Consider the following 60,948-nt stretch of genomic DNA (forward strand, 5'->3'; position numbering starts at 1 on the left):
GCGTAGCAATGATAGGAGAGGCCATGTGAGGATATGACAGAGCCAAGTGACTTGGTGTATAGGGAGAAAAGGAGAGGGCCTAGAACTGAGGCCCTGGGGGACACCAGTGGTGAGAGCACGTGGTGCGGAGACAGCTTCTCGCCACGCCACTTGGTAGGAGCGACCGGTCAGGTAGGACGCAATCCAGGAGTGAGCCGCGCCGGAGATGCCCAGCTCGGAGAGGGTGGAGAGGAGGATCTGATGGTTCACAGTATCAAAGGCAGCAGACAGGTCTAGAAGGACACGAGCAGAGGAGAGAGAGTTAGCTTTAGCAGTGCGGAGAGCCTCCGTGACACAGAGAAGAGCAGTCTCAGTTGAATGACCAGTCCTGAAACCTGACTGGTTTGGATCAAGAAGGTCATTCTGAGAGAGATAGCAAGAGAGTTGGCTAAAGACGGCACGCTCAATAGTTTTGGAAAGAAAAGAAAGAAGGGATACTGGTCTGTAGTTGTTGACATCAGTGGGATCGAGTGTTGGTTTTTTGAGAAGGGGAGCAACTCTCGCTCTCTTGAAGACGGAAGGGACATGGCCAGCGGTCAAGGATGAGTTGATCAGCGAGGTGAGGTAGGGGAGAAGGTCACCGGAGATGGTCTGGAGAAGAGAGGAGGGGATGGGGTCAAGCGGGCAGGTTGTTGGGCGGGCTGCAGTCACAAGTCGCAGGATTTTATCTGGAGAGAGAGGGGAGAAAGAAGTCAAAGCATAGGGTAGGGCAGTGTGAGTAGGACCAGCAGTGTCATTAGACTTAACAAACGAGGATCGGATGTCGTCAACCTTCTTTTCAAAGTGGTTGACGAAGTCATCCACAGGGAGAGAGGAGGGGGGAGGATTCAGCAGGGAGGAAAATGTGGCAAAGAGCTTCCTAGGGTTAGAGGCAGATGCTTGGAATTTAGAGTGGTAGAAAGTGGCCTTAGCAGCAGAAACAGATGAAGAAAATGTAGAGAGGAGGGAGTGAAAAGATGCCAGGTCGGCAGGGAGTTTAGTTTTCTTCCATTTCCGCTCCGCTGCCCGGAGCTCTGTTCTGTGAGCTCGCAATGAGTCATCAAGCCACGGAGCTGGAGGGGAGGACCGAGCCGGCCGGGAGGATAGGGGACACAGAGAGTCAAAGGATGCAGAAAGGGGAGGAGAGGAGGGTTGAGGAGGCAGAATCAGGAGATTGGAGGGAGAAGGATTGAGCAGAGGGAAGAGATGATAGGATGGAAGAGGAGAGAGTAGTGGGAGAGAGAGAGCGAAGGTTGCGGCGGCGCATTACCATCTGTGTAGGGGCAGAGTGAGTAGTGTTGGAGGAGAGCGAGAGAGAAAAGGAAACAAAGTAGTGGTCGGAGACATGGAGGGAGTTGCAGTGAGATTAGTAGAAGAGCAGCATCTAGTAAAGATGAGGTCAAGCGTATTGCCTGCCTTGTGAGTAGGGGGGACGGTGAGAGGGTGAGGTCAAAAGAGGAGAGGAGTGGAAAGAAGGAGGCAGAGAGAAATGAGTCAAATGTGGACATAGGGAGGTTGAAATCCCCCAAAACTGTGAGGGGTGAGCCATCCTCAGGAAAGGAACTTATCAAGGCGTCAAGCTCATTGATGAACTCTCCAAGGGAACCTGGAGGGCGATAGATGACAAGGATATTAAGCTTAAATGGGCTAGTGACTGTGACAGCATGGAATTCAAATGAGGAGATAGACAGATGGGTTAGGGGAAAAATTGAGAATGTCCACTTGGGAGAGATGAGGATTCCTGTGCCACCACCCCTCTGACCAGATGCTCTCGGGGTATGCGAGAACACATGGTCAGACGAGGAGAGAGCAGTAGGAGTAGCAGTGTTTTCAGTGGTAATCCATGTTTCCGTCAGCGCCAGGAAGTCGAGGGACTGGAGGTTAGCATAGGCTGGGATGAAGTCAGCTTTGTTGGCAGCAGAACGGCAGTTCCAGAGGCTGCCTGAGACCTGGAACTCCAGGTGTGGGGTGCGTGCAGGGACCACCAGGTTAGAGAGGCAGCAGCCACGCGGTGTGAGGCGTTTGTGTAGCCTGTGCAGAGAGGAGAGAACAGGGATAGGCAGAGGCATAGTTGACAGGCTGTAGCAAATGGCTACAATAATGCAGAGGAGATCGGAATGAAATGAACTAAACATCTGGGAGAGGAGAGAGCAGGGCCTCCCTCACCAAAACTTCCACCTCAGAAACTATAATTGTTTCACTGAACCACCCGAACAAAAACTCTCCCAACTTCCACCTTTAGAAATCAGAATTGTTGTGAACCACAGCGGTTCAATGTTTAAAGGAATAGACTCAACCCACTTTATTCAGCTAGCTAACTATGACACCATAGCTAACTAGCATGCTAGCATCCAATAACACACAGTTTAGCACCAACACTTGGTCACAACAAACCACCAATAGTGTGTTAACACACTAAGCAGATAATTCGTGTCCGTGTCTAGTTCCTTTCATAACGCAGCAATAATTAAACGTTGGCTAGCTAGCACAAATATATTGTATTTAGCTGCCACAGTACAGCACACAATGGCTACTGTGTTGACTCTGTTCGAAAAACGGCTAGCTAACTAGCTTCGTGCTACACCCGGCACCGCCGAAAACAATGCCAACCTACAGTAGCTACCCACAACAGCCCACGATGCCTAACTATGACACCATAGCTAACTAGCATGCTAGCATCCAATAACACACAGTTTAGCACCAATACTTGGTTACAACAAACTACCAATAGTGTGTTAACACACTAAACAGATAATTCGTGTCCGTGTCTAGTTCCTTTCATAACGCAGCAAAAATTAAACGTTGGCTAGCTAGCACATTAACATTGGAAACAACTCTCCACCGTTGCTAAACGTTACCAGTAGCTACCCGCTAGCTAGCTAGCCTCGTGCTTCGCCGGGCTCCGCCGTAAACAATACTTACCTACAATAATTACCTACGGAAACCTACAATAACTACCTATATAACTACCTAAATAAACTACCTACAATACCTAACTACAACTACCTACCTACGATCTAAATACATGGTTTAAGCTTTACTCAACACCATATAAGAAGCCAAGCTTACCTCCTGCTAGAGAAAACACAACCTCTCCCGACCACAGCTGGAACGGAGGAGGAAACTGAAAACCTGAGGCAGAAGAGGGTATCAACATGACAATCGAGGGACTAATAAAAGCAGAAGTACTGATAGAAACACAAAGTTGTTGCAACACACCTCTGTTGCCGGTTCTTAAAGCAGATGGGAAGAAGTGGAGGCTAGTCCATCATTTAAGGGCCGTAAATGACATAGTACAGGACTGGACTGCTGAAGTTCCAAATCCTTACACGCTACTGACCAACATTCCCCCAGAAGCCAAGTACTTTACAGTAATTGATCTATGTGGAGCGTTTTTTAGTGTGCCCCTGGCGGAAGAATGCAGACATTTGTTTTCATTTACATACAAAGGAAAACAGTACACATATACCCGCATGCCACAGGGGTTTAAGCACTCTCCTCAAGTGTTTAATCAGGTGCTAAGAGCAGACCTGGAAGATCTAATACTTGAAGGGACATTGATTCAGTATGTAGATGATCTGTTGATCTGTGCCTCCTCCTTGGAGCAATGCCATGCTGATTCTATGAAGGTCTTAAAGTGATTGGCAGAAGGAGGACACAAGGTGTCAAAAACAAAACTCCAGTACTGCCAATCCCAAATTGAATACCTAGGACGAACAATAGCGCATGGAACAAAGGCAATAGCACCAGGACAAGAAGGGATTAGCAAAGTGCCGCTTCCTCAAACAGTGGCCCAGATGATGACATTCTTAGGAATGACTGGATTTAGCTCAGACTGGATAGAGGAGTATGCGGTTAAAATTATGAAGGAAGTAGGACAACTAGACCTTAGAGCAAGTATTAAATGGAACAGTGATGCCCTAATTGCATTTGAAACAATGAAAAAAGAGATGCAGTCTGCTCCGGCTCTAGCAGCTGCACCATCGAGAGCATCCTGACTGGTTGCATCACCGCCTGGTATGGCAACTGCTTGGCCTCTGACCGCAAGGCACTACAGAGGGTAGTGCGTACGGCCCAGTACATCACTGGGGCAAAGCTCCCTGCCATCCAAGACCTCTATACCAGGCGGTGTCAGAGGAAGGCCCTCAAAATTGTCAAAGACTCCAGCCACCCTAGTCATAGACTGTTCTCTCTGCTACCGCACGGCGAAGCGGTACCGGAGTGCCAAGTCTAGGTCCAAAAGACTTCTCAACAGCTTCTACCCACAAGCCATAAGACTCCTGAACAGCTAATCATGGCTACCCGGACTATTTGCACTGCCCCCCCACCCCATCCTTTTTACGCTGCTGCTACTCTGTTAAGTATTTATGCATAGTCACTTTAACTCTACCCACATGTACATATTACCTCAACTACCTCAACTAGCCGGTGCCCCCGCACATTGACTCTGCACCGTTCCCCCCCTGTATATATAGCCTCCCTACTGTCACTTTATTTTACTTCTGCTCTTTGTTTTTCTCAACACTTTTTTTTTGTTGTTGTTTTATTCTTACTTTTTTGTTTAAAATAAACGCACTGTTGGTTAAGGGCTGTAAGTAAGCATTTCACTGTAATGTCTGCACTTGTTGTATTCGGCGCATGTGACCAATAAAATTTGATTTGATTTGATTATACAAAACCATTCCTGTTGTATGTGGCAAATAGATGCGATAGGTATGCGGCAGCGGTATTTATGCAAGAAACATGCAGTGGAAGACGTAAACAGCGCATTGCGTATTATAGTACTAAATTGGACTCTGTCGCCCAGGGACACCCACCCTGATATCAAGGCTTAGCTGCGCTACAATATGCATATGAGAAGGCATCCACCATTACCATGGGATATCCAGTAACTATACACACACACACCATAAAATAGTGGAGCTAATAGAGAAAGGAAAGTTTGTCCTTACCAATGCTAGAACCTTAGAATATATGACTCTACTGACCTATCCAGACGTTTCCATTAAACGGTGCAGTACAGTAAATCCAGCTGAGAGAATTCCTTTGGAATTTGAGGGACAAGCACATGGCTGTGTAGCGGACTCCTTGACGTTTACCAGACTTAGACCAGACCTAGAGTCAACCCCATTGCTTAATATGGGGGAAGAGTACATAGAATCATATTTTGTGGATGGGTCCTGTTATAAAGATCATACGGGAAACCATGCAGGTTATGCAGTAGTATGAAAACAAGGAAAGGAGTTTAAAGAAGTGATAGCAGAATACTGTCCACAGCCATGCTCAGCTCAGTTAGCCAAACTAAAAGCACTTACCGCGGCCTGCATTCTAGGAAAAAGAAAGACAGTTAACATCTATACTGATTCGGCATATGCACATGGGGTATGCCACCTATTTGGGGCAGGCTGGAAACAACAAGGATTTAGGAAAAGTGATGGTGCACCCATACAACACTACGAGCAGATCGTAAAATTCATGACGGCATTAATGTACCCCACAAAACTTGCAATAATAAAGTGTCAGGCCAAAAAGAAAGGAAATGGGATTGTGATTAAAGGAATTAATGCGGCTGATGAAACTGTCAAAAAAGCATCTCATTGCACCATCCCAGTGTTAACGGCACCAATGGTCATTATTGAATCTATACCACAACCAGATGATATAATTAGGATGCAGGAACAATCTAATCAAATTTTTATTTGCCACATGCACCGAATACAACAGGTGTAGACATTACCGTGAAATGCTTACTTACAGCCCTTAACCAACAATGCATTTATTTCTTAATAAAAAATCAACAACAAAAAAGTGTTGAGAAAAAAAGAGCAGAAGTAAAATAAAATAACAGTAGGGAGGCTATATACAGGGGGGTGCAGAGTCAATGTGCGGGGGCACCGGCTAGTTGAGGTAGTTGAGGTAATATGTACATGTGGGTAGAGTTAAAGTGACTATGCATAAATAATTAACAGAGTAGCAGCAGCGTAAAAAGATGGGGTGGGGGTGGGGGGGCAGTGCAAATAGTCCGGGTAGGACTTTATGAACAAACAATGTGGCAACAAAGAGGGGCCACCAAAGATGTGACAGGACTATGGAGGTCTCATGAAGGAACCATAGTAGCACCCACTATGTTGCTCAATCTACTGATAACTGATGCGCAAAATAAAAAAACAAGGATACTGGTCACCATACATACAGGCATTGGTAGATGAGGCAGTAACAAAATGTGAGGTGTGTGCACAAAACAATGTGCGAAAAGGAATAACCACGCCAATAGGTCACATACCAGTCCCAGAAGGACCATTCCGACACCTAGTCATGGATTATGAGGATATGATAAAAAAGGTGAATGGCAAAAGATACATGCTAGTGATAATAGATAGATTTAGCAGATGGGTAGAGGCGGTACCATCAGCAGATCTAGGATCAGGGACAGTAATCAAATTTCTAACCAGAGAAGTAATACCCAGATTTGGAATACCGACAGAAATCAGCTCAGACAATGGATCAGCATTTATTCAGAAAACGGTGAAGCAAGTACTACAGCAGTTAAAAATTAAGCAAAGACTGGGATGTGTATATCACCCACAGTCGCAAGGAATGGCTGAGAGAATGAATGGAACCCTCAAGGCTAAATTGAATAAAATCTGTACCAGTGCAAAGTTTAACTGGGTGAATGCACTGCCACTTGCTTTAATGAGCTATCACATGCAAACTAACAGAAATATGCACCTCGCATGAAATGCTTACGGGTCGACCCATGCCAGTGCCAGTTCTGAGAGGACCCTACAAAGGACCCTCATTGGAACAATTAGAGATGGAGCTTAAAGCATATGTAAGATAACTAACTGCTATACATAAAGTTATTCATCTCCAGGAAAAAACCCAGACCAGAGCAGCCAGGAATGGTGATACCAGGAGACCAAGTCTACATCCGAGTGTTCCGCAGAAAGTGGAACGAGCCCAGGAGAGAAGAACCATACACGGTGATCCGAGCAACACCCACAGCGATACAGGTGGAAGGAAGTACGACGTGGTACCATCTGAATCACTGCACTAGGGTCCCGAAGGGAACTGGCCTGCCACCGGCGAGCCATGAGGAAGCTGAGGATATTGAGGCACCAGGCGGAGTCCAAGAAGAAGAAGAAGCAAGTACGAGCCTCAGCACAAACATCGAAGGCTAGCGGGCTCTCCCTCCTGAAAATCCGGGGAGTCAGGAGATGGGGCCTGATGACGTGGGGAATACTTCTAATGGGATACCTGTTATGGCAGGTGCCCCAAGCACAGGCAATGACCCAGGCAACGGAGGGACAACAGGAGATAGAGGGGAAAGTGACTTCCCTACCATTGAAGAAAGTGATTTCCCCACCATTGACTTCTCTGCCCTCACATGGTCCCCCTAACAGAACAACTGAAAAGCTGTGGAATGGCTCTAACACTAAAAGCAGTTAACCTAGGAAAGATGGTAGTGAGTCTGCCCACAACAATACAATATTCTAGAGATAGCCTTACTGAACCAGGAAGAATATATATTATGAACAGGGATCAAATATTGTACACAGGCTGGCCTAGACTAGGTAGATGTCAGAAGGATATGCACTGTTTAGAATTAAATGCCTAAAAAATAATTGTGTGGAAGTTAAGCCAAAAATAAATAAATATGGAAAACCTGTATGGAATAAACATGCAAAAATAATGGATATAAAACAAGCCAAACATTGTGTGATCCCACCAATACCTAAGGAACTAGCCTCTGAAGCTAGAATAAAAAGCAGAATAAAAAAGCAGGTACCATTGGAAACGGCCCAAACTAGTATTTTTATTCCAGCCCAAGAAATGACAGCTACAGAAACTCAAAGATCCTTTTCAATACGGAGGAGCAAACCTCTGCTAGAACTATCACTCTGTGGGTGGGCCAATCATCAAACAATAGGAGAAGCCATCTGGGATTAATATGGTTGCAAAATAGAAATTGACAAGGGAAACACCACTTGGGAAATTACCTTAGAAGGATTTGACGCAAGAGAACGATGCAAAATACGTTTTGGAAATAGTCAGTACTAAATGGTCAGAAGGGAACAATATAACAACGATTGACATTACTCCTATTCCCACACGTCAACCTAGACAGGAAAGAGAAACAGGGACAGCTAACGCAACCATGGCAATCACCCAAGGACTGTCAATTGTCATAACAACTAAACCAGCAATGACAGAATTAGAAACAACAAAACCAACTGGGTTCTTTCAAAATGTATGGGAGTCTGACTAATTGGAGGAATCAGAAAAATAAACAATCTAGTTCAGCCCCCATAGCAGTACCGGAAACAATGAAAGCACCAACAAAATTGAAGAGACTATGGGAGGGAGCATTACAAATTAATTGGTACAAATGGGCACAATATTTAGCTAAAGTGATTAATAAAAAAACGAATTGTCTAGTATGCGCCCCCTCCCCATTGAAGGAACTGATAGTAATACCAAGTCCGCACAGCTACAGGGATTGCGCTGACTTTAAACTGAAATTCTGTCACCTCAAAAGATCAGAGAGACCCTATTGCCCTGCGGAATGCTTATCCTTCTTAGGAAGTTCTGACCACCACAAATACTATAATCAAGCAGGATGGGGGGGAGTGGTGTAAAAAACGAATGTCCGAATAGAACCTAGAAAAATGGAAACAGCTGAGAAATATCGAAAAGATTATGGGCAGAAGTACGAGTGCTACAACAAAACAAGCGGGGCGCATGATTTGGGAAAATGTATGGGAAAATGTGAAACCACATGGCACCTAAATAACGATATCTCCTGGAATGCAGACACCCCCCGAAACGCAACCTATCAGGCAGCAGGGTCAAGCACTGGAGTGATAGTTACCAATGGGGGCCCTGGTGACCCTGGGGAATGCGAGAAGCAGACGCTATCACTATCACTGATCTCTACTTATGAGGAGCAGTCGGTGGCGGTGGCAGACTTCTTTTGGATATGTGGAGGACAAAGAATTAGAGCCACCCTGCCTAAGAAATGGATAGGAATATGTGCTCGAGTACAAATGCTTCAGGAAGTAGTTATATCAGAATGGGAGTCAGTAAAAACAATAGATCAGGATGCACAGAATAACAATAAAAGGGTAAAAAGAGCGTATGAACATGACCCCAATGTACAGTGAGGGAAAATCCCCTGCTGATTTTGTACGTTTGCCCACTGACAAAGAAATGATCAATCTATAATTTTAATGGTAGGTTTATTTGAACAGTGAGAGACAGAATAACAACAAAAAAATCCAGAAAAACGCATGTCAAAAATGTTATAAATTGATTTGCATTTTAATGAGGGAAATAAGTATTTGACCCCCTCTCAATCAGAAATATTTCTGGCTCCCAGGTTTCTTTTACACAGATAATGAGCTGAGATTAGGAGCACACTCTTAAAGGGAGTGCTCCTAATCTCAGCTTGTTACCTGTTTAAAAGACACCTGTCCACAGAAGTAATCAATCAATCAGATTCCAAACTCTCCACCATGGCCAAGACCAAAGAGCTCTCCAAGGATGTCAGGGACAAGATTGTAGACCTACACAAGGCTGGAATGGGCTACAAGACCATCGCCAAGCAGCTTGGTGAGAAGGTGACAACAGTTGGTGCGATTATTTGCTAATGGGAGAAACACAAAAGAACTGTCAATCTCCCTCAGCCTGGGGCTCCATGCAAGATCTCACCTTGTGAAGTTGCAATGATCATGAGAATGGTGAGGAATCAGCCCAGAACTACACGGGAGGATCTTGTCAATGATCTCAAGGCAGCTGGGACCATAGTCACCAAGAAAACAATTGGTAACACACTACGCCGTGAAGACTGAAATCCTGCAGCGCCCGCAAGGTCCCCCTGCTCAAGAAAGCACATATACAGGCCCGTCTGAAGTTTGCCAATGAACATCTGAATGATTCAGAGGAGAACTGGGTGAAAGTGTTGTGGTCAGATGAGACCAAAATGGAGCTCTTTGGCATCAACTTAACTCGCCGTGTTTGGAGGAGGAGGAATGCTGCCTATGACCCCAAGAACACCATCCCCACCGTCAAACATGGAGGTGGAAACATTATGCTTTGGGGGTGTTTTTCTGCTAAGGGGACAGGACAACTTCACCGCATCAAAGGGACGATGGATGGGGCCATGTACCGTCAAATCTTGAGTGAGAATCTCCTTCCCTCAGCCAGGGCATTAAAAATGGGTCGTGGATGGGTATTCCAGCATGACAATGACCCAAAACACACGGCCAAGGCAACAAAGGAGTGGCTCAAGAAGAAGCACATTAAGGTCCTGGAGTGGCCTAGCCAGTCTCTAGACCTTAATCCCATAGAAAATCTGTGGAGGGAGCTGAAGTTTCAAGTTGCCAAACGTCAGCCTCGAAACCTTAATGACTTGGAGAAGATCTGCAAAGAGGAGTGGGACAAAATCCCTCCTGAGATGTGTGCAAACCTGGTGGCCAACTACAAGAAACGTCTGACCTCTGTGATTGCCAACAAGGGTTTTGCCACCAAGTACTAAGTCATGTTTTGCAGAGGGGTCAACTACTTATTTCCCTCATTAAAATGCAAATCAATTTATAACATTTTTGACGTGCGTTTTTCTGGATTTGTTTGTAGTTATTCTGTCTCTCACTGTTCAAATAAACCTACCATTACAATTATAGACTGATCATGTCTTTGTCAGTGGGCAAACGTACAAAATCAGCAGGGGATCAAATACTTTTTTCCCTAACTGTATATTTAGATTCAATAGGTGAGCCTAGAGGAATTCCAAATGAATATAAGGCAAGAGATTAAATTAAAACAGGATTTGAATCAATATTTGTCTGGAGATCACCCAACAAAAACCTAGAATGGATCAATTATATTTACTATAATCAACAGAGGTTTATTAATTACACAGACTCTGCGCTAAGGCAACAAGTAGAATGACCTGGCAGAATAGGCAGGCTCTAAACTGTCTTTTAGCAGAAAAAAGTGGAGTTTGTGTTATGTTTGGGGATGAGTGTTGTACCTTCATTCCCAATAATACTGCCCCAGATGGCTCATTCACTGAAGTAATGACTAAGCTTAAAGGACTACGGAAAAAAGTTAAGGACAATGCTGGGCATGATGCTCACACCTGGGATTGTATGGACTTAACCCTGGGAAAGTGGGGGGCAATGTTTACAAAAATGGCAATAATGATAGGCATAGCACTGGTGGTGATGGGAGTGGTCTTTTGCTGTGTACTGCCTTTGCTGAAATCACTCTTGATCCAAACCACAGTAAAACAAATAACTGTACAGACAATTGTTAATAATTCACCCAAAGATTATACCCCGTCCCGGGAGCTCCAGGACAGTATGTTAACGAATATGGAAAGCCCTGTAATATTAAAGGAGGACCACTGGACTGCCCGTTTGGGAATCCTGAATGTCTATATTGTGTTGTCCCTGGGGGTGGTTGGGCCTGTCATGGTTGCAAAACTCAACAGCAACAACTGGGTGTTAGCTCAGAAGGAAACCTCCCGGACCTAAACCCAGTACCTGACTGGGCTCCTCGGCCTCATTGTGATGGGTCAGATAATGAGGAAGATATACAGTGGGGAAAAAAAGTATTTAGTCAGCCACCAATTGTGCAAGATCTCCCACTTAAAAAGATGAGAGAGGCCTGTAATGTTCATCATAGGTACACGTCAACTATGACAGACAAATTGAGAAAAAAAATTCTCCAGAAAATCACTTTGTAGGATTTTTAATGAATTTATTTGCAAATTATGGTGGAAAATAAGTATTTGGTCACCTACAAACAAGCAAGATTTCTGGCTCTCACAGACCTGTAACTTCTTCTTTAAGAGGCTCCTCTGTCCTCCACTCGTTACCTGTATTAATGGCACCTGTTTGAACTTGTTATCAGTATAAAAGACACCTGTCCACAACCTCAAACAGTCACACTCCAAACTCCACTATGGCCAAGACCAAAGAGCTGTCAAAGGACAAGAGAAACAAAATTGTAGACCTGCACCAGGCTGGGAAGACTGAATCTGCAATAGGTAAGCAGCTTGGTTTGAAGAAATCAATTGTGGGAGCAATTATTAAGAAATGGAAGACATACAAGACCACTGATAATCTCCCTCGATCTGGGGCTCCACGTAAGATCTCACCCCGTGGGGTCAAAATGATCACAAGAACGGTGAGCAAAAATCCAGAACCACACGGGGGGATCTAGTGAATGACCTGCAGAGAGCTGGGACCAAAGTAACAAAGCCTACCATCAGTAACACACTACGCCGCCAGGGACTCAAATCCTGCAGTGCGAGACGTGTCCCCCTGCTTAAGCCAGTACATGTCCAGGCCCGTCTGAAGTTTGCTAGAGTGTATTTGGATGATCCAGAAGAGGATTGGGAGAATGTCAGATGAAACCAAAATAGAACTTTTTGGTAAAAACTCAACTCGTCGTGTTTGGAGGACAAAGAATGCTGAGTTGCATCCAAAGAACACCATACCTACTGTGAAGCATGGGGGTGGAAACATCATGCTTTGGGGCTGTTTTTCTGGCTTCGTAAGAAGCATTTCAAGGTCCTGGAGTGGCCTAGCCTGTCTCCAGATCTCAACCCCATAGAAAATCTTTGGAGGGAGTTGAAAGTCCGTGTTGCCCAGCGACAGCCCCAAAACATCACTGCTCTAGAGGAGATCTGCATGGAGGAATGGGCCAAACTACCAGCAACAGTGTGTGAAAACCTTGTGAAGACTTACAGAAAACGTTTGACCTGTGTCATTGCCAACAAAGGGTATATACAGTGGGGCAAAAAAGTATTTAGTCAGCCACCAATTGTGCAAGTTCTCCCACTTAAAAAGATGAGAGAGGCCTGTAATTTTCATCATAGGTACACGTCAACTATGACAGACAAATTGAGAAAAAAAAATCCAGAAAATCACATTGTAGGATTTTTAATGAATTTATTTGCAAATTATGGTGGAAAATAAGTATTTGGTCAATAACAAAAGTTTCTCAATACTTTGTTATATACCCTTTGTTGGCAATGACACAGGTCAAACGTTTTCTGTAAGTCTTCACAAGGTTTTCACACACTGTTGCTGGTATTTTGGCCCATTCCTCCATGCAGATCACCTCTAGAGCAGTGATGTTTTGGGGCTGTCGCTGGGCAACACGGACTTTCAACTCTCTCCAAAGATTTTCTATGGGGTTGAGATCTGGAGACTGGCTAGGCCACTCCAGGACCTTGAAATGCTTCTTACGAAGCCACTCCTTCGTTGCCCGGGCAGTGTGTTTGGGATCATTGTCATGCTGAAAGACCCAGCCACGTTTCATCTTCAATGCCCTTGCTGATGGAAGGAGGTTTTCACTCAAAATCTCACGATACATGGCCCCATTCATTCTTTCCTTTACACGGATCAGTCGTCCTGGTCCCTTTGCAGAAAAAACAGCCCCAAAGCATGATGCTTCCACCCCCATGCTTCACAGTAGGTATGGTGTTCTTTGGATGCAACTCAGCATTCTTTGTCCTCCAAACACGGCGAGTTGAGTTTTTACCAAAAAGTTATATTTTGGTTTCATCTGACCATATGACATTCTCCCAATCCTCTTCTGGATCATCCAAATGCACTCTAGCAAACTTCAGACGGGCCTGGACATGTACTGGCTTAAGCAGGGGGACACGTCTTGCACTGCAGGATTTGAGTCCCTGGCGGCGTAGTGTGTTACTGATGGTAGGCTTTGTTCCTTTGGTCCCAGCTCTCTGCAGGTCATTCACTAGGTCCCCCTGTGTGGTTCTGGGATTTTTGCTCACCGTTCTTGTGATCATTTTGACCCCACGGGGTGAGATCTTGCGTGGAGCCCCAGATCGAGGGAGATTATCAGTGGTCTTGTATGTCTCCCATTTCCTAATAATTGCTCCCACAGTTGATTTCTTCAAACCAAGCTGCTTACCTATTGCAGATTCAGTCTTCCAAGCCTGGTGCAGGTCTACAATTTTGTTTCTGGTGTCCTTTGACAGCTCTTTGGTCTTGGCCATAGTGGAGTTTGGAGTGTGACTGTTTGAGGTTGTGGACAGGTGTCTTTTATACTGATAACAAGTTCAAACAGGTGCCATTAATACAGGTAACGAGTGGAGGACAGAGGAGCCTCTTAAAGAAGAAGTTACAGGTCTGTGAGAGCCAGAAATCTTGCTTTTTTGTAGGTGACCAAATACTTATTTTCCACCATAATTTGCAAATAAATTCATTAAAAATCCTACAATGTGATTTTCTGGATTTTTTTTTCTCAATTTGTCTGTCATAGTTGACGTGTACCTATGATTAAAATTACAGGCCTCTCTCATCTTTTTAAGTGAGAGAACTTGCACAATTGGTGTCTGACTAAATACTTTTTTTCCCCACTGTAACAAAGTATTGAGAAACTTTTGTTAATGACCAAATACTTATTTTCCACCATAATGTGATTTTCTAGATTTTTTTTCCTCATTTTGTCAGTCATAGTTGACGTGCACCTATGATGAAAATTACAGGCCTCTCTCATCTTTTTATGTGGGAGAACTTGCACAATTGGTGGCTGACTAAATACTTTTTTTCCCCACTGTATTGATCTGAAAATATTCTTATAAAATGAAATCACAAATGGCAAGGCTAGGAATAAGTATATGCGCATGCTTACACTCATTTTATGTTAACTTTGGTTTTATTGGTTGGGACTTAGTAAGTCCCAAAGGGGGGAATATATGGGTAATTTTCTAGTACATACAGTATCTCACAGAAGTGAGTACACCCCTCACATTTTTGTAAATAATTGAGTATATCTTTTCATGTGACAACACTGAAGAAATGACACTTTGCTACAATGTAAAGTAGTGAGTGTACAGCTTGTATAACAGTGTAAATTTGCTGTCCCCTCAAAATAACACAACCCACAGCCATTAATGTCTAAACCGCTGGCAACAAAAGTGAGTACACCCCTAAGTGAAAATGTCAAAATTGGGCCCAATTAGCCATTTTCCCTCCCCGGTGTCATGTGACTCGTTAGTGTTACAAGGTCTCAGGTGTGAATGGGGAGCAGGTGTGTTAAATTTGGTGTCATCGCTCTCACACTCCCTCATACTGGTCACTGGAAGTTCAACATGGCACCTCATGGCAAAGAACTCTCTGAGGATCTGAAAAAAAGAATTGTTGCTCTACATAAAGATGGCCTGGGCTATAAGAAGATTGCCAAGACCCTGAAACTGAGCTGCAGCTCGGTGGCCAAGACCATACAGCGGTTTAACAGGACAGGTTCCACTCAGAACAGGCCTCGCCATGGTCGACCAAAGAAGTTGAGTGCACGTGCTCAGCGTCATATCCAGAGGTTGTCTTTGGGAAATAGACGTATGAGTGCTGCCAGCATTGCTGCAGAGGTTGAAGGGGCGGGGGTCAGCTGTCAGTGCTCAGACCATTTGCCGCACACTGCATCAAATTGGTCTGCATGGCTGTCGTCCCAGAAGGAAGCCTCTTCTAAAGATGATGCACAAGAAAGCCCGCAAACAGTTTGCTGAAGACAAGCAGACTGACATGGATTACTGGAACTATGTCCTGTGGTCTGATGAGACCAAGATAAACTTATTTGGTTCAGATGGTGTCAAGCGTCTGTGGCGGCAACCAGGTGAGGAGTACAAAGACAAGTGTGTCTTGCCTACAGTCAAGCATGGTGGTGGGAGCGTCATGGTCTGGGGCTGCATGAGTGCTGCCGGTACTGGGGAGTTACAGTTCATTGAGGGAACCATGAATGCCAACATGTACTGTGACATACTGAAGCAGAGCATGATCCCCTCCCTTCGGAGACTGGGCCGCAGGGCAGTATTCCAACATGATAACGACCCCAAACACACCTCCAAGATGACCACTGCCTTGCTAAAGAAGCTGAGGGTAAAGGTGATGGACTGGCCAAGCATGTCTCCAGACCTAAACCCTATTGAGCATCTGTGGGGCATCCTCAAATGGAAGGTCGAGGAGTGCAATGTCTCTAACATCCACCAGCTCCGTGATGTCGTCATGGAGGAGTGGAAGAGGACTCCAGTGGCAACCTGTGAAGCTCTGGTGAACTCCATGCCCAAGAGGGTTAAGGCAGCGCTGGAAAATGATGGTGGCCACACAAAATATTGACACTTTGGGCCCAATTTGGACATTTTCACTTAGGGGTGTACTCACTTTTGTTGCCAGCGGTTTAGACATTAATGGCTGTGTGTTGTGTTATTTTGAGGGGACAGCAAATTTACACTGTTATACAAGCTGTACACTCACGACTTTACATTGTAGCAAAGTGTCATTTCTTCAGTGTTGTCACATGAAAAGATATACTCAAATATTTACAAAAATGTGAGGGGTGTACTCACTTTTGTGAGATACTATATGTTATGAAATGATAAGGGCAAAACAGAATAAACATCATTGACACTTTGTAATCCAGATGCATGCCTGGATAGTGACTATAGTCAATACATTGTGTAACTGTTCTTTAACGTATGTATGTATATTATTTTTTGGGAAAGTGTCAGAGTCACGCCACCAATATAATGAGATAAGAGGCAAAGGCCCTGCCTAGAGAGACGGCACGTAGACTTTGAAAGTAAACAGTGCGTGGCACTGAAAGATGTTAATAATTTACATAAAGAGGAGTAACTATGTACGTTGTATAAGCATGACTATGCATGTTGTGTAAGCATGAAACTGTATAAAATGAGAGCTCCGAGTCAGGGCAGGCAGTTGCTCCATGGACCAGCTTGGCTATGTTACTTTGTAATAAAGTATTTTCTGAATTCACAAGCTCCGGTTTCTGAGAGATATTATTGAACTAATATTTCTACCACACTATCCACGGTTTCTGGTTTGGGTAGGTTTTAATAGTCACAGTGGGTACAACATCTCCTATACACTTCCTGATGAACTCAGTTACCGTATCAGTGTATTCGTCGATGTTATTCTCAGAGGCTACCCGGAACATATCCTAGTCCGCGTGATCAAAACAATCTTGAAGCATGGATTCTGATTGGTCAAACCAGTGTTGAATAGTCCTTAGCACGGGTACTTCCTGTTTGAGTTTCTGCCTATAGGAAGGGAGGAGCAAAATGGAGTCGTGATCAGATTTGCCTAAGGGAGGGCGGGGGAGGGCCTTGTAGGCATTTTGAAAAGCTGAGTAGCAGTGGTCTAATGTTTTCTCAGAGCGAGTGTTACAGTCAACGTGTTGGTAGAACTTCGGTAGCGTTTTCCTCAGATTTGCTTTTTTTAAATCCCCAGCTACAATAAATGCGGCCTCAGGATATGTGGTTTCCAGTTTGCATAAAGTCCAGTTTAGTTCTTTGAGGGCCATCGTGGTATCGGCTTGAGGGGGAATATATACGGCTGTGACTATAACCGAAGAGAATTCTCTTGGGATGTAATACGGTCGGCATTTGATTGTGAGGTATTCTAGGTCGGGTGAACAAAAGGACTTGAGTTTTTGTATGTTATCACAATCACACCATGAGTAGTTAATCATGAAACAAACACCCCCGCCTTTCTTCTTCCCGGAGAGTTCTTTATTCCTGTCTGCGCGATGTACTGAGAACCCAGCTGGCTGTATGGACTAAGACAGTATATCCTGAGAGAGCCATGTTTCCGTGAAACAGAGTATGTTACGATCCCTGATTTCTCTCTGGAAGGAGATTCTCGCCCTGAGCTCGTCTACTTTATTATCCAGAGACTGAACATTAGCGAGTAATATACTCGGAAGCCGTGGATGGTGTGCGCACCTCCTGAGTCCAATACGGTGAGCTCCAAAGGTATTGGGACAGTGACACATTTTTTGTTGTTTTGGCTCTGTACTCCAGCACTTTGGATATGTTACAATGAATATTAGGTTAAAGCTCAGACTGTCAGCTTTCATTTTAGGGTAATTTCATCCATATCGGGTGAACCGTTTCAAAATTACAGCACTTTTTGTACATAGTCCCCCCATTTTAGGGGACCAACAGTATTGGGACAAATTCACTTATATGTGTAGTAAAGTAGTCAAAAGTTTAGTATTTGGTCCCATATTCCTAGCATGCAATGTAAAAATACTTTAAAGTACTACTTAAGTAGTTTTTTGGGTATCTGTACTTTACTATTTATATTTTTGACAACTTTTACTTTACGACATTCCTAATGAAAATGATGTACTTTTTACTCCATACATTTTCCCTGACACCCAAAAGTACTCGTTACAGTTTGAATGCTTAGCAGGACAGAAGATGGTCCAATTCGCACACTTATCAAGAGAACATCCCTGGTCATCCCTACTGCCTCTGATCTGGCGGACTCACTAAACACAAATGCTTTGTTAGTAAATGAGTGTTGGAGTGTGACCCTGGCTTTCCGTAAATAAAAAAAACAAGACAATTGTACCGTCTGGTTTGCTTAATATAAGGAATTTTAAATGATTCGTACTTTTACTTTTACTTTTGATACTTAAGTATATTTTAGCAACTATATTTTGATACTTAAGTATATTTAAAACCAAATACTTTGACTTTTACTCAAGTAGTTCAGTCTTTTTCTATTAAGCTATCTTTACTTTTATTCAAGTATGAGAATTTAGTACTTTTTCCATCACTGTGATTACATCAAGCTTGTGACTCTACAAACTTGTTGGATGCATTTGCTGTTTGTTTTGGTTGTGTTTCAGATTAGTTTGTGCCCAATAGAAATGAATGGTAAATAATGTATTGTGTCATTTTAGAGTCACTTCTATTGTAAATAAGAATAGAATGTTTCTAAACACTTCTACATTAATGTGGATGCTACCATGATTACGGATAATCCTGAATAATGATGATGAGTGAGAAGGTTACAGAGGCATAAATATCATACATTTTACATTTTAGTAATTTAGCAGACGCTCTTATCCAGAGCGACTTACAGTTAGTGAGTGCATACATTTTTCATACTGGCCCCCCGTGGGAATCGAACCCACAACCTTGGCATTGCAAGCGCCATGCTCTACCAACTGAGCTACAGGAAGCCTCCCATGTTATTTTAATGGTGAGAGCTTAGTATGTCTTGGGGTATGGTATTTGTGCGTCTAACTTTCTTACTCATCATTATTCACGACTATCCGTAATCATCGTAGCATCCACATTAATGTAGAAGTTTTTAGAAACATATTATATTCTTATTTATAATAAAAGTGACTCCAAAAAGACACAATACATGATTTACCATTCATTTTTATTGGGTACAAAATAACCTGAAACACAACCAAAACAAACAGCAAATGCATCCAAAAAGTTTGTAGTCACAACCTCGATGTAATCATTGCATGCTAGGAATATGGGACCAAATACTTGACTTTTGACTACTTTAATACACATAAGGGAATTTGTCCCAATACTTTTGGTCCACTAAAATGGGTGGGGGGACTATGTACAAATATTGCTGTAATTTCTAAACGGTTCACCAGATATGGATGAAAATACCCTCAAATTAAAGCTGTCAGTCTGCACTTTAACCTGTCATTGTGTCATTTGAAATCCAAAGTGCTGGACAACAACAAGAAATTGTCACTGTCTCAATACTTTTGGCACTCAATGTATATTCATTGACACCCTTACACTTTTCTAAAATAATTCCCTACTTCTTTTAAAATAACTTTGTCTCCACACCTTATTGGATTTTCAACATTACAGAACCATTTTATTTTAGTACACTTTATTTTCTAAATTAAAATTGTAAACTTAAGACAATTGGCATTTGGCATGGACAAAATGATTGGCACCCCTGGATCTAGTACTTGGTTGCACAGCTTTTGTCAAAGATAACGGCAGACAAATGCTTCTTGTAGCCATCAATGAGCTTGCTGCACCTTTTTACTGGCAATTTGTTCCTGTCTTCAGCAGCAAACTGCTCTAATTCTTGAACGTTTGTGGGGTGTCCTACACCAACTGCTTTTTTCAGCTCTCGCCATAGGTTATGTATGTGATTCAGATCTGGACTCTTCGCTGGCCACTCCATCCTTCAACAGAGACCCAGTTTTTGGACACTGGGTTGAACATTGCACTCCAAAACACCTTGGTAATCTGCTGTTTTCATGATGTCTTGCATTTGTTCAAGGCCCCCAGTACCAGAGACAGCAAATAAACTCAACATGATCAAACCTTCCCTATTTTTGATTATAGGGAGGGTGTTATTTTCTTGAATGTTTCATTTGGTCGTTGGTAAACATAGGAAGCCCCCACTGCTGAACTTCTCAAAAACAGAGGTTTACTAATTACACAGACTCTGCGCTAACAGCTCTGGGAGAGCAAGTACAGGCAACAAGTAGAATGACCTGGCAGAATAGGCAGGCTCTAAACTGTCTTTTAGCAGAAAAAGGTGCAGTTTGTGTTATGTTTGGGGATGAGTGTTGCACCTTCATTCCCAATAATACTGCCCCAGATGGCTCATTCACTGAAGTAATGACTAAGCTTAAAGGACTACGGAAAAAAGTTAAGGACAATGCTGTCCCAATGCTGAACTTCTCAAACACCCACCTAAACAAGTCTAAATCCTGGGGAAAATGTTATCTGGACCAATGAAACAAAATTACAGCCCTTTGACTATACAGATCAGAGCTGTGTTTACGATGACCAAATGGAACATTCAATGAAAATAATACCCTCCCTACAATCAAACATGGGGGTGGTTTGATAATACTGTGGGGTTGCTTTGCTGCCTCTGGTACTGGGGGCATTGAATGTGCGCAAGGCATCTTGAAATCAGCAGGATATCTGGTGTTGAGTCCAATGTTCAACCCAGTGTCCAAAAACTTGGGTCTCCATTGAAGGATGTGGGTCTTCCAGCAGGACAAACCCAAACACACATCAAAAAGCACCCAGGAACGGTTCAAGAAGAAACGCTTGACTGTTCTGGAGTAGCCAGCCAAGAGTCCAGATCTAAATCATTATCCAAAATCTATGGTGAGAGCTGAAAACAGCAGTTGGTGGAGGGCAACCCTCAAACATTGAAGATTTAGAACAGTTTGCCGCTGGAGAGTGAGCCAAATTGCCAGTAGAAAGGCGCAGCTAGCCCATTGATGTTACAAGAAGCGTTTGTCTGCAGTTATTTTGGCCAAAGGCTGTGCAACCAAGTACTAGCTCCGGGTTGCCAATAACTTAAGTTTACAAAAATAAAATTGATTCTGCAATGTTGAAAATCCAGTAAGGTGTGGAAACCAAAAGTTCTCAATTTCACATCATTTTAGAATAGGGAATTATTTTAGAAAAGTGCAACAGTGCCAATATATTTGGCTGCAACTGTATATAGTGCACTACTTTTGTTCAGTCTTATAGGGTGCAATTTATGAGTGACAGTTTGGCTAGGAAAAGGTCCCTTAGCGTCTACTGTAACCATAGTACCAACAAGCCAATGAGAGCAGGGATGGGAGAAGCATGGCATGGTGATTCAACAATAACTTTATTAACAGTCCAGGAGGCAATGACAAAAACAAAGAGAAAAGGAAAACGTAAAATCACGGTCAGTCAGAAAGAAGGGCCATTCAACAGAGAGATGGGTCAGAGAAGAGGGCAGCACACAAACACTGTGTTAAGACATGAGAACGAAAATAAATGCAAAAGTCCATGTATCGGCGGATCCCTCTTTTCCTCTAGTTTAGAGAAATTCACCAGGATATGCCTCCAGAAACCCACACATCCACCTTCTCTCGCTCTCTCACACACACAGTAGACTATGCTGCACACCTAGCGACAGAACAAAAAGCACGACTGATTTTGTGTGAGCGTTAGCAACGGATAGGACTGACAAACCACAGCATTTGACACAGGTGTTTAAAACGGAGGATTTAATTCTGTACAGGTTATATACGTAGGTTATATATCTAAATATGAACTGAGGTTCTATAGCAGACAGTTCTCAGTGTGGGACAACTCAGAGACACAGCTGTATGTAGAGAACAGGGTCATGTTCAGCAAGGTACAACGTAGCAAAACATTCTGCTACGGAAAACAAAACAAAAGTACTTCCCTGTTTCAAATAGTTTTCTCCTGTTTCGTGCCTACTGAACATGACCATGCGACCCACTATTATTCTCATCACTTTTTCTCTGACTGACCTCAATTTTGAGAAGCACAGCCAGTCACTCCTTCCCTTCACAGACAGGACAATACAGCCAGGAAGACAAACAGGGAACAGGCATCATGTCAGAGAATGGTGTCTATCAGATACACACGTTAGTAAACAACATGATACACACACACACCTCCACCAAACAGTCTATACTGTGTGAGTGTGAGTCATAGTGGGACCCCCACACTGGTTGAAAGTTCAAACCCCTCGCCTCTTGATGATTAGATGCATAGACTTTTATTGGGAGTTTAACCTCAATCACAGATTATCTCTATACACTCCTCCCTCTCTCTTTCTCCTATTGCCTCAGTAGTGTTTGTAAAAGTCACAGAGGAAAGGGGGAGTAAGGCAATGTCAGAGAGGGAGAGAGAATAAGCCAAATAGAAAAATAATTATAGAGATGGAAAAAACAGCATTTATTTCATGTGTCATGTAGTTTAAGTCATCTTCCTTAGCTCTACTGGGTCTGAATCATACAAAAAGAGTGAGTTTCTACCAACGGGCCGGTACACCCACAACAGCCTTTCAGTGCTAGTGTTACAGACTGAACACCTACTACAATCAACAGCAACTCTCTCCCTCACACACACACACTCTCTCTCACAAATACACACACACACTCCTCCACTGGCCAGTGGATCAGCTCCAGTTGTTTTAGAGCTTGACGTTTGGAATAGTAGAGTCGTATGAGGACACACATACACGGAATCTGCCATGAGGCTGTGTATATGTCTCTGGCCTCTTGCTGACAGAGGGGGAGGGGTTAAGTTTATTAGGTAAATAAAAGAAAGCGCATCAGGGGGAGGGGGGGTTGAGAGGTGACGGGGTCAGTGTTAAAGGGTCAGAAGTCAGGGTCCTAGCTGAGTAGCTGACGGATCTCCTTGTGCATGTGACACAGGAAGTCGACGTAGGACGCTCCTCCGCTGGCGCTCTTGTCCTCGCACAGGAAGTGCTTAAAGATTAGCTCCGCCTTGTCCTCCTGCTTCACCACCATCAACTACAGACACAGAGAGAGAGAGAGAGAAAGAGATGTTAACACACACACGTTATACTTCTGTACCACAACTAGGGATCTCCACTTACTTTTTCCAACTTTCAGTTGGTGGCACAAGCACATCAATCAAATTAATTTATAAAGGCCTTTTCACATCAGCAGATGTCACAAAGTGCTTATACAGAAACCCTGCCTAAAACCCCAAACAGCACGCAATGCAGAAGCACATGATTTAGTTGATAATGATGATTGATAACAATGGGTCTGTGTCCCATAATGTGCCTGCTTTCAATACAGAACCAAGCTAATAATGACTAGCCATCTTTTAAATTAGCATGCCCTTGTGTTCTTAGATTGATTTGGATAGATTTACTGTAACATCAAAAGAAAAAGAGACGTAAATCTGGAATCTGCCAAGCCCTTAACCACGTCACGTCGGGTGAGGTTGTGTTTTCTCTAGCAGGAGGTAAGCTTGGCTTCTTATATGGTGTTGAGTAAAGCTTAAACCATGTATTTAGATTGTAGGTAGGTATTGTAGTTAGATATTGTAGGTCGTTTATTTAGGTAGTTATTGTAGGTAATTATAGGTAATTATTGTAGGTAAGTATTGTATTCAAGTGAGCCCGGTGAAGCACGAGGCTAGCTAACCTAGCGGGTAGCTACTGGTAACTTTTAGCAACGGTGGATAGTTGTTTCCAATGTTATTTCACGCTTAAGAATACCTGTAATTAAGCCAGCTAGCTACCCACCATTCAGCTGTTTTTCTAACCTCATTATCTGAAGCATTAACCGATAGAGCTAGCTAGCTAGCGGGTAGCTACTGGTAACTTTTAGCAACGGTGGATAGTTGTTTCCAATGTTATTTCACGCTTAAGAGTACCTGTAATTAAGCCAGCTAGCTACCTACCATTCAGCTGTTTTTCTAACCTCATTATCTGAAGCATTAACGTTAGGTAGTTAGTAGCTAGTGTACTTAATTACAGCTACTGATTGCAGAAAACCACCCAGACAGCTGGCGCCGGGTAAGTTTGGCTTTATGCATAGCTTGGGCTTTGTCGAGTAAGGCTTAAACTATGTATTTAGATTGTAGTTGGGTATTGTAGCTAGGCATCGTGGGTTGTTGTGGTTAGTTGTTGTATGTAGTTATTGTAGGTTACTTTTGTATTCGGCGGTGCCGGGTGTAGCACGAAGCTAGCTAGCTAACTCACATCCTGGACTAGCTGGCGAGTAGCTATTAGCAACGGTAGCAACTAAATACAATATCCTTTTAGCCAGCTACATTCGTTCGCAGCGACGCCGTTTTTCAAACAAAGTCAACACAGCAGCCATTGCTAGCTAGCCAACACTACCAGCTAGCTGTACTGTAGTAGCTAAATACAATATCTTTGTGCTAGCTAGCCAACGTTTAATTATTGCTGCGTTATGAAAGAACTAGACACGGACACGAATTATCTGTTTAGTGTGTTAACACACTATTGGTAGTTTGTTGTAACCAAGTATTGGTGCTAAATTGTGTGTTATTGGATGCTAGCATGCTAGTTAGCTATGGCGTCATAGTTAGTTAGCTGAATAAAGTAAGTTGAGTCTATTCCTTGAAACATTGAACCGCTGTAGTTTACAACAATTCAAATTTCTAAAGTGGAAGTTGGGAGAGTTTTATTCGGGTGGTTCAGTGAAACAATTATAGTTTCTGAGGTGGAAGTTGGGAGAGTTATATTTTTTTGGTGAGGGAGGCCCTGCTCTCTCCTTTCCCAGATGTTTAGTTCATTTCATTCCGATCTCCTCTGCATTATTGTAGCCATCTGCTACAGCCTGTCAACTATGCCTCTGCCTATCCCTGTTCTCTCCTCTCCGCACAGGCTACACAAACGCCTCACACCGCGTGGCTGCTGCCTCTCTAACCTGGTGGTCCCTGCACGCACCACACACCTGGAGTTCCAGGTCTCAGGCAGCCTCTGGAACTGCCGTTCTGCTACCAACAAGGCTGACTTCATCCCAGCCTATGCTACCCTCCAGTCCCTCGACTTCCTGGCGCTGACGGAAACATGGATTACCACTGAAAACACTGCTACTCCTACTGCTCTCTCCTCGTCTGACCATGTGTTCTCGCATACCCCGAGAGCATCTGGTCAGAGGGGTGGTGGCACAGGAATCCTCATCTCTCCCAAGTGGTCATTCTCAATTTTTCCCCTAACCCATCTGTCTATCTCCTCATTTGAATTCCACGCTGTCACAGTCACTAGCCCATTTAAGCTTAATATCCTTGTCATCTATCGCCCTCCAGGTTCCCTTGGAGAGTTCATCAATGAGCTTGACGCCTTGATGAGTTCCTTTCCTGAGGATGGCTCACCCCTCACAGTTTTGGGGGATTTCAACCTCCCTACGTCTACATTTGACTCATTTCTCTCTGCCTCCTTCTTTCCACTCCTCTCCTCTTTTGACCTCACCCTCTCACCGTCCCCCCTACTCACAAGGCAGGCAATACGCTTGACTTCATCTTTACTAGATGTTGCTCTTCTACTAATCTCACTGCAACTCCCCTCCATGTCTCCGACCACTACTTTGTATCCTTTTCTCTCTCGCTCTCCTCCAACACTGCTCACTCTGCCCCTACACATATGGTAACGCGCCGCCGCAACCTTCGCTCTCTCTCTCCCACTACTCTCTCCTCTTCCATCCTATCATCTCTTCCCTCTGCTCAATCCTTCTCCCTCCAATCTCCTGATTCTGCCTCCTCAACCCTCCTCTCCTCCCTTTCTGCATCCTTTGACTCCCTGTGTCCCCTATCCTCCCGGCCGGCTCGGTCCTCCCCTCCAGCTCCGTGGCTTGATGACTCATTGCGAGCTCACAGAACAGAGCTACGGGCAGCTGAGCGGAAATGGAAGAAAACTAAACTCCCTGCCGACCTGGCATCTTTTCACTCCCTCCTCTCTACATTTTCTTCATCTGTTTCTGCTGCTAAGGCCACTTTCTACCACTCTAAATTCCAAGCATCTGCCTCTAACCCTAGGAAGCTCTTTGCCACATTCTCCTCACTGCTGAATCCTCCCCCCACCCCCCCCTCCTCCCCCTCTCTGTGGATGACTTCGTCAACCACTTTGAAAAGAAGGTTGACGACATCCGATCCTCGTTTGTTAAGTCTAATGACACTGCTGGTCCTGCTCACACTGCCCCTACCCTATGCTTTGACTTCTTTCTCCCCTCTCTCTCCAGATAAAATCTTGCGACTTGTGACTGCAGGCCGCCCAACAACCTGCCCGCTTGACCCCATCCCCTCCTCTCTTCTCCAGACCATCTCCGGTGACCTTCTCCCCTACCTCACCTCGCTGATCAACTCATCCTTGACCGCTGGCTATGTCCCTTCCGTCTTCAAGAGAGCGAGAGTTGCACCCCTTCTCAAAAAACCAACACTCGATCCCACTGATGTCAACAACTACAGACCAGTATCCCTTCTTTCTTTTCTTTCCAAAACTATTGAGCGTGCCGTCTTTAGCCAACTCTCTTGCTATCTCTCTCAGAATGACCTTCTTGATCCAAACCAGTCAGGTTTCAGGACTGGTCATTCAACTGAGACTGCTCTTCTCTGTGTCACGGAGGCTCTCCGCACTGCTAAAGCTAACTCTTTCTCCTCTGCTCTTGTCCTTCTAGACCTGTCTGCTGCCTTTGATACTGTGAACCATCAGATCCTCCTCTCCACCCTCTCCGAGCTGGGCATCTCCGGCGCGGCTCACTCCTGGATTGCGTCCTACCTGACCGGTCGCTCCTACCAAGTGGCGTGGCGAGAAGCTGTCTCCGCACCACGTGCTCTCACCACTGGTGTCCCCCAGGGCTCAGTTCTAGGCCCTCTCCTTTTCTCCCTATACACCAAGTCACTTGGCTCTGTCATATCCTCACATGGCCTCTCCTATCATTGCTACGCTGACGATGCACAACTAATCTTCTCCTTTCCCCCTTCTGATAACCAGGTGGCGAATCGCATCTCTGCATGTCTGGCAGACATATCAGTATGGATGACGGATCACCACCTCAAGCTGAACCCTGGCAAGACGGAGCTGCTCTTCCTCCCGGGGAAGGACTGCCCGTTCCATGATCTCGCCATCACGGTTGACAACTCCGTTGTGTCCTCCTCCCAGAGTGTGAAGAGCCTTGGCGTGACCCTGGACAACACCCTGTCGTTCTCCGCTAACATCAAGGCGGTGACCCGATCCTGCAGGTTCATGCTCTACAACATTCGGAGAGTACGACCCTGCCTTACACAGGAAGCGGCACAGGTCCTAATCCAGGCACTTGTCATCTCCCGTCTGGATTACTGCAACTCGCTGTTGGCTGGGCTCCCTGCCTGTGCCATTAAACCCCTACAACTCATCCAGAATGCCGCAGCCCGTCTGGTGTTCAACCTTCAAGTTCTCTCACGTCACCCCCCTCCTCCGCACACTCCACTGGCTTCCAGTTGAAGCTCGCATCCGTTACAAGACCATGGTGCTTGCCTATGGAGCTGTGAGGGGAACGGCACCTCCGTACCTTCAGGCTCTGATCAGTCCCTACACCCAAATGAGGGCATTGCGTTCATCCACCTCTGGCCTGCTGGCTCCCCTTCCTCTGCGGAAGCATAGTTCCCGCTCAGCCCAGTCAAAACTGTTCGCTGCTCTGGCACCCCAATGGTGGAACAAGCTCCCTCACGACGCCAGGACAGCGGAGTCACTCACCACCTTCCGGAGACATTTGAAACCCCACCTCTTTAAGGAATACCTGGGATAGGATAAAGTTCTTGCTCGTAAGCAGGAATCAGGAGGATAGAGTTATGGTCAGATTTGCCAAATGGAGGGCGAGAGAGAGCTTTGTATGCGTCTCTGTGTGTGGAGTAAAGGTGATCTAGAGTTTTTTCGCCTCTAGTTGTACAGGTGACATGCTGGTAGAAATTAGGTAAGAGATTTCAGTTTTCCTGCATTAAATAGACAGCTTTCTCCAAACACAAACACACCACCAATGAAGTTCGTCCATGTAGTAGTTAGTCATTCTCACAAAAGGTGTAATGCATCCGCACTCGCATAAAGCTTACTTCATTTTTTTATTCTTCTGGGAGAGCACGAGAGTCCCCTTTTGAGTCTCACCATTTGAGATGTTGAAGAGTTATGGAGGGGTTACTGTATCATGTTTTAAAACGAGATTTAAGTTTTTGAATAAATCATGATGATAAAAAAAGGTAATTGTGAACCAAAAACTAATGTGACCAGGTAAAAAACGAATTACTGGTTCCCTTGCGACCAATTAAAAATGTGTGTTGCACTGCCAAGTCAAACGGTCGCAAACGTGACTGTTTTGGTCGCAGTATCGAACCCTGACAACACAGAGATAGAGATGGAAAGATACAGAGAGGGAAGAAAGAGAAGGAGAGAGAGAGACCGAGACAAAGAGATGTAGTGTAGTCTGACCTTCATGTATCGTGATCGTTGTGATCTGAAGGAGTCGATGATCTCTCGGAGTCTCTGGGAGAACGGGTTGTCCAGCTCCGGCAGATTCGTCTGGAACACATCACACACATTTAGGAGATTGCAACACACACACACACACACACACACTTAAAATCAAGACAATGATTTCTAAGAAGTTGACGTCTGTGTGTGTGTCTCTCACCATGTTGGGGTCTATTTGGCTGAAGGTGGGCGTTCCAAAGATGTTACTGAGCAGCTCCTGCTGGGCATTGGCTCCCACCCACAGGAAGAGGTGGAGCCCTGTCTCCAGGAGGTAGACTCCACCCTTCGACAGGCGCTCCTCTGAGTTACGCACTGCCATTGGCAACGACCCTCCATCCAACTTCACCTGGGATGGAAATGGACTTGATTAATATACGATTTAACATATTGATTTCACATTGATGTAATATGTTCTTACATGTTTACTTTAGCAAAGTAAGATAATGCCTTGTCATGCCAAATGAGGCTGAGTGAAGTGAATTGAGAGACAGAAAGAGAGCGAGTTGGAGAGCAGTGTCTCTCACCAGGGGCAGTAGGCGGGGATAGAAGAAGATGTGGCTCTCTGATACGTCCATACAGCCGAGCAGTTGTCTCAGGTAGGCTCTGTCGTCCAATGAGATGTCAGCTCCCGGCTGCAGCACGTCGCTCTTCAACACACAGTTCAGATAGACCGGCAGCAGCTTCATACACTCTGGTAGGATCAGCTACAAAAGGAGAGAAGACAGAGGGGAAGGGATTGAGTGTGTATATTTTTCGAGTGTGTGGGGGGTTGATGTGTGTGTGTGTGTGTGTGTGTGTGTGTGTGTGTGTGTGTGACTGACCGATCTGACTGTCATAGGAGGTGCAGTGAGTGGGTGTGTGTGTGTGTGTGTGTGTTGTTAGGGTGAATGTATAGTGTTTGTGTATAGTGTCTGAATGGTGTTGGGGTGAATGTGTGTATCATGCGTGTGTATGGGGTGTGTTTCACTGACTTGTCCAATAGGGGGTGTGTGTGAGTGACTGACCTGTCCGGCAGACGAGGGGCTGGCACAGTTCTTGCGGTAGCAGGCCAGAATCTGGGCACACTGGTTTACCATGGTGTCTCTCACTGTCTTTGTGGGGGTGTTCAATATGCTGCGGTACGCTACACACAGAGAGAAAAGGACCATTGGTTTCCATTTCCGGACATAAAGACAAGCCCTTAGTTGGTTTGAATCCTACTGGTATCAATCACATCTACAGTATATCACATCTAAAGTAGAATTAGGTGTTCGGTGAGTGGACCCCTGCTGATCTTTATACATGCTTTCTCTTAGTAACGTAATCTCGAAACATAGAACACAATTTCACTTCTATATAGATAGAGAAACAGGGGGATAGATGGATATTGAGTGTGTGATACTGACCATACTTGGAGAAGAAGTTGATGATGGTGTCCGTCTCACAATTACGGTAGAGGTCGGCGAGCTGGGAGCAGCAGTTGACCGCCATGTTGTGGACCCGCAGACGCCGCTGACCACTACAGCTGGTGTACAACACTGCGCACTGCATGAGTGCACCAGTGTCCTCGCTGAGCTTGTCGTCATGGCGGAATTCCACGGTAACTGTCTTGTCACAGTCCAGTCCTGCCAGCTCCACGTCTGTCGTATTACTCATAAAGAACGAGCCGAAGAAATCTGTCGCTCTGATACCTGGAGGAGGAGAGAAGGTTATGATGGCAGTGAACAACACCACTAGGTGAAGAGTGAGAGTGTGTACAGATAGATAGCAATAAAAACTGTACCATAGAGGCACAGAATAAGTTAGAGGAAAAACTAAAATAAATGGAGGAACTTATTCAAGAAATATCAAACGTAATATATTTTAAAAAAATAAAGCGAACTGGATGGAATATGGTGAAAAATTATTTTTTTATCGCCAACATAGAAATGCTACCAAAAATAATTTACTGAAACTTCTTACAAGTAACGGTTTCACCCATGATTCACCAAACAATATTTTGAAAGAGGAAGCGAAGTACTTTAAGCATATGTTTTCTTTTCAGTCTCCTCCATCTCCACTAACCGAAGTAAATTGTATGGATTTTTTTATATTAATAATGTAAAGTGAACAGCTGTACAGAAAGACTCATGTGAAGGTCAAATCACAGAGGAGGAACTTCTGGATGCAATTAAAGCCTTTAAGTCCGGGAAAACTCCAGTTGAGGTACACCAAACCAAATCTACGCAGACGACACAAAATGTATCTTCTCCTTTCCCCCTTCTGATAACCAGGTGGCGAATCGCATCTCTGCATGTCTGGCAGACATATCAGTGTGGATGACGGATCACCACCTCAAGCTGAACCTCGGCAAGACGGAGCTGCTCTTCCTCCCGGGGAAGGACTGCCCGTTCCATGATCTCGCCATCACGGTTGACAACTCTGTTGTGTCCTCCTCCCAGAGTGCAAAGAGCCTTGGCGTGACCCTGGACAACACCCTGTCGTTCTCCGCTAACATCAAGGCGGTGACCCGATCCTGTAGGTTCACGCTCTACAACATTCGCAGAGTACGACCCTGCCTTACACAGGAAGCGGCACAGGTCCTAATCCAGGCACTTGTCATCTCCCGTCTGGATTACTGCAACTCGCTGTTGGCTGGGCTCCCTGCCTGTGCCATTAAACCCCTACAACTCATCCAGAACGCTGCAGCCCGTCTGGTGTTCAACCTTCCGAAGTTCTCTCACGTCACCCCGCTCCTCCGCACACTCCACTGGCTTCCAGTTGAAGCTCGCATCTGCTACAAGACCATGGTGCTTGCCTACGGAGCTGTGAGGGGAACGGCACCTCCGTACCTTCAGGCTCTGATCAGTCCCTACACCCAAATGAGGGCATTGCGTTCATCCACCTCTGGCCTGCTGGCCCCCCTACCTCTGCGGAAGCACAGTTCCCGCTCAGCCCAGTCAAAACTGTTCGCTGCTCTGGCACCCCAATGGTGGAACAAGCTCCCTCACGACGCCAGGACAGCGGAGTCACTCACCACCTTCCGGAGACACTTGAAACCCCACCTCTTTAAGGAATACCTGGGATAGGATAAAGTAATCCTTCTACCCCCCCTTACCCCACCCCCCCAAAAAATATATATATATTGTAAAGTGGTTGTCCCACTGGCTATCATAAGGTGAATGCACCAATTTGTAAGTCGCTCTGGATAAGAGCGTCTGCTAAATGACGAAAATGTAAAAATATGAATGTAAAAAATTTAAAAGTTATGTATAGTAACCCTAGGTGTAAAATACTAAATAATGTCTACTTCTCAGAAAGTATTAAACTGTCAAGAGGAGTAAAGCAAGGTTTTCCACTATAGGCATATCTATTTATTATGGCCATCGAAATGTTAGCTATTAAAATCAGATCTCAAATATACTAATTGATTAAGAAAATAAATATTTTTTGAATACATGACATAAATAGGACTGGTGGAGTTGTCACACATGCAGCTAACAAAAATATATAGAAATGTCTGCTTCAATGGCACATGGTTTATGAGCTGATATACAAAACGCCGCCGGATTCAAAACTTAGAATTTTCCAATTTAAATAATGCAACATTTTTGCAACCAATAGAATGTTATATACAGTGGGTATAAAAGTCACCACCCCTTTCAAAATGTTCACCTTTTGTTGCCTTACAGCCTGAAATGAAAACACATAAAATCAGACCTTTTCCGGCTTTATTTACACAGTAACCCACAATATCCAAGCGAAAAAAATTCTCTAATCTGAAAATGTATTACAATTAAAAGTAAAATACCCTATTTGGATAAGTGAACACCCCTCTGAGTTAATACTTGGTGGAACCAACTTTTGCTTGAATTACAGCCATGATTCTCTTTGAATACATCTCTACTAAGTTTAAGCCTGTGTTGTTGTCCATTAGTTTACTCCAATCAGGGGAAGGGTTGTAGGGTTAGGGGAACATAATAAAGGAAAATATATGAAGAAAGAATAGATGTATACCAAAAAAATATATGGGGGATTGTAAATGATGCAGACAATTATATTGATGTAAGCTACAATATACAGTGGGGGAAAAAAGTATTTAGTCAGCCACCAATTGTGCAAGTTCTCCCACTTAAAAAGATGAGAGAGGCCTGTAATTTTCATCATAGGTACACGTCAACTATGACAGACAAAATGAGAATTTTTTTTCCAGAAAATCACATTGTAGGATTTTTAATGAATTTATTTGCAAATTATGGTGGAAAATAAGTATTTGGTCAATAACAAAAGTTTCTCAATACTTTGTTATATACCCTTTGTTGGCAATGACACAGGTCAAACGTTGCTGGTATTTTGGCCCATTCCTCCATGTAGATCTCCTCTAGAGCAGTGATGTTTTGGGGCTGTCGCTGGGCAACACGGACTTTCAACTCCCTCCAAAGATTTTCTATGGGGTTGAGATCTGGAGACTGGCTAGGCCACTCCAGGACCTTGAAATGCTTCTTACGAAGCCACTCCTTCGTTGCCCGGGCGGTGTGTTTGGGATCATTGTCATGCTGAAAGACCCAGCCACGTTTCATCTTCAATGCCCTTGCTGATGGAAGGAGGTTTTCACTCAAAATCTCACGATACATGGCCCCATTCATTCTTTCCTTTACACGGATCAGTCGTCCTGGTCCCTTTGCAGAAAAAACAGCCCCAAAGCATGATGTTTCCACCCCCATGCTTCACAGTCGGGTATGGTGTTCTTTGGATGCAACTCAGCATTCTTTGTCCTCCAAACACGACGAGTTGAGTTTTTACCAAAAAAGTTCTATTTTGGTTTCATCTGACCATATGACATTCTCCCAATCCTCTTCTGGATCATCCAAATGCACTCTAGCAAACTTCAGACGGGCCTGGACATGTACTGGCTTAAGCAGGGGGACACGTCTGTCACTGCAGGATTTGAGTCCATGGCGGCGTAGTGTGTTACTGATGGTAGGCTTTGTTACTTTGGTCCCAGCTCTCTGCAGGTCATTCACTAGGTCCCCCCGTGTGGTTCTGGGATTTTTGCTCACCGTTCTTGTGATCATTTTGACCCCACGGGGTGAGATCTTGCGTGGAGCCCCAGATTGAGGGAGATTATCAGTGGTCTTGTATGTCTTCCATTTCCTAATAATTGCTCCCACAGTTGATTTCTTCAAACCAAGCTGCTTACATATTGCAGATTCAGTCTTCCCAGCCTGGTGCAGGTCTACAATTTTGTTTCTGGTGTCCTTTGACAGCTCTTTGGTCTTGGCCATAGTGGAGTTTGGAGTGTGACTGTTTGAGGTTGTGGACAGGTGTCTTTTATACTGATAACAAGTTCAAACAGGTGCCATTAATACAGGTAACGAGTGGAGGACAGAGGAGCCTCTTAAAGAAGAAGTTACAGGTCTGTGAGAGCCAGAAATCTTGCTTGTTTGTAGGTGACCAAATACTTATTTTCCACCATAATTTGCAAATAAATTCATTAAAAATCCTACAATGTGATTTTCCTGATTTTTTTCCCTCAATTTGTCTGTCATAGTTGACGTGTACCTATGATGAAAATTACAGGCCTCTCTCATCTTTTTAAGTGGGAGAACTTGCACAATTGGTGGCTGACTAAATACTTTTCCCCCCCACTGTATCAGCAATATTAAAGCTGATCTACCCCACCAAAAAAAAAAATTGTGAGTGTGTGAGCGAGAGAAAGTGTGTGAGAGCGTGATGAAGACACTTACCTGTGCTGGTTCGGACCCTCATGACAGCGTCGAAGCCCATCGGCTTCTGAACGTCTCGCCGCAGATCATTCAGGAACCGCTCACGGTCCGTCTTGGCCTGACACGGACCACACACACAGAGTGAGTGAGTGAAGGCAGGTAACAGGTGAAGGGTGGACTTGGTTACACCCAAACGAGCCCCGCCACGTTGCAAAATAAATGTACTCATAAATGTTATTCAATCATTTCATCCACACCGCTCGTGCACGTCGAAGACGTAGCCAGATGGTAAAATAGAACATGGTTCCATTTGAGAACCTTGACGCACTGCAAGTCCCACCTCTCCCATCTAATCATTGGTTTCAGGAGCATACAAACCCATGTGGGTATTTCAAAGATGAACAAGGAGAGATGAATGGTAGATAACTAGGGCTGTGGTGGTCATGACATTTTTTTCAGCCGGTTATGGTCTCGAAAATGACTGCTGGTCTCACTGTAATTTACCATGAATTAACATAAACATGTTTAGCATCTCCAGGCCTCCAAGCACACAAGCCGCATACAAGCCGCTGATGCACGCCTTTGGAAAATCTACATAAAAAAGTATAATAAATCCATGTAATATATGCCATCAAAATAAATCCATTTATTTTAGGCAGGTCTAAAGAAACATATTTTTCCCCATTCCGGAGCGAGTGCGCATATGAAGTGCCTATGTTGACCATAAAAGTGATAGTTTGAAACAGGTCCTATACGCTAGGAGGGTGGTGCAGCTGCACCGTCTATGGGGGGGGAAGCCCGGTCAGCCCTCTCTCTGAGCGGAGAGAGAATTGGCGGGCATGCGCAGTGTCAAACTAGGTACAAGGCACGATAGACAGGGGATACAGACTACAATTCGCTGTCACCCCTCTTCGATTCAAGGGAATTATATACACTCAGGCTCAGGGGGAATCAGCGCGTGTACTCCGGGAGGAAATCACATCGCTAATAGGGAAAAGGGCAATAAGAATTGTTCCTCCCGAGCAAAGACACTGCGGTTTTCCTGGTTCCAAAAAAGGGACCGGCATACGCCCCATCCTAGATCTACGTGCTCTGAACAGGCACATGAGAAAATCCATGTTCAGAATGTTGACACACACTGCTCTGCTACGTTCCGTGCGCCCAGGCGATTGGTTCGTACCCGTCGACCTGAAGGACGCTTACTTTCACATCTCAATATACCCTCCTCACAGGAAATTTCTCAGATTCGCTTTTCAAGGCGTAATCTACGAATTTCTGGTGCTCCCTTTCGGCCTCTCACGGTCACCTCGTGTTTTTACGAAGTGTACCGAGGCAGCCATAGCCCCACTCAGAGAGAGGGGCATTCGGCTGATGACGTACAGTGGCTTGCGAAAGTATTCACCCCCTTTGCATTTTTCCTATTTTGTTACCTTGCAACCTGGAATTAAAATTGATTTTTGGGGGGTTTGTATCATTTGATTTACACAACATGCCTACCACTTTGAAGATGCAAAATAATTTTTCTTGTGAAACAAACAACAAATAAGACAAAAATAAAAATACAACTGCTCCAGCTCCTTCAAGTTGGATGGGTTCCGCTGGTGTACAGCAATCTTTAAGTCATACCACAGATTCTCAATTGGATTGAGGCCTAGGCTTTGACTTGGCCATTCCAGTGTTGCTTTAGCAGTATGATTAGGGTCATTGTCCTTCTGGAAGGTGAACCTCCGTCCCAGTCTCAAATCTCTGGAAGAATTTCCCTGTATTTAGCGCCATCCATCATTCCTTCAATTCTGACCGGTTTCCCAGTCCCTGCCGATGAAAAACATCCCCACAGCATGATGCTGCCACCACCATGCTTCATTGTGGGGATGGTGTTCTCGGGGTGATGAGAGGTGTTGGGGTTTGCGCCAGACATAGCGTTTCCTTGATGGCCAAAAAGCTCAATTTTAGTCTAATCTGACCAGAGTACCTTCTTCCATATGTTTGGGGAGTCTCCCACATGCCTTTTGGCGAACACCAAACGTGTTTGCTTATTTTTTTCTTTAAGCAATGGCTTTTTTCTGGCCACTCTCCCGTAAAGCCCAGCTCTGGAGTGTACGGCTTAAAGTGGTCATATGGACAGATACTCCAACCGCCGATGTGGCGCTTTGCAGCTCCTTCAGGGTTATCTTTGGTCTCTTTGTTGCCTCTCTGATTAATGCCCTCCTTGCCTGGTCCATGAGTTTTGGTGGGCGGCCCTCTCTTGGCAGGTTTGTTGTGGTGCCATATTCTTTCCATTTTTTAATAATGGATTTAAAAATGGTGCTCCGTGGGATGTTCAAAGTTCCGGATATTTTTTTATGACCCAACCCTGATCTGTACTTCTCCACAACTTTGTCCCTGACCTGTTTGGAGAGCTCCTTGGTCTTCATGGTGCCGCTTGCTTGGTGGTGCCCCTTGTTTAGTGGTGTTGCAGACTCTGGGGCCTTTCAGAACAGGTGTATATATTCTGAGATCATGTGACACTTAGATTGCACAAGATTGGTTGCACCAGATCTTATTTATGGGCTTCATAGCAAAGGGGGCGAATACATCAGCAAGCACAACTTTTCCGTTATTTATTTTTTATAATTCTTTTAAACAAGTAATTTTTTTAATTTCACTTCACCAATTTGGACTATTTTGTGTATGTCCATTACATGAAATCCAAATAAAAATCCATTTAAATTACAGGTTGTAATGAACAAAACAGGAAAAACGGCAAGGGGGATGAATACTTTTGCAAGGCACTCATAGACGATTGGCTGCTGTGCGCGCAATCGAGACAAGAGGTCTTAGAACACAGTCAACTACTCTTCGAACACCTGACATTTCTAGGTTTCAGAATAAACACAGTAAAGAGCGTTCCGATTCCCACGCAGACAATCTCTTTCCTAGGTTTAATCCTGGATTCTGGATTAAAGTCGTTCATCCCATTTCTGGAGGGTCGTCATGTTCTAGTCAGAACAGAGAATACCACTGTTGTGGCTATACAGTACCAAGTTAGCTAGCTGAATAAACTAAGTTAGAGTCTATTCCAAGAAAACATTGAACCGCTGTAGTTTACAACAATTATAATTTCTAAAGTGGAAGTTGGGAGAGTTATATTTGAGTGTTTCAGTGAAACGTAAGTGAGGGAGGCCCCGCTCTCTCGCTTTCCCAGATGTTTAGTTCATTTCATTCCGATCTCCTTTGCATTATTGTAGCCTTTTTCTGTAGCCTGTCAACTATGTGTCTGTCTATCCCTGTCCTCTCCTCTCTGCACAGGCCATACAAACGCTTCACACCGTGTGGCTGCTGCCACTCTAATCTGGTGGTCCCTGCGCGCACGACCCACGTGGAGTTCCAGGTTTCCGGCAGACTCTGGAACTGCCGTTCTGCAGCCAACAAGGCAGAGTTAATCTCAGCCTATGCTACCCTCCAGTCCCTCGACTTCTTGGTGCTGACGGCAACATGGATTACCACAGAAAACACTGCTACTCCTACTGCTCTTTCCTCGTCTGACCATGTGTTCTCGCATACCCCGAGAGCATCTGGTCAGCGCGGCGGTGGCACAGGAATCCTCATCTCTACCAAGTGGACATTCTCTCTTTTTCCCCTGACCCATCTGTCTATCTCCTCATTTGAATTCCATGCTGTCCCAGTCACTAGCCCATTCAAGCTTAACATCCTTATCATTTATCGCCCTCCAGGTTCACTTGGAGAGTTCATCAATGATCTTGACGCCTTGATAAGTTCCTTTCCTGAGGATGGCTCACCCCTCACAGTTCTGGGTGACTTTAACCTCTCTACGTCTGCCTTTGACTCATTTCTCTCTGCCTCCTTCTTTCCACTCCTTTCCTCTTTTGACCTCACCCTCTCACCGTCCCCTCCTACTCACAAGGCAGGCAATACGCTTGACCTCATCTTTACTAGATGCTGTTCTTCTACTAATCTCACTGCAACTCCCCTCCAAGTCTCCGACCACTACTTTGTATCCTTTTCTCTCTCGCTCTCCTCCAACACTACTCACTCTGCCCCTACTCAGATGGTAATGTGCCGTCGCAACCTTCGCTCTCTCTCTCCCGCTACTCTCTCCTCTTCCATCCTATCATCTCTTCCCTCTGCTAAATCCTTCCCCCTCCGATCTCCTGATTCTGCCTCCTCAACCCTCCTCTCCTCCCTTTCTGCATCTTTTGACTCTCTATGTCCCCTATCCTCCCGGCCGGCTCGGTCCTCCCCTCCTGCTCCGTGGATTGCAGACTCATTGCGAACTCACAGAAGAGGGCTCCGGGCAGCCGAGCGGAAATGAAGGAAAACTAGACTCCCTGCGGACCAGTCATCTTTTCACTCCCTCCTCTCTACATTCTCTTCCTCTGTTTCCGCTGCTAAAGCCACTTTCTACCACTCTAAATTTCAAGCCTCTGCCTCTAACCCTAGGAAGCTCTTTGCCACCTTCTCCTCCCTGCTGAATCCTCCCCCCTCTCTGTGGATGACTTTGTCAACCATTTTGAAAAGAAGGTTGACGACATCCGATCCTCATTTATTAAGTCAAATGACACCGCTGGTCCTGCTCACACTGCCCTACCCTATGCTTTGACTTCTTTCTCCCCTCTCTCTCCAGATGAAATCTTGCGACTTGTGACGGCCGGCCGCCCAAAAACCTGCCCGCTTGACCCTATCCCCTCCTCTCTTCTCCAGACCATTTCCGGAGACCTTCTCCCTTACCTCACCTCGCTCATCAACTCATCCTTGACCGTTGGCCATGTCCCTTCCGTCTTCAAGAGAGCGAGAGTTGCACCCCTCAAAAAACCTACACTCGATCCCTCCAGTATCCCTTCTTTCTTTTCTCTCCAAAACTCTTGAGCGTGACGTCTCTAGCCAACTCTCCTGCTATCTCTCTCAGAATGACCTTCTTGATCCAAACCAGTCAGGTTTCAAGACTGGTCATTCAACTGAGACTGCTCTTCTCTGTGTCACGGAGGCTCTCCGCACTGCTAAAGCTAACTCTCTCTCCTCTGCTCTTATCCTTCTAGACCTATCCGCTGCCTTTGATACTGTGAACCATCAGATCCTCCTCTCCACCCTCTCCGAGTTGGGCATCTCCGGCGCTGCTCACTCTTGGATTACGTCCTACCTGACCGGTCGCTCCTACCAGGTGGCGTGGCGAGAATCTGTCTCCGCACCACGTGCTCTCACCACTGGTGTCCCCCAGGGCTCAGTTCTAGGCCCTCTCCTATTCTCTCTATACACCAAGTCACTTGGCTCTGTCATATCCTCACATGGTCTCTCCTATCATTGCTACGCAGACGACACACAATTACTTTTCTCCTTTCCGATAACCAAGTGGCGAATCGCATCTCTGCATGTCTGGCAGACATATCAGTGTGGATGTCGGATCACCACCTCAAGCTGAACCTCGGCAAGACGGAGCTGCTCTTCCTCCCGGGGAAGGACTGCCCGCTCCATGATCTCGCCATCACGGTTGACAACTCTATTGTGTCCTCCACCCAGAGTGCAAAGAACCTTGGCGTGACCCTGGACAACACCCTGTCTTTCTCCGCTAACATCAAAGCGGTGACCCGATCCTGCAGGTTCATGCTCTACAACATTCGCAGAGTACGACCCTACCTTACACAGAAAGTGGCACAGGTCCTAATCCAGGCACTTGTCATCTCCCGTCTGGATTACTGCAACTCGCTGTTGGCTGGGCTCCCTGTCTGTGCCATTAAACCCCTACAACTTATCCAGAACGCTGCAGCCCGTCTGGTGTTCAACCTTCCGAAGTTCTCTCATGTCACCCTGCTCCTCTGCACACTCCACTGGCTTCCAGTTGAGGCTCGCATCTACTACAAGACCATGGTGCTTGCCTATGGAGCTGTGAGGGGAACGGCACCTCCTTACCTTCAGGCTCTGATCCTACACCCAAACGAGGGCACTACGTTCATCCACCTCTGGCCTGCTAGCTCCCCTACCTCTACGGAAGCACAGTTCCCGCTCAGCCCAGTCAAAGCTATTCGCTGCTCTGGCACCCCAATGGTGGAACAAGCTCCCCCACGACGCCAGGACAGCGGAGTCACTGACCACCTTCCGGAAACACTTGAAACCCTACCTCTTTAAGGAATACCTGGAATAGTATAAAGTAATCCTTCTTCCCCCACAAAAAAATAAGAAAATAAATGTTTTTTTTTTTTATATCATAACAAAAAAGTGGTTGTCCCACTGGCTATGATAAGTCGAATGCACCAATTTGTAAGTCGCTCTGGATAAGAGCGTCTTCTAAATGATGTAAATGTAAATGTTTTCTATGCTCTATGCCAACAGCCTTTTGAGATCAAGTGGAGCTGAAGATGCTTTCATTTATGACCGCGATATTACTAGCATTGGCCTCCGCCAAGTGTGTAAGTGACATTCACACACTCTCGGTGCACTCATCATGTGCACAATTTGCACCTGGTAACAATAGGGTATCATTGAGGCTTAACCCCACCTTAATCCCTAAGATGATTAACCCATCTTTGACGTGTCTTCCTCTGGAGCTGGTAGCTTGTTTATCCCCCACCGTTTTCCTCTCCGGAACATCAACGGTTGCATATGTTGTGCCCAGTACGCACTCTGCGCATCTACATGGACAGGATTAAGGGATTTAGTTGTTTGTTTCCTGGGCAAAACCTCACACAGGTAAAGCGCTCACTAAACATTGCCTCTCCCACTGGATAGTGGGGGCTATTGCTTTGGCCTACACAAGTAAGGGTCTTTAGTCTCCTTCTGGCCTACGGGCTCATTCCACTAGAGGAATGGCTACGTCCTGGGCTTTATTTAAGGCCATATCTATCCAAAATATTTGCTCAGCAGCGAGTTGGGCTTTATGTCACGGCACCTACCCTGGCGCATACTGTTTTACGTGTAGGATCTTCTGAGGGGCAAAGCCCATTTGTGTGATATATAGCAAAGGACAGTCGGTCGTCAGGATAAGCCTGTCTGGCAATATGGGAGTCAGTATATCCCATAAGTGAAATACCGAAACAAATACTTGAAAGAGAACTTTAGGTTACGACTGTAACCCCGGTTCTCTGATAGTATGAGTGAGGTATTTCACCAGACCACCCTCCTTGCATGAGCGAGGAAGAGGTGTTGCTTATTTTTGAATGACTCAGACGTTGCGTTGGATCTTTTATAGGGTAGGAGGGACAACCTTCCCCGACGCACACGTCTCGACGTCCAGCCAATCATGGCTGGCGTAGTGTAATAAAGGCTTCTGACGAATATGCTGGGGCCGTATCCCATAAGTGAAATACCTCACTCATACTATCAGAAAACCAGGGTTACGGTCGTAACCTAAAGTTTAGAAATGTTTGCAAATGTATAAAAAACCCAGAACACAGTTGCCTCCATCATTCTTAAATGGAAGAAGTTTGGAACCACCAAGACTCTTCCTAGAGCTGGTCGCCCGGCCAAACTGAGCAATCGGGGGAGAAGGGCCTTGGTCAGGGAGGTGACTAAGAACACGATGGTCACTGACAGAACTCCAGAGTTCCTCTGTGGAGATGGGAGAACCTTCCAGAAGGACAACCACCTCCGCAGCACTCCACCAATCAGGCCTTTATGGTAGAGTGGCCAGACAGAAGCCACTCCTCAGTAAAAGGCACATGACAGCCTGCTTGGAGTTCGCTAAAAGGCACCTAAAGACTCTCAGACCATAAGAAACAAGATTCTCTGGTCTGATGAAACCAAGATTGAACTCTTTGGCCTGAATGCCAAAAGTCACGTCTGGAGGAAACCTGGCCATCCCTACGGTGAAGCATTGTGGTGGCAGCATCATGCTGTGGGGATGTTTTTCAGCGGCAGGGACTGGGAGACTAGTCAGGATCGAGAGAAAGATGAACAGAGCAAAGTACAGAGAACACTTATGTAAATGTGGTTTCAGTAAAAATAAAAATCTAAAAACCTGTTTTGCTTTGTCATTATGGGGTATTGTGTGTAGATTGATGAGGGGGGAAAAAACGATTTAATCAATTTTAGAATAAGGCTGTAACCTAAGAAAATGTGGGAAAAGTCTAGGGGTCTGAAAACTTTCCGAAGGCATTGTATGGAGAGATATATATATATATATATATATATATATATAGAGAGAGAGAGAGAGAGATGTGTGTGTGTGTCTCACCTGGAAGTAGGTGTATTTGTAGATGGAGCCCCCAGTGGAGACGGGCACCACGCCAAGTGTTGCCACGTCGACATACTGGTTGGGAAACAGGAAGAGGTCCACACAGCAGCCCTGTGCTACACACTCCTTAGACAGGTTACTGTAGAAACCAGACTGGGGCTGGAACAGAGACTGGAGAGAGGGAGAGAGAGAGAGAGACTCATTGAGTCATTGACCCAACCAATACCAGATGGAACACTTTCTCCAGAATGAGGGTTCTTTATGTGTTCTGTGTCTAATTGCAACAGTATCTGCCAACAGTATCTGCAATATCAGTTTACCTTCTCCTTGTTAGTGTGTGTGTGAGAGAGTACGTGTGTCTGAGTGTATCAGTGTGTTTGTGCGTACCTTCTCCTTGTCTGTTCCCACCAGTTTCTTGTCCTCTCTGTTCTTCAGTTTCCCAGGAGCCTCAGCGATGGGCAGAGTGGAGTGGAACACAAACAGCTTACCGGCACAGTCTGCAGCCTTCAGTGCCTCCAGTCCTGCCTGGATGACTGGTCCAAACACCGTCTCAGTCTCCCTGGTGTCTGCAAACATCTCCGGAATCTGGTCTAGCAAACTGACAAACACGCCAAATGAGACATCTGCTTTAATATATGTGATGGATATAAATATTAATGTGTGTATACCAGGGCTCCAGACAGCGACCATTTAGTAAAATTTTGCGACCCTTTGGCTTGGCTGTGTGCGTAAAACATTAAATGTTTCTCAATCTTCCTATTTTTTTTTTAGGAGGCTTAACCCATGATTTGGTCAAACAGTAAAGTGCATTATCCTGATGATTCATCTAATGAAAGTTTGTGCCCTGCGGCTGCCCCCCTGTTTCGCTGGGACCTGCTGCTGTGAGGAGCGAGCCACTCTCACTGCCTTTCCCGGGAGAAAGAAAATGCTCAGGGAGAAAAAAATGCATTCTGATTGTATAACATTTCAAAATCCAATTGCAGGGTAAACACAGCTATCCTGTGTAATGCTGAAGAGAGGAGGTTCTTAGCTTTCTGTAGGCTACAACTGCAGTTTTTTTTAGGACATTACATTTGCTGTTAGATTAACATATGGCAACTAGCAGTGGGTTTTATATTTAGAGAGTTAACAATCTAGCTAATGTGTTTTGAGTTTCCACTTAGGTGGTGAATTAGCCCCCCAAAACGTAGCATATGATATTATGCACATAAAGATGTAGGCAAATGAATCCCTATTGAACCTATTTTAACAGTAAAATATAACAATAGCCTAATTGTCAACCCGAAAGTCATGAAAATCACTGGAATAGGATGCACATCAAAATATTTTGAATCACAACATGTTAGAAGAAACAACTTATTTCTTAAATACCATCTCAGTAGTCGATTACACTTCTTAATAAAGCACTGAATTACTTTAAAAGATGATTAATGTCATGGGAATAAGATGAATAAAGTTAATATTCAGTTAAGAGTAATTAACACAATGCTTAGCATATTTATATGTTTCCCTTTACGTAAAATACACATGATTTCCAGTATTCTATTTGGGACAATCATTTGTGTACGGGTTGATGGTCACTTAGACTTTATACTGAATGTTATGGATTGTTCTCATATCTGTTGATAGTGACTGACTCCAGACTGAAGGTACAAGGACCAAGGACACTGCTTGTTATTGTATTCTGTGACACTGCGTGATTCTGTAGCAACTGATGTGACGTCCTACTGTTTTACAGAACATTGGTGCTGTGAGATTAGAATATAACGGCTTAGAGAAAGCGAGTTACAAATGTTATTTGCTTCTGTTCTGGAGGTGTCTCCCTGTTGCAACTTCTAAACCAGATTTGATTTTGATTGACTTTCTGTGACTGCTCTTCTCTTTTATTCATCTTGAAAACCTTTATTACAATTACAAAAAATGATATTGCATGACGTCGCATTTTTTGTTGTTACTGCGACAAAAAATCATGGGCTGGTGCCCCCAACTGAAAAACTTAGTGGCACCAGTGCCACGACAGGAAACTGTTAGTCTGGAGCCCTGGTGTAAATGTATGTGTGCGTACCTCTCGATGACCATCCGGCTGTCGTTGACGCTGACCAGGAAGCCGTCGAGCAGAGGGAGGAACATGTCACTGACGTCACTGACCACCATCATCTGGGGCTGGGCCAGGCTGGACTTGACGTTGTAGAAGTGTAACACCTTGTTATAGGTCACAAAACCCACACGCACCACCGAGTCTGCCTCTGGATTCTCCCTGGAGGGTGAGCGGGGGAAGAGAGAGAGCAAATGTCATTCATTAGCTAGTGGGTGTTTGTGTTTACATGGGTGAATAGTGTGTGTGTGTGTGTGTGTGTGTGTGTGTACCTGGGCAGGTAGTCCAGTAGAGTCTTGAGTTCCTGACAGACTATGTTGACCATGCCGCTCTTCACGGCGTTGTAAGACACATCGATGAAGAAGATGAACGCTGGGGGCTGGGGGAGCTTATTGTTCTGAGAGAGAGAAAGAAGCAGAGAGAGAGTGAAAGAGAGAAGTATTTAGACTAGACAGTTCGCATATTAAGCATATTACATAATGGCACAGCTTTTCTTTGATGGAGAATCTCTGGTATGTGCCAAACTTGGTCATTGTGACGACAGACAGAATCTGGCTCATTATGAAAATCTTCTGGTCCAAATAGAACAAAGGTACAGGCCTCCAGTCTTTTATGAAAGTAGACACCTACCTTACAGTAGTCGACGGTGGCCACAAACTCGTAGCTGCCCTGAGAGAGCTCTGGCCTGTCGTAGCAGTCCACCCTCTTCCCTGTGTGGTCCAGATGCTGGAAGTAGTGGGGAGGCACTATGGCGAGAGAGAGGGAGAGTTATAACAAAAAAATTACAATACTGACCTCAGACACACACAAAATATCACACGCACGTACCCTCTGTGACACAGCTGCAGAAGCCACACTGGAAGCGGCGTCCACCCTCGATGAACTGCATGTAGGGACACATGTAGGCCTTACAGCGGTTACAGCGGATAGGACCGCCCTCCCCATGGTCCACAATGTACGGAGGCGTCTGACAGACAGAGGGGGGTTTGTTAAGCATCTTATAGTGTAGTTCAGAAATGGCAGATGCCTCCAATTCTTGAGAAAAATGAACATATAACGACAACAAAGAGAGAGCGGTAAGAGAGTGTTTTGAGAGAAGGAGAACAGAGGAGATAGGGGTGTGTGTGCGCGTATGTGTGTGCGTCTCACCTCGTCGGGGGGCAGCGTGGCCAGGGGTTTGATTACAGCGGCCAAGGGGACTTGGGACTGTTTGGCCATGTCGGCTGTGCAGGGCATGTTGTAGGCCGTACAGCGGATGAACCGCGGGCTGGCGTTGCCCTGGTCTTTCACCTGGAAGTTGGTGGTGACCAGGGGTGGAGCCTGACCTTTGACCCCAGTGGTGAACGGCTCACTGCTCTTGTTGACCCGGTCATCCTCAATCACCTGAATCTGAGGTAGAAAGAGAAAGCAAGTTTTACAGACACGCTAATGTTAATTTGATAGAGGGTGGAGTATAATGACATGCAGGGGAAGAGTCTCTCCATTACGCACAAACCTATTCTCCAGTGAGAGAGTAAAAATAGAACTCCCAAAGAGAACAGAGAAGATTAACAAAAAACCATTGAGGCCATCCTATAATAACACAATGACACAGCAACCATGGCAACACTGTAGAGTACAGTGCACAACACACCAAAACCACTAGGGAGGGCTTTATACTCAAATGTAGCATGATTGTGGACAAATAAACAATTCAACGAATTTGGGCTAATTTCAGGGTGCTAGGAATTGTGGGCAAATTTCAGGAATCAAGGAATTTGGGTAAATTTCAGAGTGCAAGGAATTATGGGTGAGTAGTGATTGAGACACTGCAGGCTGGCATGCGAGGAGAGGGAAAAGGGGTGGGGGGGGATCAGAACGCACCAATGACCTGTTGGTCAGACATAGAAACATTGGTAGGCTTCAGAGGGTCAGGGCTCAAAGGTTAGGGTGTAGCAGTTAGTGAGAAGACACACAGGAGCTTGCTGGGCTGGGGATAGGGTGTAGGGGTTAGGATGTAGACGGGGTAGTGCTGAGCTAAGTGCTTTTGAGGTTGTTTCGTTATTTTTTTTAAATCACGGTTTTCAATTTCGGTTCCATAAAAAAAAAAAGAAACGTTATGTGGGTTTCATGCTGTAACATAGAACAAAAAATAATTGATGGTTGTGACTGCCCATTAATATCATTTATTCACATTACTTTCCTTAAATAAAATATTTTGGTTGTGTATATTACATTTGTTTTTAGCATGATGACTATTTCATTAATAAAAACTCAAATGATAGCAGTGACTGCCCATTACCGCTTATCACTTATTAATAGGCATCCTTTTCTCACATTACTTTTTATTACATTTTTTTCTCACTTTTTATTTGATGACTTTCATTTTGATTATTTCATTCCAAGTCATATAATCTCTGCTCAGGCAGTAGCAGTCAGCCATCTACACTACATGACCAAAAGTATGTGGACACCTGCTCATCGAACAACTCTTTAAAAAATCATGGGCATTAATATGGACTTGGTCCCCTCTTTGCTGTTATAACACTCCACTAGATGTTGGAACATTGCTGCGGGGACTTGCTTCCATTCAGCCACAAGAGCATTAGTGAGGTCGGACACTGATGTTGGGCGATTAGGCCTGGCTCGCAGTCGGCATTCCAGTTCATCACAAAGATTGTGTCTCCCGAGTGGCGCAGTGGTCTAAGGCACTGCATCGCAGTGCTAGCTGTGCCGCTAGAGATCCTGGTTCGAATCCAGGCTCTGTCGTAGCCGGCCGCGACCGGAAGACCCATGGGGCGGCGCACAATTGGCTCAGCGTCGTCCAGGGTAGGGGAGGGAATGACCGGCAGGGATGTAGCTCAATTGGTAGAGCATGGCGTTTGCAATGCCAGGGTTCGATTCCATGGGGGGCCAGTATAAAAAAAAAATGTATGTACTCACTAACTGTAAGTCGCTCTGGATAAGAGCGTCTGCTAAATGACTAAAATGTAAAAAATGTAAAATGTAATGTTCGATGGGGATGAGGTCAGGTCTCTGTGCAGGCCAGTCAAATTCTTCCATACCGATCTCGACAAACAATTTCTGTATGGACCTCGCTTTGTGCACAGGGGCATTGTCATGCTGAAACTGGAAAGGGCCTTCCCCAAACTGCTGCCACACAGTTGGAAGTACAGAATCATCTAGAATGTCATTGTATGCTGTATCGTTAAGATTTCCCTTCACTGGAACTAAGGGGCCCCAGACCATTATTCCTCCTCCACCAAACTTTACAGTTGGCACTATGCATTGGGGCAGGTAGCGTTCTCCTGGCATCCACAAACCCAGATTCGTCCATTGGACTGCCAGATGGTGAAGCGTGATTCATCACTCCAGAGAACGCGTTTCCACTGCTCCTGAGTCCAACGGCGGTGAGCTTTACACCACTCCAGCCGACGCTTGGCATTGCGCATGGTGATCTTAGGCTTGTGTGCGGCTGCTCGGCCATGGAAATCAATTTCATGAAGCTCCCGACTAACAGTTCTTGTACTGACGTTGCTTCCAGAGGCAGTTTGGAACTCAGTAGTGAGTGTTTCAACCAAGGACAGGACATTTTTACGCGCTACGCACTTCAGCGGTCCCGTTCTGTGACCTTGTGTGGCATATTACTTCGTGGCTGAGCCATTGTTGCTCCTAGAAGTTTCCACTTCACAATAACAGCACTTACAGTTGACCGGGGCAGCTCTAGCAGCGCAGAAATTTGACGAACTGACTTGTTGGAAAGGTGGCATCCTATGACGGTGCCACGTTGAAAGTCACTGAGCTCTTCACTAAGGCCATTCTACTGCCAATGTTTGTCCATGGAGACTGCATGGCTGTGTGCTCGATTTTATACACCTGTCAGCAACAGGTGTGGTTGAAATAGATGAATCCACCAATTTGAAGGGGTGACCACATACACTATCTATACAAAAGTATCTCTGTGCTCTCCAAAGAGTCATCCTTCAGGCTAGAAAGCTAGTCTAGCTGGCTAGCTGCCTGCTGTCTGACAAAATCACTATTTCAGTAATTCTTCAAAGTAGATAAGGCATATTTTTAAGACTGCTAAATAAGAACTATCAACCAATAAGATGTATTGTCGGGTAGAGATACCTAAGCAACTGCTCTCTATCCCTCTCCTGTCTCTATCGCGCTTCCTCTCCCTGTCTGTCTGCCGGCCCCACAGGCTTGCCCGGGATAACAACCAATGAGAACAGGCAGCTGTAGCCACAATGGATTCTAGTCATTGTAATTAATTACCACGTTTTCTGCGGTTAACTATGATGAGTTGGACAACATGAAATCTCTCTAGAGAAACTGCACATTGAGCTCACATAAAAAAATATAAATAAATGGAATTCAAATAATTGAACCAACGTCTGTCAATTAGTTATTTAAAAACCGTAAATAAACCAACATTTTAGTTAATCGCTCAGCACTAAGACGGGGATAAGGGGTTAAAGGGTAGGGGATAGGGGTTAGGAGGTAGACAGTAGACTTACTGGGCTGGGGATAGCGTCTGGGTCTATTCTATGTCTCGATTTCTGCACAGCCGGCAGCTCAGACGCTTGCTTTACATTCACAACAGAGATTTGTCCAGCAAATTATCAAATCAAACAAAACCAAAGAACACAGGGGACAGAGAGAAGAGGATGTAAATAACTCAGTAGCAGGATTATTAGCTCCCTGACTGTGATTCTGGGATTATTGGTTATAGATTAGTCAGTCATCAGAGAGAAGGCAAGCAGATCATCGGTGTTTGATACACATGCTCAACTTAGACTGGGTTACACTGTTAGACTGCACACACAAACACATAACATACAGTCCAATACCTAACATCATTATCACCAATACACTATACATCACAAGACCAAGTGTGTATGTGTTACCAGGATGGGGACAGGGAGTGTGTGTGCCTTACCGGGCTGGGGATGGAGTCAGGGTCCAGTCTCTTCTGTGCGGTGGGAGCGGGTGCAGGGGCAGGGCCTGCTCCGTAGTTCTGTTGCCCGGGATACTGCGGGCCTGCATAGCCGGGCTGGGGCCCTCTCGGCTGCCCAAACGCACCTGAGGAGGAAAGTATTGATTGATTATAAACTCTCTACTGGGTGGGCTTACGTTAATTAGAAATGGCTACCCAGACTACCTGCATTGATCCTTTTTTTTGTTTTTTGCACTAACTCTTGCACTGACTATGACTCTATCCATACACTCACACATTCTTACACTGACACCCCAACACACACACTACCTACGCCCACAAACAAACACATGCATACTGACGCCACACACACTTTAACACTCACATAAGCTGCTGCTATTATCTATCCTGTTGCCTAGTCACTTTACCCCTACCTATTTGTACATAGCTACTTTAATTACCTAGCACTCCTGCACATTGACTTGGTACTGGTACTCCATGTATATAGCCATGTTATTTTTACTCTTTATTGTTATTCACCATGTATTTATTACTTGTGTCACTATTTCTATTTTTTATCTTCATTTTTAACTCTGCATTGATGGAAAAGGTCCCGTAAGCAAACATTTCACTGTTGGTCTACACCTGTTGTTTACGAAGCATGTGACAAATAACATTTGATTTGATTGATTTGACTACCATGACATCTGATTTTCACATCCACTCTATGACTGCCAACTAGATTTCATTACAAAAACTCCAGACTTGCCAAAAGCAAGCTAGCGGTCTAGTAGAAGTTGAACAGGGGTTTGAACATGGTGTACTCACCATTCTGCTGGGGTGGGTATCCTCCCTGCATGCCAGGCTGAGGAGGGTGCTGTTGCTGCATGGGGGGCTGCTGCATGGGGCCGGGCGGAAGGTGATTGGCCTGCTGCTGGGACATGGAGGGGGGTGGCATGGGGCCTTGAGGAGAGGGCTCAGAGTGGAAGGGAGGGGGCCCGGGTTGGGACGGGGGCTGGGGGCCTGGGTACTGGGCAGGGGGTATAGAGATAGGTGGGAAGGGGCCAGATTGGGAGGAGTGAGGGGGGCCTCTGGGGGGGAAGGAGTGCTGGGTGTGAGGAGGGGGGCCAGAGTAGGAGGCCTGGGAGACTGGAGGAGGGGCGGAGTTGGGGAAGGGTTGTTGAGCATGGGGATGGGGGCCAGGTGGGAAGGACTGCTGTTGAGAGACTGGAGGGGCCTGGGGTTGGCTGAGAGGGGGAGGGCCCGAGTATGGAGAGGAGGAGAGGAAGGGTTGGGAGGGAAGGTGGGCAGAGGAGGCGAAGGGTTGTTGTTGGGGGGGAGGGGGGACACTATAGTAAGGCTGGGGGGCGGCAGGTTCACTGGGAGGGGGAGGCTGGGAGGGGGCAGCAGACAATGGGGGAGGAGCTTGCGTATAGGAGGGAGGGGCTGCAGCGGAGTATGCACTGATTGGAGGCTGGGAGCTGGGATGGCGAGCTGGAGAAAGAAAATTCAGGTAACTAGGGTTGTGTTTAGTAGGTGCAAAGTTTAGCACGAAATTCGTCAATCAATCAATTATTTCTTACCATATCCCAGCCCAACAGAGGTGGGGGGGCCGGACCCGATCTGCATCCCTGACATCTGATTGGTCACCTGTTGCATGGGGGGCTGAGCCCCGTACTGCTGGGGGTAGGAGGGGTGTGGCCCGGACAAGTTCATAGCACCTTGGCTATACGGCTGAGACACAGGCGACCTGGACACACAAACAACTTACATTTACATTTTAGTCATTTAGCAGACGCTCTTATCCAGAGTGACTTACAGTTAGTGAGTGCATACATTATTTTTTATTTTATTTTTCATACTGGCCCCCCATGGGAATCGAACCCACAACCCTGGCGTTGCAAACGCCATGCTCTCCCTGCCGGCCATTCCCTCCCCTACCCTGGACGACGCTGGGCCAATTGTGCGCCGCCCCATGGGTATCCCGGTCGCGGCCGGCTACAACAGAGCCTGGATAACTTATGTCACATACACACCTTTCTTCACACACACATTTAAAGATTTGGACACACACACACAACCGCTGTCTAGTATATACACTGTGTGTGCGTGTGTGTGGTCTGACCTGTGAACTGGCTGGGACATAGAGTGAGCCATAGGTGGGGGTCCGTTCTGATTGTCTCCCTGGGGATACTGGGAGTATGCCTGGGGGGTGGAGACTGGACGGGGGGCAGAGGTAGGGGAGCCTCTGGCAGGTCCTGAGAGAGAGGGATGGGGGCGTTAGGCACCTGTCTGAAATGGCGACAGGTTTGAAACACAGCGGATGGCATTTGGAACGTTATGTAATCAGCTATGATGACCGTTATGTCATCAATGCAAGAATGCATTTCCAGCCAGAAAAACCTGCATAGATTTGCACCACTCGTTGGTAAAGTTAGTCATCCTGAAGGTAAAGTCATCTCATGTTAGAAACCTACATCTTAGATTTTGAACTTCAAGTGGGCCATGGGAACCATTGCTCTCAGCCAAATGACCAGCAGGCTGTAGAAGCATGTATGTAGGGGAAAGAGAGGGGTGGCAGAGAGAGAGAGAAAGCAGTTACCTAAGTCAAGAGGAGAGGACAGGTCAGAGACTGGGTTAGCTGCCACAGCCTTAGAGGGAAAACTGGCATAGGGAGAGTAACCTGAAAGACAAGAAAGGAGGGAGACACCGTGTACAGAGGCAGGAATAGAAATGCAGAAAGCCAGGGGGGAAGGAGGAACACATACACGCATAATATGCTTGCTCACACACATACACAGGAGTAGGAGCAACTAGAATCCCTATGGTTGTTGATGCATTCACAATACAATCAATTACATCCAAACACACACAAGTTGCCACAAAGATATGGCGGGAATGGCAGGAAGTGGACTTTGCGATGGGTACAGAGAAAGAGGGACAGAGACAAGTTTTACCTTGCAGAAGGTCAGCTCGCTAGTGGGAGGAGGGACAGAAACAGAGACACAGACAGTCCCTTGCAAGAAAGAAGAGGTGGGTTAGGGAAAGAGACAGACTTACCTTGTGGTGGAGCCCCAGGCTGGTAGGCTGTAGCGGGCCCGTTGGGTCCGTAGGGGCCAGGGTAGCTCCCTCCCAGGGGAGCGTAGCTGGGCTGGCCATAGCCAGGCTGGGGCTGGCCGTACGGAGACGCCATGGGAGTCTGCTGGTTCACATTCATTCTCAGTTCATACCTAGAGCTGGGAGAGGTTAACATGCATTTAGCACCCCAAGCAGGGTTTGATTTATACCTTTGACTTCACTGCCCTAACAATACTAGTCTGGGCCAACATCAATCTTTTGAAGTTCCAGGGAGTGCCCTGCTTTGTTAGGGTAGGAACCCCTGTAGTTGGAAGTGAACCGTGGCTATCTGAGCAGGAGAATGTAAAGTAAAGGTGAAAAAAGGTTGATGTAGAATCAAGAAAGGTTCCCCTACCAGTCTGGGTTCTGCTGGGTCTAGAGGGAAAATATGCCCACTCAGCACAACCAGGCCAGGCCCTGTGTACTGGAGTCAGTATAGTACTGTACTGCAGGGCTCCGGCCAACACCTAAGACCTGGGCTTCATTTCAATAGTCTCACCTCTCTCTCTCCATCAGTGCTGATGTGAACAATCTGCACAGCTGAGAGCAAATTCCTAGAGAGCATCCACCATATTTCTTTCACCTATCATGTGTTAGATCAGTGCAGTGGAGAGAAAGCCACTAGAGTTATGAGATGCTGGTCTTGTTTAGCAACTAGTGCTGAGCGATTAACCAAAATCTAGTTTTCCCCCCGGTTATTAAAAATCGAATTGACCGCCATCTGTTCAAACACTTGAATTCCATTTAGTTCAGGTTTTTGGTGAGCCCAACATGCCGTTTCTCTAGAGAAATCAAATAATTCACGAGAGAAATCAAGTCAAGAACTAGTGGGACGCTGGGCTGAAAGGCGTTGTTTTCATTAAGCAAATATTCAACCTAGTTCAGTGCAGAAACGTGGTAATTAACTACAACGACCATACTCCATTGCGCCTGTTTCCGGCTCGGGCAGAGATGGATCAGCGAGGAAGAGGCGAAGCGAGAGATTTCAGGCCACTTGATTTCAACATCTGAACAAAGTGGACAGGCTAGCATGCTGTTCAACCAGTTGGAGATGGAAAGAAGGGTGTGTTCATAACAATTCAACTGTACCTTGTTAGCGATAGACACAAGTTAGCTAAACTTGAAATATAAAGATTAGCCGGCTACTCACAAGCACGTGGGCTTGTGCTTGAGAGATGATTTATGAGACGTGTTAATTTTCTATAACATCTGCTACAAGAAGTTAGTCATTATTATGCATGGTTTTGGTTAAATTTGTAACAAAAAGGGCATTTTCATAGACTGACTGTTAAACTATTTTGATAAAATAATTACATTATTAGTGGGTCTTATGGTTGTGTAAGGCTTATATTATATAACCTACCAGGTACAACCCTAAATCCGTAAACATGGGCACCCTCATAGATATCATCCTAACTAACCCTCTAAATACACCTCTGCTGTCTTCAACCAGGATCTCAGCGATCACTGCCTTATTGCCTGCGTCCGTAACCGGTCCGCGGTCAAACGACCACCCCCATCACTATCAAACGCACCCTAAAACACTTTAGCGAGCAGGCCTTCCTAATTTACTTGGCCCAGGTATCCTGGATGGATATCGATCTCATTCCGTCAGTAGAGGATGCCTGGTTGTTCTTTAAAAATGCTTTCCTCTCTATCTTAAATAAGCATGCCCCATTCAAAAAATGCAGAACTAAGAACAGATATAGCCCCTGGTTCTCCTCAGACTTGACTGCCCTTGACCAGCACAAAAACATCCTGTGGCGTACTGCATTAGCATCGAATAGCCCCCACGATATGCAACTTTTCAGGGAAGTTAGGAACCAATATACACAAGCAGTTAGGAAAGCAAAGGCTAGCTTTTTCAAACAGAAATTAGCATCCTGTAGCACTAACTCCAAAAAGTTTTGGGACACTAAAGTCCATGGAGAATAAGAGCACCTCCTCCCAGCTGCCCACTGCACTGAGGCTAGGAAACATTATCACCACCGATAAATCTACAATAATCGAGAATTTCAACAAGCATTTTGCTACGGCTGGCCATGCTTTCCACCTGGCTACCACTACCCCGGCCACCAGCTCTGCACCCTCTGCTGCAACTTGCCCATGCCCCCCCCCCCCGCTTCTCCTTCACACAAATTCAGACCGCTGATGTTCTGAAAGAGCTGCAAAATCTGGACCCCTACAAATCATCTGGGCTAGACAATCTGGACCCTTTCTTTCTAAAAAATAGCCGCCGAAATTGTCGCAACCCCTATTACTAGCCTGTTCAACCTCTCTTTCGTAACGTCTGAGATCCCCAGAGATTGGAAAGCTGCCGCGGTCAACCCCCTCTTCAAAGGGGGTGACACTCTAGATCCAAACTGTTACAGACCTATATCCATCCTGCCCTGCCTTTCGAAAGTTTTTGAAAGCCAAGTTAACAAACAGATCACCGACAATTTCGAATCCCACCGTACCTTCTCCGGTCTCCGAGCTGGTCATGGGTGCACCTCAGCCACGCTCAAGGTCCTAAACGATATTATAACCGTGATCGATAATAGACAGTACTGTGCAGCAGTCTTCATCGACCTGGCCAAGGCTTTCGACTCTGTCAACCACTGCATTCTTATTGGCAGACTAAATAGCCTTGGTTTCTCAAATGACTGCCTCGCCTGGTTCACCAACTACTTCTCAGATAGAGTTCAATGTGTCAAATCGGAGGGCCTGTTGTCTGGACCTATGCAGTCTATGGGGGTGCCACAGGGTTCAATTCTTGGGCCGACTCTTTTCTCTGTGTATATCAATGATGTCGCTCTTGCTGCTGGTGACTCTGAGATCCACCTCTACGCAGACGACACCATTTTGTATACATCTGGCCCTTCATTGGAAACTGTGTTAACAAACCTCCAAACGAGCTTCAATGCCATACAACACTCCTTCCATAGCCTCCAACTGCTCTTAAACGCTAGTAAAACTAAATGCATGCTCTTCAATCGAACGCTGCTGGCACCCGCCCACCCGACTAGAATCACTACTCTCGACGGGTCTGACCTAGAGTATGTGGACAACTACAAATACCTAGGTGTCTGGTTAGACTGTAAACTCTCCTTCCAGACTCACATTAAGCATCTCCAATCCAAAGTTAAATCTAGAATCGGCTTCTTATTTCGCAACAAAGCCTCCTTCACTCATGCTGCCAACCATGCCCTCGTAAAACTGACTATCCTACCGATTCTTGACTTCGGCGATGTCATTTACAAAATAGCCTCCAACACTCTACTCAGCAAATTGGATGTAGTCTATCACAGTGCCATCCGTTTTGTCACCAAAGCCCCACATACTACCCACCACTGTGACCTGTACGCTCTTGTTGGCTGGTCCTCACTACATATTCGTCGCCAAACCCACTGGCTCCAGGCCATCTATAAATCACTGCTTGGCAAATCTCCGCCTTATCTTAGCTCATTGGTCACAATAGCAACACCTACCCGTAGTATACGCTCCAGCAGGTATATCTCACTGGTCATCCCCAAAGCCAACACCTCCTTTGGCCGCCATTCCTTCCAGTTCTCTGCTGCCAATGACTGGAACGAACTGCAAAAATCTCTGAAGATGGAGACTCTTATCTCCCTCACTAACTTTAAGCATCAGTTGTCAGAGCACCTTACCGATCACTGCACCTGTACACAGCCCTTCTGAAATTAGCCCACTCAACTACCTCATCCCCATATTGTTATTTATTTTGCTCATTTGCACCCCAGTATCTCTATTTGCACATCATCTCTTGCACATCTATCATTCCAGTGTAAATACCAATTGTCATTATTTTGCACTATGGCCTATTTATTGCCTTACCTTCATAACTTGCTACATTTGCACACACTGTATATATATATATATATATATATATATATATATATTATGTGGTATTTTTGACTATATGTTTTGTTTTACCCCATATGTAACTCTGTGTTGTTGTGGTTTTTAATCGCACTGCTTTGCTTTATCTTGGCCAGGTCGCTGTTGTAAATGAGAACTTGTTCTCAACTGGCTTACCTAGTTAAATAAAGGTGAAATAAAAAATGAAATATATATTTTTTTACCTTAGGTATAATTTCACAAGTCCTGCATTCATTAGAATATTGCTGACTGTTCGCAATTACGTGCATTTGACATTTAAATTGTACAACAAAGGTTATTTAGAGAAAACATTAAAACAATTGAGATATACATTGTGAACTGCCAATATGTTAGAAAAAATGTAGATATGAATTTTAGGCCATATCGCCCAGCCCTACTTAGTACACACTTGGCCCCGCCTACATCACCCTACTACAGGCCTGACAAGGCAATCTGATTTTGGCAAACAGGAGGTCAGGTTTTTCCCTAATTCACTTTCTTTAAAACACACCTAACCTAATTTATCTTTATGTGAGTAAAATACAACCCTAGCTATACAGCAGAAGTAGGATCGGTAAGGCTCAATCTAACATCATGTGGCTGGCTGTAACCAAGCTGACAGGCAGCCATATAATGGATAGACTAGTGTCCTGTCCTCTGTACACTGACACTAGGCCAAGCTACACCACCCACTTGTCAAAAAACCTGTTGGCTAGCTATTGAGCAGCAATTAACTTAGCTACCTTGTAACTTTTTGGGCGACCTGACCAAATTCACATAGAAGTGTGAGTTAGAGATCTGTCATTCTCATTGAAAGCCAGTCTAAGAAGCGGTAGATCAGTTCTATGTGCGCTATTTCTATGCGTCCCGTTCTCAAGTTTAGTTTTTGCGTCTTTTACATTCGGTGTTGTAATATTTCACAGTGGTTTATGACTGCTTGTTTTGTCAAATAAACTGAAATTAGGCTAACTATTATAATTTTTGAAACCAGGAAATGGAGGAGCGGAGTTAAATGTAACTACATGTAATCTAAAAAGTAATTATTTATCATGAGAGGACCATAAAGAATAACCAGTAATGCTGCATACTCCAAGAAAGTTAATCTCACCTTTCTGGTGAAAATAGTTTTAAATTGCTGAGGTGTAGTCACTTTTGAGTACACAAGCTCAAGTACACAGTACAAATATGATAAAAATATTTTCTGACGTATTTCCTATTCAACAAACCTGTATGAATAAGGCTTGAAATGACTTATATGCTTTCTAAATATAGTATAATCAAATTATAAAACCACTAACTATAAGCTTTCACCTTCTTTATGACTGTAAAATACATATTTGTATGATCAGTGTTAGAGAAAATATGCATATTTTCTAAAGGTCTCTCTTAATCAAAACATCTGCCCCGACCTCTGAACGTCACACAGAGCTAGCTCTAGCTTGGCTTCCTGAACTCGTTAGGATCTCGCCTTTCATCTCATATTAATCTCATCCATCTATGACAGAAAGTGTTTGTTTAAAATCTATGAATAATTTATCAAATCAAATCACATGCGCCGAATACAACCTTACCGTGAAATGCTTACTTACAAGCCCTAAACCAACAATGGCGTTTTAAGAAAATAGAGTTAAGAAAAGAAAAAAAAGACACAATAACAATAATGAGGCTATATACAAGGGGTACCGGTACCGAGTCAATGTGCGGGGGTACAGGTTAGTCGAGGTAATTTGTACATGTAGGTAGGGGTAAAGTGACTATGCATAGATAATAAACAGCGAGTGGCAGCAGTTTCAAAACAAAGAGGGGGGGTCAATGCAAATAGTCCAGGTGGCCATTTGATTAATTGTTCAGCAGTCTTATGGCTTGGGGGTAGAAGCTGTTAAGGAGACTTTTGGACCTAGACTTGGCTACAAATCGATCTCTGAATATGCTATATAGTGAATAAAGCAGCTATGACATAAGGATTGCAGGCATGTGCTTTGTCAGTGGTTGTGATGTAAGAGTTGATGGACAGTCGGAAGAGCGAATGAAATGGTAGGAGGGACATCCCAGCTTCAAGTGTTTTCAGATTTCAAATCTTATGTCACACAAACAAATATACTACTGTGTCCGTTGGATCCAGGCCATTTTGATCTACGGTGCCCACAGATCGATTTATAAGCAAAAATTACAGTCGGAACCGGTAACAGAACCACACTTTACATCTAAGACGTTTAAACACAGTTGCAGACGACAGTATTTTTCCAGTGACAACACCTTTGTGGCATCAGTCTTCCATTTACACACAGGTGTTCGGAGACGCATATAGCTAATTAGCACATGTAGTCCACTCAGTCTTATCTGTTTTCCTTAAGCAAGCGCTGTAACATGGAAATATGGCCGTGTGGGAACGCTAACCATATCAAAAGGTGTGTATCAATTATTATTTATCGCCAATATTAAAGGTAAAGCGATACGTGTTTATGTTCCAACCGAGCGTCGTGGCTCTTAAGACGCCTTCATCCAATGACTCTTATGACTATGTGTAATGTAATGGAACAGAGTCATGATTAAGGGCTAGCCACTGGTTACCTTGGTTAGCTAACTAGCCAACTCCGGTGTAGCAATATTATGATGACAAACACGGGTTCAATCAACACAGCTCTTTAAATAATTCAAGGTAACAGGTGCCACGGTTAGAAATACAATACCGTTGGATCTGTATACTGACTGTAGCAATTAACAGTTAGCTAGCGTAACGGGCCTGTTGAATGACTTCGCCGTATCGGCGCTAGCAAGAAGCTGTCGAACGTGCCGAGGTACGGCTGGCTGACTAGCTAACGTTAATTGGATAGCTTACGTCTGTTTAGCAACTAGTTATCGTTAAATGTTATGATTGCTTGATCTATAACCCATTAAAGTGTAGAAAACTTAAATGGAAAAGAGAGGGGAGGTATTTTAGGTTAGTTGTTATCTAAAGACAGGCAATAGTCTTGTTACGTTAACTAGCGTGGGTAACTACGGCTAGTTCTAGTTAGCTAGCTAGCTAACCAATGTCGCATTTCACCGGGCTACGGTAACGTTAGCTAAATCAATATTCATTCTCGTGATCAGAGAAACAATCATATTTCAGCTTCTATACACGGTCTTTAGTAAAACAGCACTAACTAGCTAACCTTCATGTCAGTTGACTTTGGGCCTACATACACGGAGTTGATTCATGACAAGAATCAGCTAAATAATGGAGTGTGGCTAGTATCCTGCTGACGTTAGGTAGCTAGCTAAGTTAGCATGTAGCTAGCTACCAAGTTAGCTAGCTATGCTACCACGGATTTCTAATATGTTTTCTTTCAAGGAATTGAAATACTTCACCAAGGTACAACTCGACACTCACCTCAAAACTGGGTAAAATAACGAGTTAGAGCCAAGAGGTCGGTTGTCCCCTGCTCACAACCGGTTCCGAAGGCCAGTGGCCGTCAAACTATTGCCAATGTCCGTCCTGGGGTGTTTCGCTAACCCTGCTCACAACCGGTTCCGAAGGCCAGTGGCCGTCAAACTATTGCCAATGTCCGACCTGGGGTGTTTCGCTAATCCCTTCCTCTCTGGTTTCTCTCCAAGCAGACATTCGCACCGGAACTGTCGTAGCTAGCTGTCTGCCACATCCACATCCGGACACTGCGTCAGCTGCTCAATAACAACAGGGCGGTTAGGTTAGGTTGTGAATTATGTACGTCTATGGTTTATTACACTTTAACAGTGTGCGGAACGTAAAGTTTAGGATTGCAGTTATCAGTCTCCCTAAAATGTTATCTAACCTTTTCTTGTTTCAGTCAAATAATCTCAGAGGTTGATTGTACTTCATCATGGTGCTGTCCCTATTATCTACTTTACAAATATTGTTAAATACAGGGTAAAAATAATTGTTGGCCTGCTTATGTGTTCAAACTCCTCTAGCTCCACAATGAGACAGGGTGCAGGCCAGGCAGCAGGCTTTTAGCCAGCCTGCCAGCTTAGTGGAGTCTGCCACTAGCACAGTCAGTGTAGTCAGCTCAGCTATCCCCATTGAGATGCTGTCTGTGCCTCAATCATCTTTTGAGCTTCTAGTCATGAAATCTATGCAGCCTACTCAATCACTTTTTATAGCTACTGTTTACAGGCCTCCTGGGCCTTATACAGAGTTCCTCACTGAGTTCCCTGAATTCCTATCGGACCTTGTAGTCATGGCAGATAATATTCAATTTTTTGGTGACTTTAATATTCACATGGAAAAGTACACAGACCCACTCCAAAAGGCTTTCGGAGCCATCATCGACTCTGTGGGTTTAGTCCAACATGTCTTCGGTCCTACTCATTGCTACAGTCATACCCTGGATCTAGTTTTGTCCCGTGGAATAAATATTGTGGATCTAAATGTTTTTCCTGATAACCCTGGACTATCGGACCACCATCTTATTACGTTTGCATTCACAACAAATTATCTGCTCAGACCCCAACCAAGG

The 60,948-nt window shown here is 45.0% G+C and overlaps 1 protein-coding gene across 4 annotated transcripts; it reads right to left on the reverse strand.

The window, feature by feature from the left end:
- Positions 1-21,452: 21,452 nt before the first annotated feature.
- On the reverse strand, positions 21,453-60,435 carry LOC121547368 (protein transport protein Sec24C-like). Of its 4 annotated transcripts, XM_041858619.2 has the most exons (22): positions 59,844-60,435; positions 52,532-52,707; positions 52,074-52,154; positions 51,597-51,729; positions 51,055-51,221; positions 50,300-50,965; positions 49,475-49,617; positions 49,053-49,121; positions 45,703-45,942; positions 45,382-45,520; positions 45,184-45,299; positions 44,826-44,950; positions 44,524-44,715; positions 42,846-43,056; positions 42,459-42,629; positions 34,316-34,412; positions 29,996-30,280; positions 29,615-29,733; positions 29,135-29,314; positions 28,771-28,956; positions 28,569-28,658; positions 21,453-23,139 (listed from the first exon to the last, which is right to left on the reverse strand). In XM_041858619.2, the coding sequence occupies exons 2-22, from the start codon at positions 52,686-52,688 to the stop codon at positions 22,999-23,001; spliced, it is 3,708 nt and encodes a 1,235-aa protein (XP_041714553.1). In that variant the 5' UTR covers positions 52,689-52,707; positions 59,844-60,435; the 3' UTR covers positions 21,453-22,998. The 4 variants fall into 4 exon arrangements, with proteins under 4 accessions (XP_041714553.1, XP_045065798.1, XP_045065797.1 ...); XM_045209863.1 differs by lacking the exon at positions 52,074-52,154; XM_045209862.1 differs by lacking the exon at positions 49,053-49,121.
- Positions 60,436-60,948: the final 513 nt, after the last annotated feature.

The sequence above is a fragment of the Coregonus clupeaformis genome, chromosome 31, assembly GCF_020615455.1.
Source record: "Coregonus clupeaformis isolate EN_2021a chromosome 31, ASM2061545v1, whole genome shotgun sequence".
Classification (NCBI taxonomy): Eukaryota; Metazoa; Chordata; class Actinopteri; order Salmoniformes; family Salmonidae; genus Coregonus; species Coregonus clupeaformis.

Coding starts and splice junctions, on each gene's coding strand:
- LOC121547368 (XM_041858619.2), bottom strand. CDS start 52,688: ATGAATGTGAACCAGCAGACTCCCATGGCGTCTCCGTACGGCCAGCCC. Junction 45,521..45,702: donor CCACGCTGCCCCCCGACGAG/GTGAGACGCACA, acceptor TCTGTCTGTCAG/ACGCCTCCGTACATTGTGGA. Junction 45,300..45,381: donor CTGCAGCTGTGTCACAGAGG/GTACGTGCGTGT, acceptor CTCTCGCCATAG/TGCCTCCCCACTACTTCCAG.